The sequence below is a fragment of the Phoenix dactylifera genome, chromosome 1 (assembly GCF_009389715.1).
Source record: "Phoenix dactylifera cultivar Barhee BC4 chromosome 1, palm_55x_up_171113_PBpolish2nd_filt_p, whole genome shotgun sequence".
NCBI lineage: Eukaryota > Viridiplantae > Streptophyta > Magnoliopsida > Arecales > Arecaceae > Phoenix > Phoenix dactylifera.
This window is the reverse complement of record NC_052392.1, coordinates 32,914,633-32,985,736: the sequence shown is the minus strand read 5'-3', so window position 1 is coordinate 32,985,736 and position 71,104 is coordinate 32,914,633. Positions and strand designations below refer to the sequence as shown.

At 39.4% G+C, this 71,104-nt stretch overlaps 5 protein-coding genes across 9 annotated transcripts; 1 reads left to right on the top strand and 4 right to left on the bottom strand.

The window, feature by feature from the left end:
* Window positions 1-1,886: 1,886 nt before the first annotated feature.
* Window positions 1,887-7,879, bottom strand: LOC103721855. Its single transcript, XM_039132299.1, has 7 exons — window positions 6,222-7,879; window positions 6,042-6,116; window positions 5,845-5,919; window positions 5,565-5,741; window positions 3,439-5,468; window positions 3,083-3,353; window positions 1,887-2,966 (listed from the first exon to the last, which is right to left on the bottom strand). Exons 1-5 carry the CDS (start codon window positions 6,445-6,447, stop codon window positions 5,212-5,214), a joined length of 810 nt encoding a protein of 269 aa, XP_038988227.1. The 5' UTR covers window positions 6,448-7,879; the 3' UTR covers window positions 1,887-2,966; window positions 3,083-3,353; window positions 3,439-5,211.
* LOC120112173 (BTB/POZ domain-containing protein At2g46260-like) lies at window positions 2,594-4,546 on the bottom strand. Its single transcript, XM_039130899.1, has 5 exons — window positions 4,534-4,546; window positions 3,574-3,713; window positions 3,439-3,502; window positions 3,083-3,353; window positions 2,594-2,966 (listed from the first exon to the last, which is right to left on the bottom strand). The coding sequence occupies exons 1-5, from the start codon at window positions 4,544-4,546 to the stop codon at window positions 2,594-2,596; spliced, it is 861 nt and encodes a 286-aa protein (XP_038986827.1).
* Window positions 7,880-13,908: 6,029 nt separating the features above from the next.
* Window positions 13,909-18,493, bottom strand: LOC103721856 (pentatricopeptide repeat-containing protein At1g04840). Of its 2 annotated transcripts, XM_008812219.4 has the most exons (4): window positions 16,705-18,493; window positions 16,174-16,233; window positions 14,358-14,589; window positions 13,909-14,275 (listed from the first exon to the last, which is right to left on the bottom strand). In XM_008812219.4, exon 1 carries the CDS (start codon window positions 18,489-18,491, stop codon window positions 16,863-16,865), a length of 1,629 nt encoding a protein of 542 aa, XP_008810441.1. In that variant the 5' UTR covers window positions 18,492-18,493; the 3' UTR covers window positions 13,909-14,275; window positions 14,358-14,589; window positions 16,174-16,233; window positions 16,705-16,862. The 2 variants fall into 2 exon arrangements, with proteins under 2 accessions (XP_008810441.1, XP_026666115.1); XM_026810314.2 differs by lacking the exon at window positions 16,174-16,233.
* Window positions 18,494-21,754: 3,261 nt separating this feature from the next.
* Window positions 21,755-32,438, top strand: LOC120112708 (gamma carbonic anhydrase 1, mitochondrial-like). Its single transcript, XM_039132293.1, has 5 exons — window positions 21,755-21,931; window positions 27,066-27,209; window positions 30,713-30,838; window positions 31,203-31,354; window positions 31,922-32,438. Exons 1-5 carry the CDS (start codon window positions 21,817-21,819, stop codon window positions 32,201-32,203), a joined length of 819 nt encoding a protein of 272 aa, XP_038988221.1. The 5' UTR covers window positions 21,755-21,816; the 3' UTR covers window positions 32,204-32,438.
* A 1,378-nt stretch (window positions 32,439-33,816) lies between these two features.
* LOC120112706 (stomatal closure-related actin-binding protein 1-like) lies at window positions 33,817-64,976 on the bottom strand. 4 transcript variants are annotated; one of them, XR_005514320.1, is made up of 13 exons: window positions 63,905-64,752; window positions 63,402-63,524; window positions 62,541-62,633; window positions 52,646-52,786; window positions 45,623-45,694; window positions 45,289-45,372; window positions 43,426-43,606; window positions 41,600-41,716; window positions 40,690-40,748; window positions 40,279-40,413; window positions 38,095-38,182; window positions 36,691-36,840; window positions 33,817-34,099 (listed from the first exon to the last, which is right to left on the bottom strand). XR_005514320.1 is itself a non-coding variant. In XM_039132287.1 (13 exons), the coding sequence occupies exons 2-13, from the start codon at window positions 64,175-64,177 to the stop codon at window positions 34,055-34,057; spliced, it is 1,473 nt and encodes a 490-aa protein (XP_038988215.1). In that variant the 5' UTR covers window positions 64,178-64,194; window positions 64,759-64,976; the 3' UTR covers window positions 33,817-34,054. The 4 variants fall into 4 exon arrangements, 3 of the variants coding, with proteins under 3 accessions (XP_038988215.1, XP_038988216.1, XP_038988214.1); XM_039132287.1 differs by lacking the exon at window positions 38,095-38,182 and adding an exon at window positions 64,759-64,976 and having other exon boundaries at window positions 63,905-64,194; XM_039132288.1 differs by lacking the exon at window positions 38,095-38,182 and adding an exon at window positions 64,759-64,976 and having other exon boundaries at window positions 63,905-64,182.
* Window positions 64,977-71,104: the final 6,128 nt, after the last annotated feature.

Sequence of the window (71,104 nt, the reverse complement as noted above, 5' to 3'; positions counted from 1 at the left end):
AATAATAACTTTACATGATTTACCTCTTTATGATAAAACTAATGCATTAAGTATGATAATTAATGAATTTTAGATGTTTAGTTGAAAAATTCAGAGAATAATAGCCAGATCAGCTCTAGATCGGTGGTAGAGCACTAGGCTCACTTAAGTACCAGCCTTTCTTAGGCGTATATGCCTTTTTGATAAGCTTTTCTTAGACACTGTTATTCAATAGATAATTTTACTAGATATCAAAGAATTCAAGGCCTTTGGGCAATAAGATTCATCATAAATATCATACTAATAACATTATTTTATCCCATCATTAACCTTGTATAATGACTTTTTTTGGGTGTGGTCATTATGTATGATACAAGTGTTTAATTTTATGAGATGGTGATAAAAGACCTTTTATTGACTAAATTAAAACATGTAAAAATTTATGGGATGCTTTGGCTCGTCACCACAAATGTGCAAAAATTTAATCATCTTTGTCTTATGTATGTATCACTCTTGACCATGAAAAATGAACAATTTAAATAATCATGATTCATCATAAGAAAGCATCTAAATTGATTATTTATGCAATACAATTCATTACAGGGAGCAATATATAATTATTAGTGTACTATTCTATAATGAAACTTGAGTACGAGGACCAAATAGAGGATCTGTATGTAATAAAACTTACTTCTGGGGATCATATGTAAGTTTCTGAAGACCCTTTTGTGAAATAACGTATGTCAGGGTCTATTAAACATATTCAAGGACCTTTATGTAATACAGATTTCCTCTGGGAATTAAGTATAAATTTAGGAAGCCGCTTTTTTTAATTAACATAGTGCAGGGGGTTAACTGTAAAACTTCCCATTTTTTTAGCCAAACGCCCGAACCCGAAACCTCTTCTCCTTCATCTTCTTCCCCAACCGATCCAAAGAGGGAGAAGAAGAGGGAGCCAAACCGGCGGCGGCGGCCGCCTCCTCCCTCCTCCTCCCATGCGGCCGGAGAGGCCTCCCACGAGCGGCCGCCGGTGTGAGCGCATAGCGCCGCGCCGCTCCCTCCGACGGTGAAGAAGACACGGGTGGGAAGAAGACCCCCTTCATCTCCTTTTTTTTTTTTTTATGGTGGCGCGGCCCGTCGGAGATTCATGGCCGCGCCCGGCCAGTGGTCTTTCCGGCCACCGGGAGAGGAGGCCACGACACCTCGGCGGCGGCCGTGGCTTTCTCTCCCCTTTCCCCTTCCGCCGTCGGCCAGGGCAAGCATATCGTGAACACATGCACGTAAATCATCACATACATGTATTCATACACAGTAGAATAATAAATAAATAAATAATTTTTACTAACCTCCGGCTATCGTTGATCACCCACCCACACGAGAGAGAAGAAGAAGATATCTGCGAGAGAAAGAGAGGAGATCCTGAGCTTCCAACTTATGCAGGACTTGAGTGCCTTAGGTGATGGATCCCTAGGCTATTATTTATAGTGCTAGATTAGGGACGATAAGATAAACTCTGAATAACCTCTAATTAGGTTGGATAAAGTCACAATTTAAATGAAATTTATCTTAATATGGGATAAGCTTGATCAGGTGGGCCACATCAAATCTCCTAAAATTAGGAGACATGGTAACAGTAATAACATGTCGTCTTAGAACTTGCTCTTTCACGTCAACGATTCAGATGGCGATCCACGGTTCCAGTACGGTAGCTTTAAATTTCAAAGCCACAATTCTTGGGTTCATGAGTATTAGCAACACCCAATGCATTTTTTTATGGCATGGTTCTCGATAGTTTAGTGTCAAAGTTGATGGATATTTTGACACTTAAGAACATTAATGCCAAATGTACCTCATCGCTATTTACAAGAACTTGATATCACTAATTTCATCTTTTTTTGTTTGCATCAGGTAATCAAATTATGCATTTGCAATGCCCAGAAGATGCATTTGCACAGCTGAGAACAGAATGGACTCCAAATAGAACAAGTCCAGTTAAAATTTAACCCTATCTCTTAAATGTGCAATTCCTTGTCTGATTTGATTTCACTACAAGCATTTAATCTGTCTTGAGACCTTTCCTGCATGGCCTGCTTAATTCAACAAATTCAAAGTAGTCAACCATCATGTCTTGGGCGTGGGAAGCCATCCATTGCTGGAATTGGGCAGTCATATGACTCATCTTGCTGATGGCAAGTTATCTCTATGCATAGGTGAAGAATGCCTCCAAGCAAGAAAGGGCAGTTGCCACTAAGAAGTTGTTCCCATATCCCTGGGAGAAGATCATCGCAGCCGAAAGTTATCTGATTAGCAACAACAAGCGAGCCTCTATCCCTCTCCTGAAACTCCTCTCTATCATCTACTTTCGACATCGCCAGAAACCTAATAACATAGACAATCACATCCGAGCAGTCCCCCTTGGCAGTGACATTCAACCCAAAATAGTGTCTCTCTCTAGTCCATTTGCAGGAAGACACTAGACTGAAGACTTGGTGACCAAACATGAAGTCCTCGGACTCTCTTCTACCCACTGGGTACATCTCTAACAGTTCATTTTCTGTAAGACTAAAATAGACAACACAACGGTCAAATGCTGGTGACTGGAGCCTGCTAACCATTACGGGTGTGCGCTCGTAACACCGCTCAAAAATTGGCTGTTAGAAAACCCTCCGACGGCAAGTCTGCGGCAGTATGGCCCCCTGACCTTGAAAGCCAGGGCTTGGTTAACAGCCTTGAGTATGGATTCTTGGTCAAAAATGTCGCACTGTAGGGCCTCTTCCAGTTTTTGCCATGTCAGGTAAGGGAAGCGAATGAGGCGTTCAAGGTGCAATTCCTTAGCAGAGCAGCGGTCCTCCGTATTTGGATAATGATTCTGGGCCCAAGCTCGTATAAAATCATAAACAACATCTTCTGATTCCACCTTGAGGGTGTCCACGCAGAAGAGTGCCTCAATTTTATCAAAGGATAGTTGAAGAAGTTCATCCTTGTGGCTAGTCATTGAAATAAATGGTTTTATGAGCTCCTTCTAAGGTAAATTTTGTTGACGATCATTTACAAACGTTAAAAGAAATGTGGAAAAGACTAGCTGATAGTAGTAAGAAGCTACCTCATTATGTCACTGCATATCTTAGATTTCTGCTCCTTTTCTACCTTAATTAGCAATTCTCTTAGATAAAGTTCATGCACTCTAGCAGAAAGCTCGCAGCAAGAAAGTGCCCATTCAATCTTCATCTCCAGCAGTCTGATGCAGACCTCAGCACATGAAAATGCCTGGAACTCATCTGAGATCATCAGCAAATTCACAATCTCTGTATAGGAGGATGGCGACATAGTGGAAAAATATATGAACTCCAGAAGTCCACTGAAGGCTTCTTCTTCTGTTACATCAAATCAAATTCAAAATATCACAACGATGATGGAGCCAACTAAGTAACGTACAAAGAAAGATTCTTTAACACATACCAGATGCTTCAATTTGAATAGTTAGAGATTGTGCTTCTGGTTCGCTCTTCATTTCATTGAAAAGCTTCACATAGAATGGATGAGTGAAGTAGACAAGGCAATACAGTACTAAGCTGAACTTGATTCAATTCTTACCTTGAAAAACATATTGCTTTTCTTGGATAAGATTTTGGAATTTACATTGATTACTTCTTCTGCAGAATCATCTCCATCAGTAGAAAAATGCACACCCTTTGATTTCCTAGAGATGTAATTAACATGTGGAGCCTGATTGCCTACAGAAACATACAATGAATATTAATGTATTTATGTGTGATAAAAATTAGTGCACCTGTCTTTTCTCTGTTTCTCTTAGTAAAAATAAAAAAGCTACTAATGTGGAACTTGTGACTACTTCATTTGTTTTTGCACTATAATTCATATATAATATAGCAGAGACCGTAGTTTAGTTCATAACAGGATGCACTGTTGATTCCAAGTAGGAAATCGGTCGTTTTAAAGTAGTCAAACTATGATATAAAGCATAAGCAAGTTAGTTGGAATGCTAAACTATTGTATAGCCATCAGAGTACATTTGAAGATGAGTTTTAGATACTCAAATATATTAGATATGTTTAATAGCCAAAGATGCTGAAAAACAAACTTCCATCTTATGCAATTTTAAATTTTCATTCATACTATTTTTTTGCTAAAGAAGAAAAGACATCTAATAGAAGGCTATTAGGAAATAAATTCGATAATACAATTTATATGGGCACTAAAACTCAATCCACTTTAGCAATAAAATACATGGCAACCAAGTCAAATGTGCTCGCAACATCACAAAGCTACATGCAATATAAAGTGAGCTCTACGAGAATAGATCCATTTAGAAGAGAAACTAATAGGGTTTTCTATCTTCAATAGACTTACAAGTAGAACTGCGATGCATAAACGAAATGTAGTCATGCAAATATGCACCAATCTAAGTAGAATGAATGCAGCATGGATAATCAGGAAGAAATGAAAGATTGGAATGATGTATGATGGCCCATATGTTTCCCAAGTTCTTCTATCTTTTTCTGAGGGAATACATTCTTCTCTCACTTCCATTACCTTCTTGTTTCATAGCATTCCAGATATTTCACAAGGTTTACTCATTTAGTCTCTCTTCCAATATTGTGATGATTATCACAAAAATTATTCAACGATCATATCCATTCCCTTCAATTATTTCTTTCTTGGTATCTGCACATATACTAGATCCATTACCTTACTGATATAATTCTTTTAAAGCAAAAGAAAGCAACTACTAAATCACTCGAAGAAATAAACACTCAGGAAGCTGACAGCATTATATCAAATGCCTCAAGATTATCCACAACCAACTGAGGAAACCAATCTAGTTAATCTATCCCAAAACAGGCAAAAGAAAGGCGTAATTGAAATAATTGAACAAGAAAAAGATCCACAGAATGGCCAGACTTAAATATTAATGGACTTAAGCTTGGAAAATAAATCACAAAACAAAAGCAAGTTTTCTTGAAAGCTTGTCACTTGTTCCTTTTTATCTGCATGTCTACCACAATCACTTCCTAACTCATACAAATTGTTTCCAATTAAGGAAATGAAAAGAAATGCATCAATCGAATCACCCAAAAAAGAATAGTAATTGAGATATAAGTACTCATCTAAAGAAGAACAGTATGTCTGCTTGGGAACAGATAAAAACTATATAGCCCACCATAAAGATCATATTAAAGGCACATTAGAATCGTTGAAAGATTACTGAAATCAGTGAAATGAAATTGTCAAATCCTCATTGATGTTGGGAGCAGAAGAAATAATCCAGCTTGCAAAGTAGTTCAGATATAAACTCTCACTGTTCTTGATGACACTTGATTCCTCTGCTTCATGCTTCAGAGTATCTCTGTCTGGGATGCCTTCTGTCTTATCAGGTTGCAGAAAATTTGTATCACTATTCTTGATGATACTCAATCTCTCTGCTTCTGACTTCAGAGAATTTTCTGCGGCATTGCCTTCTCCACCATCTGCTTTCAGAAAAATGAAAAAAAAAGAAGGCAAAACCTCATTGGGTTCATGAACAAAAGAAGAAAACTATGCAAGAAATGGTAGGAAAATCAAACCATCAACGTTCTCCACAAGACCCGATCCTTCTTCTTCCAGCTTCTGAGTATCTTCTGCCAGGATGCCTTCACTGTCATCACGTTGCAGAGAATTGACATCACCATTCTTAAAGATGCTCGATCCCTCTGCTTCTGTATTCAAAGAACATTCTGCAGCAACGTCTTCTCCACCATCAGCTTGCAGAGAAATGAAAAAAATAAATCAATAAATTGCCAAAATCTCAACGAATTGAAAAGGTTACAGCCCAAGAAATAGGATGAACACCGAACCCTCACTCACTGTTCCTGAAAACACTCGATCCCTCTGCTTCAAGCTTCACAGCAGCTTCGGCAGCAATATCTTGCCCACCGTCAGCTTTTGCAGAAAAATGATAAAATTTTCAATATATTGTCCTCAAAGAATAGCTGAGTATAAAACGATTTGGGAATAGATTGAAGAATAAAGCTCAAAAAATTGTAGAAAGACCAAATCCTCACCGTTCTTGACAATGCTCGTTTCCTCTTCTTCAGGCTTCGGTGCATCATCTCTGGCCACCCCTTCCCCACCATCAGCTTTCCAAAAAATGATAACAAATCAACGAATTGCCGAATCCTCATTGAATTCATGAATAGAAGAAAGAATGCAGCTCAAGAAATGTTAGAAAGATCAAACCCCACCACTCTTGGTGATAATTGATCCCTCTGCTTCAGGCTCTAAAGGAACATCTGCCGCAATTCTTTCGCCGAGATCAGGTAGTGGTTTCGAAACTATCCTTACAACGAGGTCGTTGTCTGGAGGATGGAGAAAGTGGCGTTTGGTGAGGAACGAATTGAAGCGTTTTAGAGCCTTTCTTGGATCTCTTTGGTTCATTTTCCAGGACAACTCCTGCTCGGATGACCCCATGGATTCCAAGAATGGAGAAAGAAAGATAGGATGTGGAGATCTCAGTAACTAATCCTAATTCTGAAGCAGAGATGGGAAAAGAAAGAAAGGAAGAAGCCCGCCAACATGAGGAAAATAACGGCTTTTTAAAGGAGCTCCCGGATATATCCCCCCAAAGGAAGAACCACTCATTTGCAAAGAACTTTTAAGAGAAGCACTTCTTCACATAATCACATGGCAATTTTCCCTCCCCTCTTTGGAGAGTACGTTAAAACCCTCGTTCATTTATTTGATTGAGGGCATGAAATGCATTTGGCACAAGATATCAAGGATCAGAACCATGCTATCCACTACAGCGGCTTTAAAATCCGTGTTACAACATTTTAAATAAGATAGAGGAGAAAATATCTACATAAAATATATGGTGATTGGGTATATTATCCATGCGTACGTGTAAAGGCCCAGTTTAAAGCGGGCTTGGGCCAGCTGCTTGGGCTGCTCAGCAAGCCCTTCCTCCCTAGTTTCGACAAGGAAAGGGGTGTTTGAGGGCACCTAGAACTCCATCAAGCCTAAGAAATTTCATCTACATAAGGCTCTTTTTCTTCTCTATTGAATCCCATCTCAAATCTCTCGACAGAAGCCGCCCATTCCAAGCTCTTCCTCTGAGTTCTTATTTTGTTTTTCGCCGAAAAGGGGTCGCCGAATCTTCACCAGATTGAGGTAAGGAGTCGAACTTTTTCTTCCTCATGGTTTCTTGGCTTGATGGCCGAGGTCGCCAATTGTTTTGGACCGATGAGCAGCTAGAAAGGCATGAAACAGGGTTGTCCCTACTTCCTTGTCTTTTTCTTGGATTGTTGACCACTGCCGGCCACGGCTCATGCTTGGGACTAATGCCATCGCCGTCGGGTGGAGGAACTGCTGCGGGCCATTGTCCCTCAGCTCTGCCATAGCGGGTTGAGAAGAAGAGGGAGAGAGATGTCTCCACTATTTTAAGTAGAAGAGAAGGCTCTCTCTCTCCTCTTTTCTCTCGCTCTCTAATGTTTTCTCTCTTTATCACTCTTTTTTCTCTCTAGATATTTTAGGACTAGTAAAGAGTCCAGATATCTAGGTAAACCCAGATTGACCAGGTGGATCCTACGAGGGGTCTCGAGCTAGCATTGTACATCCAGAGGTCCGAGTAAACAATGCTAAAAATTAATACAGTTTCATAATTTCATGCCATTAATTGTAGTTGTTGTGGTCACTCGAATGATTAGGGCTAACTTGTAGTGGGACAACCATCTAGGCAAGAAGGTGTTGAGTAGACGACTTTGTCCTCAAATTGCCAGTTACCTTATCTAAGATCTCATATGGACCCACATACCTAAAGTTAAGCTAAACATTCATATAGCAATTATTAGCATGTTGGTGCGGACACCAGTGCCAGGTCAGCCGGTCGCTAAGGATCCAGCCAGCTCAGCGGGTCCCAGCCGATTCAGCCAGCCTGATTTTATTTTAGATTGATTTATTTTAGTTAGATTTATTTTATGTTGATTGGATTTATTTGCATATTGTCATTTTAGGGCCTTTTCGGGATTGTTTTATTTGTAGGGATCTATTTGTTATTTTGTGACCCCATTTATATGGGTTCACCCTCATGTTTAGGTTTTTGATGAATGATGAAAGAAAATTAGCCTTCCTATCTTCTTCTTCCTCTTTCTTTCCCCTCCTCCTCTTCTCCCCCCCTCCTCTTCTTTTTCCTTCCCTCTCCTTCCTGCAGTTGTCCTGCATCAGCTTTGGTATCAGAGCACCTGGTTTTGCCTCTGTTGCCAAAACCCTTTTCTTTTCTGGGCTGCCGTGGGTCAGGCTACGAACGAGAGGAAAAAAAAAAAAAAGAAAAAAGAATCCATGTTCCCGTGGCCATCATCCTCCCAAGGGAAAAGCCCCTAAGACGATTCCCCCACCCCACCCCGCGCACGTCCGACACCTCCAACGCCGTCGCAACCGCTACCGAGAGCACCAACCGCGCGCCCTGCGACCCGACGAAGAGGATCTCCCTGAGCCACCGGCCAACCGTGGCCGTACCCAAGCACGGAAGAGAGGAGGACGCGCTCAGCTCCGCCCGCGTCCCCGTCGCCAGCTGCCACGCTCCATTGCATCTCGGCGTCGCCGTCCGTGGCCAGATCACTCATCGACGCTCCATCGTATCCCACTTCCACACGCTCCCGTGCGTCCCCGGTCGCCGATCTCATCCGGATCCAAGGAAAGGGGCACTGCCACTCCCGAGCGCCCATCGTCCCGATCGTCGTCGCTACCTTCCCCTCTTTGCGATTCTCGACTCCTCGCAGCGATCGCCCGCCTGTGCCCCCATCTCCTTCAACCGCCACCGCACCCCATGCACCGGTTGCTGCGGAAGCAGGTAACCACCTGCAACCTCCTCCCCTCAAAGCCCCACGATGGAGCCGAACCCGTAGTGGGTTCCCGGAGCGGGTGCGCCCGCTAACCCGAACCCAATCGGGTTAAAAAAAAAAAAGAAAAAAGAAAAAAAAAAGAAAGAAAAAAAAGAAGAAGAAAGAAAAAGAAGAAGAAAAAAAAAAAAAAGAAGAGTACCTTTCATCTTCCTCCTCTGATCGTCCGCAACTCCACCGCCGCCTCCGCCTCTCCTCCCCCGTTCATACGCCGCTTCCGCCTCCACCGCAGCGCTGCCTCCGACGTCGCCGCTTCCCCTCCGCCCGCACGCAGCGCCGCCCTCTTCCTCTGCCGCCCGCACGCAGCGCCGCCCCCGTGCTGCGACCGCCTCCGCCTCCACCGCAGTGCCACCCCCGTGCTGCGACCGCCTCCGCCTCCACCGCAGTGCCGCCCCCGTGCTGCAACCGCCTCCGCCTCCACCGCAGCGCCGCCCCCTTCCTACGCCACCCACACGCAGCGCCTCCCCCGTGTCACGATTCCCTTAACCCTTCCCTCCTCTTTCTTCCACTGATCGCACCCCCCCTTCCCCTCTGTGGGATCAAGGGTAACCCCATCTCTCCTCCCCTTTCTTCTTCCTTCACGGCCGAACCCACCTCACCTCCCACCCCACCTTCATTTTCTCTCTCGAGCCGATTCTCTCATCGGGCCCGCGCCCGCACCCCCAAAGAATCCACCGGGCCCGACTCTCAGGCCCTAAACACCGGGCCCAATCCGATTTCCTCCTCACAGGCCCAAGCCCGTCGGCCTGCAACGCCACTGCAGAGCCCATTTCGACCTGCCGTGTTGCTGAGATCAACCCCAACTGGAGCCGTTTGACAAGCCTACTTACTGTGCAGCATTTCTGGTCGTCACCCCAACCCAGGTCAGGTTTCTTCCCTTACTACAAATTTTATTTGTTTGTCTAAATTTAGAATTAATTAACTCTTATGTGCTCTATTGATATTGCTTCCTAAAAATTCAACACATCCACTCCAAACAACACCAAAACCCTAGTAGTGGCCTGTCTTTGTTATTAATTGTAGGGCTACCTAATCTTTGGAAGTTCTTTGAGGCTCTGTGCAACCCTGCAACACACTGAAAACTAGTACTATTTGACTGCAACTACTTATCTGAATTTGTTACGTAATTCAAAGCCAATTTCAATTGCTTGAGTTAGCTTCTGATTATATTGAGCATCTACTTTGCAATTTTGAATTCATTTCATGCATTAGGTCTACTTAGGAACCTTTATAGTTGGTCGGATCATACATTTTGTCATTCATTTTATGCATCTACATAGTGGTCGTGTCGCATCTCACCCTGAGTCCCAATTAGGCATGGATTCCAAAATCGAAGCTCTATTAAAAGCTATCCAAGACGCTAACGTTCAAATCCAAAACAACAATGCCCAAATTCATGACCTAACCACAATGTCCACCCAGGTTAATACCCGACTTGATTCAATCGAGGTTTCACTTCAGAGGGTTATTGAATTTAAGAAAACTAGTACCTCCCATTTACCAGGTCTTGAAGGGGATGACACCCTAGAACAACTCCTAGAACAATAAGACTCTGTTCGGCAGGACAATTTTGATAATAGGTCTGTTCCGGGTCACCATTATGCCTACCCTCGCCCTAGAGGACCAGGTCCCTTTCCTAATATTGATAGAGGTTACCGACATAACGTAGAACCCAGAGATCTTCGTGACCCTGATGGAGGCGTAATGAGAGGCATTAGGGTGGAAGCCCCCACTTTTGACGGTCGTCTTGACCCGAAAGTCTTCTCCGATTGGTTACACGAAATGGACCACTTCTTTGAGTGGTACAATCTGTCTGAGAACAAAAAAGTTCGATTCGCTAGAATGAAACTCCTTGGTCGAGCTAAGCTGTTTTGGCAAAACACTGAACAACTATTAGCTAGGAGACATCAACATGAAATAACTGATTGGGTAGAGATGAAAGAGAGACTTAAAGAAAAATACCTGCCTCTGAACTACCAAGACGATCTCCTTAACCGATGGAACACTAAGTCCACATTTGTAAAGCGCCCTGACACACGGAGCACTCCCACGGGTCTTAATTCCTTAGGGTCCAAACCTTCTGTCGGGTCCACTACTCATAGGCCCCCTCCTACTGCCCGTGTCCCAGGCCGAAACACTAATAGCAAGGGAATCCTTGGTGAGCCTCCCAAACCCCATTCCAAAATTCAGTGTTACAAATGTCAAGATTTTGGTCACGTTACCTCCCAATGTGCTAACAAATTTTTCGTTATTGCTCAGCAAGAGCAGGGAGGTGACATAGATGACTTAGAGGAGCAAATCTATGAACCAAACCTCGATGACATTCAGGACATTGAGGAAGAGTGTGATGACAAACCTGAAACCCTAGGATGCACCCACACTACACCTAGCTCGCTTGCACAGTCAGATGGCGAGTCTGACCAGTCTACCATGAGTGTAGTTGGATATGCCCTCGCACAACCCATCGAAACTGATGTTAGGATTTCTGAGCTTGCATATGCACTTACACAACACATTCATAAGTTGTATCAGGAAATCTATAAGGGCATTCATGCATGTACTGCTCAATATAAGATGCAAGCTGATTTTCATGCTAAAGAATTTCAAACTTGGGATTACGTAATGATCTGTTTTAAGGAATTGCAGTCTCTTAGTATTGGACCATTCAGGGTGTTGCACAAGGATGGCACTGACGCCTATGCCATTGACTTTCCATTTGATTTTGGTCATAGCCTTACTCTTAATATTAAAGATTTGGTTGCAATCCCTGATGACTCTTTTGCTGCACACTCTCCTGCGCCCGATGTTTATCCTATTATTGATTCCATGCCATCTTCGTTTCTTTTTATCCTCCATCGAGCACAAAAAGAGTATATTGATTCTATTTTAGCCGAGCAAATAGTTTTTGACAGTGATGGAGGCATCCAGCGTTCTCTGGTTCGTTGGCGTGGACGACCAAAGTCCGGTTATACTTGGATCCAGCACGAGGAGAGACCACTGATTGACCCCGACTTGTTGGAGTACTACCGGGGCTTTACCGAGCCACTTGCGTCGAGGTCGACTTCTTTCCACCCGAGGAGAGTTGGTGCGGACACCAGTGCCAGGTCAACCGGTCGCTAAGGATTCAGCCAGCTCAGCGGGTCCCAGCCGATTCAGCCAGCCTGATTTTATTTTAGATTGATTTATTTTAGTTAGATTTATTTTATGTTGATTGGATTTATTTGCATATTGTCATTTTAGGGCCTTTTCGGGATTGTTTTATTTGTAGGGATCTATTTGTTATTTTGTGACCCCATTTATATGGGTTCACCCTCATGTTTAGGTTTTTGATGAATGATGAAAGAAAATTAGCCTTCCTATCTTCTTCTTCCTCTTTCTTTCCCCTCCTCCTCTTCTCCCCCCTCCTCTTCTTTTTCCTTCCCTCTCCTTCCTGCAGTTGTCCTGCATCGCATGTATAGCAAAGAAGAATATAAGGAGTTATTTAGTACTTGCGACCATCGAGTCGGAAGCCCTAGCATCCCATTGGGTAAAGCGTAGATCCACCCATGGGTGCGAGGCTTCTACTGTGCATCTTGGGGTGCTCGATTTGCTGGGTATCCTTAAGTAGACTCAGGGGCTTGACGCTCCTGTGGGCCTGTGGCTCCTTTCTAAGGACAAACAATAACCTTATGGCCTTGCTGACCATATGTATAATAGGCTCCTCTAGGCCACGTATAATCCTTCTAATAATGAGATCTACCGCATCTATCTAATTTCACCTAAAGGCTGAGCTCTAAAACTTGCACTAGTAGTGGTAGACCTCTTTATTCTTAATTCAATGTCATTATCATGCTAGCCTTGAGAATCATTTGACCAAGCCCTATACTTCACATTTTTCTCTTTTGCAGCTTGAGTATTATTAAGTCCTTTCTCTATCACCGGAGCTTTGTTACGAACCTCTTTATAGGTGGATAGCTCAAATGCAATAACCAATTGTTAGATCCAACCTAAGTTCGTTCTCAAATTTTCTAGCCTGGTCGCCCTCCACTGCTATCAATGTTCGAGCATATGCAAACATTTCTTCGAACTTTGTTGCATCTTGGGCAACTAACATCTTCCCTACTCTAGTCGATCGAACTTCCAGAATTTCTGAAAATGGATACTTTGGAGAAAATACTTCTCATGTCTCTAAATCCTTCCCAAGTGATAGGCGCATCATCCAGTCCTTGATTTCCTTTCTTCATCTTCCAACAATCTGTTGCTCCCCTTTGTAGCACGAAAGTGGCCAAAATGACCTTATTGATACCAACAACGACCTAATACACACCTTCAGATAAATTGATACATAATTTCTAAAACATGATATTCATTAGTACACAATCTTCAACCAGATGATACAGACCTAGCAAATTAATCATCCGGTAACCCAATACACACCTCGAGAGGAAAGAAAAAAAAGCTTCTCAGACGGATGGAGAGAGACTTGATGAGGAAGAAGATGGATGGATGAACAGCCTCAACTCTCCACAATGTATCATGATTTTCTTTATTTTTTTAAAAAAAAGTTGTGAGACGAGCACAAGCTCTGTTAATAAGAAGAGTCCTAACCGAATATAGCCCTTGGGTTTCCACATTAAGATGTAAGCTACAGTAGACATGGCAAAAAAGAAAACTCGCTCTACATAATTTTGTCTGATGCATGCACCAAAAAAGTTTTGTTCCAATAATCACGAATTGCACAGCCAAGCTATTATGTCCCTTCAATTCAATCGGGTGAAGCACGTTATGGATAAAGCTTTTAGACTCATTCAAACACAAGAAACAAGCAGAGATGGATCTCTTAAAAGTGGTTTTATAATTTTGACCTAACCATTCAACTTATTTTTTTTTTTTTTTTGCTGAACCATTCAACTTATTGCAATCCAAAATAAACTATGAAAGATGTCAGCTGTAACTATGTGAAGTTTGTGGCTTTCACCAAGTCCCAACTGTAACATTTTAGTCTATGAAAAACCACATTCTAAACCTAGCACAAATATTAGCAAACAACAAGAGGTTGAGTTCACAAGCCATTTTGCATACATAATCTTTAGAGGAAATCATACATGCATGAGCTTCTGAAAAAAAAAAAAAAAAAAAAAATCGTAAGCAGATGTTACACAAGAATCACAACATTTCAGCACCTTAACCATCCCAGCCCTGCTCAACCTTGTGTGAAGCATCATCTGTTGGCACTCAGTGCATCTAAAGTTAATCAAACTGCTCCCAAAACAAGCTATTTATTATATTCATCATACTCTTACATGGAATTGTAGGCACCATTTCCTCTTTTCTAAAATTCTTTCGACGTCCACTGATGCAGTTGTATAAGAATCCAGTTTTTGGAACAACTTTTTGAAGCTTAGGTTGCTCATTGACTGAATCTGAAGATTAAGAGGTAATCAGTAAAAGCAAAGAAAAACCGTTGCCTATAAGAAATAGAGCATTGCTAAAAAGATATGTCACCTGATTTGCATTCAGTGGTCTTTCCCTTCCTGAATGAGTTTATTGTTCTCCAGCTTCAGTCTTGATATAATGGATATCATCATCACTCAATTGTCCGTCCCCAACTTCTAGCAAATCTGAGTTACCCTCCTGTCACCCTGTTCTTTTTGAGTGGAATTTTGTTTTCAAACCAGACTTTCCTCTAGAAAGGAAAAAAAGCAATTATCTTCCTCCAAATCTGAAAATTGCAATCCTGCGCAATTTTGAATGTTAGAGGATGTGTACAACTTATTGGAACACTTTCCACCCACTACCATGCAGCACCTTTCTAAACAGCATAATGAAGGAGTCGCCTTGCAGAATCTTATTTTTAAAACTGATAAATGTTACAAGTGTCAAAGTATCCAGAAGAACTGGAGATGCTAGCCTTAATAATACCTGACAAAGCATCATGTAAATAATACATTTGGAACCTTCTTTGGATACAACTGAATGAACGCAATGTATAAATTATTGTGCAAACTGTCAGAAAACTACACAATTTTAAGAATTCCTAAACCGAAATGAATTTAGGCTTGATAATAGTTTGCCAGAAGTGACAAGTTCAGACAACAAAATGTTGTCAATTGTCAATGTACAGAAGATATCTACACAAACTTCAGTTAGATTGGCACTTTAACTAGAAGTGTCAAATTGATATGGCATAGATAAGGTTCTAATGTGATGATAACAGGCAGGAGTAACAGAAGCTGTCAAGTGTAATTTATGTATGAGGCATTACGAAACCCAAAAATTTGAGATGTTCTCGTTACCCTCTCATTACTGCACCATAATGTTTTGGTTCCTAGCCATGTCTAATCACCAAATCAGAATCATCAAGAGCAATTAATAATTTGAAAAGACTGACAAAACAAACTAATATTGCAATTTGTTTTTACAAAACCAACATCTTTTCACTTGGTCACTAAATATGTAGCTTGATAAGAATTACATAAGGAAACCTAATGAGAGATCAATCTAATTCAGTTTCCTTAAAGAAGGGAAACTTCACTGGACATCTCTACTATTGAAATGAGAGAAGCTTTTGTGAATGGACTTTTGTTTGTAAATCAGTGCCTTTAAGGGCAATGGAAGCATAATAATGCAATTAAGTAAGAGAGAGAGAGAGAGAGAGAGAACAAATGAACAAGACTCCAATAAATCTATTTCTTGAGATTAAAAAAATCAAAGAAATGGAAATCCAAGAGTCATCAGCCTAGTATCTCTATCTCTAATGAGAAATCTACAAACTTTGTGCTGTCCTAAATATTTCTACAATCAGAAACTCGCAGAAACCATACGCAAATGGTATATAACTTTGGAGATAGTTATACCCCATGTGCTTTATAAGTCGACCAAAAATATCTCATAGCTTATTGCTTCCTTTTCTTTTCCTTTTCCTGTTAATCCAATAAAAACTAAGTGAGCTGTGGGGCTCTGATGATCAGACCTATTTCATGAATCAATCCGGAACTTGCATTGTCATAATTTTCCCTCATAAAGAAGATAGTGGACACAGGCAACTCAATTGTTAAGAAATCACAAATTAGGTCATTTGTCCCAACTAACATAAATCAACAAACTGTTTCTTCTTTCCTTCATTCTTTCTTTTTCGGATGCATGTACTAGAACTTGACAAATAGACTACTGACTATAACAAGTTACTAGTTATAATTCATCTGCTGACTACATAGAAACAAAATGAATAGGTATATAGATTATTGAAATCCTTACAAAAAGGCAGTCAAAACCAAGATATGAGATACGGCTTATACAAAACAGGTAGGAATAGACATACATAAATAATTGTTGTGAATCAGCTTGCCCGCTTTGCAACAGCAACACTGCATCAGTGTACCTGATGGAAGGTTCGATTTTAAAAAGACAGAAACAAAATAATAATTGTATTTCTCCACATTAACAATTGAAACCACATCAAATTGACCACCAATAACTTCAACTACAATGCTTTTAGATTACACTAGATCTAAATGATAATAATTATTGAATATTATAATTTGGTCATTGGCAATCCTTTTTCAACAATTAAGACAAAAATAAACCTTACAGAAAAATATCGGCCTTGCCCATCACCAGTGCCCACCCTCATTAGAATACCAGATTTAAGTATTAATTACACAAATCCTTCTACTCTTATGTAGCTGATCTATTTGAAATGATAATTCTTAAATATGAGTATTTCACACCAAAAGCAACTCTATGACTCTATCATGCATTAAAATCCTTGGCTCTCATTAACAAAAAGCACTTAAAACAAGGAGTTGGAATTAATTTAAATAACTAACCATAGGCTCTGAAACACACTGACCTTGGGTGGAAGCAAGCGCCAATTTCTAACTATGGCATTCCAATGAGTTCTTGTCCAATTCATCAATGTACTCGGTGTTGGGAACATACCCTTGTTATCTTGCTCAAGTTGTTATCTTGCTCTGATTTACAGTAAATCTCTCTCAAACTAAGGTGAGATCAATCACCAGCAACAAAATGATTTGTGCTTCCCTCAACCTCAATATTACTCCACCCAGGTGACAACCCCATGCCCCTATCCTTCATATTGATCCTCACCTTCTCTGCATCCTCCCATCTGCCAGCCCCAGCATACATGTTGGAAAGGAAGATGTAGCTACCTTGATGTTTAGGCTTGAGTTTGAGAAGCTTCTCTGCAGCAAATTCAGCCAATTCAACATTCTTATGAGATTGACAAGCATTAAAAAGAGCACCCCAAACAATAAAGTCTGGTTCAATGGGCATAGCCTCCATGAAAGCAAGGGCTTCATCCAGCCGCCCAGCTCTTCCTAACAGATCCACCATGCAGGTGTAATGCTTCACATTCGGCTCAATCTTGTAATCATATCTCATGCTATCAAATAGCTCAAGCCCTCGCTCCACGTTTCCAGAGTGAGAGCATGCCATTAGCATGGCCAAGTACACCCCTCCATCAGGCTTGACACATGCACATTTCATGTCCTCGAAGCACTGAAGTGCTTGCTTCCAGTTCCCATGGACAGCCCATCCCATTATCATTGCAGTACAAGTAAGAATATCCCTCTCCTCCATATGCTCAAAGACCTGGCTGGCATGGTCAATCTTCCCGCATTTTGAGTACATATCAACAAGAGCTGTTCCTATCACTCCATTTGCCCGAAACCCATTCTTTAGGACATACTCATGGATCCGAATGCCACTCTCCAGAGCCCCCATTCTTGCACAAGCAGAGAGCACCGATGCGATTGTGTAATTGTTAGGCCTCATGCCTGCTTCCAACATCTCATCAAAAGTCCGCAGAGCCCGTGCATTTTCGCCCAGCTGCGAGAAGCCTGCTACCATCGTCGTCCAAGAAACCACATTCCTCTCAGGCATCCAATTGAAAAGCTCGGCCGCCTGCTCCACATTACCTTTTTGTATATACCCATGAATCAAACTGTTCCAAGAAGCCACACTCCTCTCTGGCATTGACTCAAAGAGCTCCCGTGCACCCTCCATATTACCCAACTGGCAACATGCACTGATCGAGACATTCCATAGGAGCACATTAGCAGACTTGTGCCATTCAGGAGTATCATCAAACACCTGGAGCGCGAGGACAGACGAACCAAGCTTGACATACATATCGACGAGGGAGGTGCGGACAAAGGGATCAAGGTCGACGCCAAGCTTGGCGGCGAAGGCATGGAGGGAAGCGCCGACGCTGGGAGCAGGAAGAGAGGCAGCAGATTTGAGGGCAAAAGGGAAGGCGAGGCGGCCCGGGCGGAGGCCGGAGCGAGCCATGAGGGCGAAGTGGGAGAGAGCGGATGAAAAGAGGAAATTTTCGGAGAGGGCGCGGATGAGGGCGTCGAAGAGAGGGGGGGAGGGAGACGGGGGGGAGTGGTGGTGGTGGAAGAAGGAGAGGGCGTAGGACATTGAGCGGAGTGTGGAGCAGGCGGCGACGAGCTGGGCGGCGAGGCGGCCGGTGAGGGGGAGGCGGCGGCGGAGGAGGTGAGCGTGGATTTGTTTGAGGTGGAGAGGAGATTTGGAGGAGTGGACGAGGGAGATGAATTGGAATTCTGAGGGGAGGGGAGGGGGATTGGGCTTCAAGAGGGGAGAGAGGTGGCCCATGGTGACCGTTGGAAGGGAGAAGTGGCCAATGGTGACCTACTCTTTATAAGCACCCGGATGGACGATCTGGATTTAAGGATGTAGATTTTATAAATTATTATTTTTAAGGGTTTTTTTGCATGAATATTTTAAAAAATTTAAATTTACATAAATATTCTCTTAAAATTTATATTTATTTTTGTACATCATAAAATACTATTTCTTACACAAATGCTCCTAACATAACGATTATTCTAACACCGTTAATAAAAACCATATTTATTTTAATTAAAAATAAAATAGAATTCTAAAATTACTTTTTGTCCATCACCGCGATTGCCACAATATCAAGTGCAATGAAGAAAAGGAAATGGAAAGGGGTTGAATTCATTTACCTCAAGATCTCAACATTCGGAGCAATCAAACTCGAGCTACAATGGCAAAAATTCAACCTTAGTAGAGGTTATTTTGTATTTCTTTTCTATCTTTCTTTTGTGTATGTGATTAAAAAATCTCGTGTGGGATTTTTGGTATAACTGATAGTGTGAAAAATCAGCTTCTTTATAAGGTTTGGTTGTACTCGAGAAATAGCTAGATTGGGGTTGATTGCCATAAAAAATTGACTAAGTTTTGCTAAATTGGAAATTCAACAAGGAATTCCTAAGTGTTGGAACTTGGCGTTAGTTTAGCTGTACTAAAAAAATAGTTTGATTTTGGTTGATTGCTAGAAAAATCAATTAGGTTTAGTTGTGAGTCGGAAAATGATTATTTTATAATTTTGTTCAGAGATTATAATGAAATTCTCAAGAAAAAAGACTTGAAAAATGGACGTAGGAGTTGAGTTTGAGTCCGAACCACTATAAAATCTTTGTGTTTGAGTTGTTTGTATTTCTTCTTATATTATGCATTCATTTATCACTTATTTTGCGGTGAATATTTAAGTTTAAATTAATTTTATTTAATCATTGTTTAAGTTTGTAGAAAATTTTGAAAAATCCAATTCACCCCTCCTTCTTAGGTTGTCATCTTTGGAAACACTTATATAAGCTATTATAAGATGATTATTATATTGATTATTATAATATAATAATTAAGATGATTGGCTTCAAAGAAAACTTTTTTTAGTAGACCTTTGGCTCCAAAAATTCAGATTGGAGCTTTTTCTTAGTAGATTTTTTTAAGCTCTCGGAGAAATAGAATATACTGTTTAAAAAATTTACCACATACTTTTAATATCACTAAAAGGAGCTTTTGGCCCTCCAAGAAGCACTGTTTGGCCCATCACAAAAAATGCCAGATGAAGCCTAAATATAGATTACTCCTTTCTTTTCTAATAATATATTATCTGGTTCAAGTTCAAGTTATGCTTATAGTGTAATTCTTATAGAGTTGCACCATTTCTTAATTGGGTGTTAGTGTCCCAAATCAATGATTTGAGCCCTTGGATGTGATCTATTATTTTCAAGTTGTATGCGTAAGAAAAGTTATATAATTTAGAGACCTTTAGACAATTTAAATAAAACAAAATAGTTTATATTTTTGACCACTTGATATAAAAATTAGAGGTGTCCAAATTGCATAATTTTTAATGTGTAAGTAATTTAGAAATAGTAGAGCGCATCCAATGGCTTGGATCATTGATGTGGAATCCTCATCATTCAATTCAAAAAAGATGCAAATTTATGAGACTTACACCCAATGTATATGATTCTAATTTTGTAGTATTTATCTATCTATCTATTATATATATATATATATATATATATATATATATATATATATATATATATATATATATATATATATATATAGTGGAGGCTTGGCTTGCGTTAAGTTCTCTATTTACCATGTGGACGCTAGTAATAGAATATATTACTTTGCTCAATAATCATTAAAATTTATTTGCTTAATATGGAACAGATTTAGCAACACGGTATTAATGTACTTGACTATTATTAACATTTATTGCTTAATATACTAAAAAAAAATTGGTTAGAGTTATTTTATTTGTTATAATTTATTATATTATTATACTGCATTTCAAAACCTATTGGGAAAAGGAAAAAGCTGTACTCACATGCATCCTACAGGGACGGCAATATTGATGTTAATATTAACAATAGGAAAAACTCTTGTGCAGAGTTTTTTATTTACCATGTGGACATTGATAATGATGATAGAGTTTTTTTTGGCCATCATTCAAGTTCAAAAAGAATTTAATTATTTTCGGAAGCTTTTTATGTATTATAATTTATAATTAGGAATGACAATGTATATGATACCTGTAAAATTTGCCCTGCCCATATTTGAACCTATCTAAAATTCTACTACCTGAATACATCCCAAATTCAATTAAAAATTTACTTAGAAATTCTAAGCCCATCCTACCAAAAAATGGTAAATCTATCAGATATCTGAACCCATCAATTAATCTTTATTTAGATTAGGTTATTTGGGTCAAGTTAGAATTACGAGAGGAAGAGAGAGAGAGAGAGAGAGAGAGAGAGAGAGAGAGAGAGAGAGAGAGAGAGAGAGAGAGAGAGTAATATCGAGTAAAAATGGGTATAAATAATTTGGCATCTAAATGCAAATTCATTTGATAACTTAGTGGTAAAGATTGAGGTTAGACCTCCTTGAGGTTTGGAAGTCAATTTCCCTCACAATATATATATTTATAAAATTTTATATAATATATATATATATATATGTATTATATAATCGTAAGATAGCAGGTATTCGAGGACCAAATCCATTCCAAAGCCTAATAATTTTTAATTTTAAATCTCAAACTCTATAGAGTTTTGTTAAAGGTAACTACTTAATGAACAACAAAAATTTAATTATTAAAATTTTCTATTTATTATAATCTATTATATTACTATATTATATTATAAAAATAGCTGAAAAAAAGAGCAAAAACCGTATTCCCCGTATCCCACAAGGCGGTGGCTTGATGACCATTTTTTGGAAAAATATGTAAAAATACTAATAATATTTAAAATATTTTGAAAGATGGTAAATATGAATAATTAATGACTGCCAAGAGCCTGCAAAATGCCCAATAATCCCAAGCTCGACGGCGGTCAGCTTATTCAACGAGCTTAATTTCCATGCCCGGCCCGGCCCGGCCCAGCCACTGGGTTTAACTCTGCAGCGCTTGCATGCCCAAAAAGCTTGGAGCTCGGTCGGGCCGGGCGGGCCGCCGGTCCGTGAACTTTGTCTCAGCGCAGTGAGGGTTATAAGGGTACAACCGTAATTTGCCGCAGCCATGAAAAACCCCGATTCTAACCTCCCTGCTTCGAGATCTTCTTCGCCCGCTGCTCCCATCTCTCTCTCCCCCGCGATCATGGGGACTCTTGGGAGAGCGATCTACGCAGTCGGATTTTGGATTCGAGAGACCGGCCAAGCCATCGATCGCCTCGGCTGCCGCTTCCAGGGCAACTACTACTTCCAAGAGCAGTGTAAGCCTTCTCTCCCTATCTCATTCGCCTCGGCTGCCGCCTCATTTTCATCACATTTGTCCAGGATTTTCTTTCCAATTCTATATAGATGAATTTTTTTTATTGGTTTGTTTGAAAGATCGATCTCCCTCCATAGGCGAACGTTCAAGTACTTTAAATTCTTCCATAGTTGTTCCAGTAGTAAGATTAAGCATCTTGGGACATCTTGTCGAGACTGTCTTTTTATTGTGGTATTCATTGAAATTGTTTAATTTTTCAAGATAATGTTATATAAGGTTTGTTCTATACGCGGTGATGGACATGTTAAAACAATGTATTTTTTTCATTATCTTCATGAAATGCACGATATTGTGGTCACAGCATCTGCTGACTGTACATGTCTATTTAATAGTTGTTTTAGAAATGTATTGATATAACTTTGAATTATTGAGTTGGATTAATATGAGAAATGGACATTGACTCCCACTTGTGTCCTTGTGATGGTAATAGCAAAAGCAAGGTCCAAAAACTTGGTTTCAGTTTTGGCTGGACCAAACAAATTTAAGGGTGAACGAATGTTGCGGTGTCGATAGTTCTCATTCCAACTTCTGCAGTTTTGGCCAAAGGATAATAAAGAGATAAAGAAAAAAGAAACATTTGGAAAGGAATCTGGAAATATGGAGAAGTATTAACCAAGTCATTGAATAAGTTGACATCATATTAACGCTTGCTGTGTTGTTTTACTGGTTTCATGTTGAAACAACTTAAAATCATCATTCAATAACTCAAAAAACTCATTTCATATGATCTCAGTGTTTTATATCATTTTAATATTCAATGACAAATAAATACATAATAATTTCAATTTCTACAAAATTCATGCTTTAGGATAAGCCAAACATTTTGTCAAACATTTACTTCTCTAAATTTCTCCACAACCTAGTACTATATGATTCCAAATCTCCTTAAAAATTTCAAAATTCAAGTTTAATTTTGAAAAGTGCTTTTGAAATCCATGATATAATATGTTTGTGTTTGTATAGATGCACACCTTTATGTGAAGGTGAAAGTTTAAAATTATTCCAGTCAAAATAGGTATGCTTACATATATACACACACAACTACATACATATGTACGTACACATATTTATGCATGCATAATATATATATGCACACATATATTTTAGGGTCAAACTCTAAAATTAACCCAGTTGCAAATAGGTTTTCAATGAAATTGCATTTCGGTTCCAAAGCTTTCTTTGATACTTCCACATTTCTTATTTTCTTTAATGAAATTCAAAGAATATTTTGAATGATGCTTCAACTAAGCCTCAGACCTGCTGATAAACCACTAAATGATACAATCGAGACCATAAAAATTTTCATTCAGTTAGTTGTAAACTTGTTCTAAACCTCTTTGCTAAAGTAATTTGTCAAAGGAAAAAAAAGTTATCCATTTTACCCCTATGAATGCCATCTTCATTCTTTTTATATGAAATACTCCCAAATAACCATTAAGCAGATTTATATCTTTGATCCACAATGCCCTCAAGGTCATAATTCCTGAATCAAATACTTTGCTTTTTTGGTTATTTGTTTTCCTACCTTACTATCTTTCTTCAAATTTGGCTGATTTAAAAAAAGGTGACAGATATGTTCAGCTATGTTCTTTATATCCTCCATATAAATTGATGGGCTAATGTATTAGTTAGCAGTTCATCGGAGTTGACATATTGAAATTGGAGTTTGGATTTGACCGACATTGAAGCTTTAGAGCTATTATTACCTTGTTAAATAAAGAAGTAGGCTCCTATTTTTTTCTTAATTTTGGGTAATTGCTTTCGGGCAACTACCAATTCCGATTCCTTTTTCAAAAAATAAGGTAAGAGCCATGGTAAGGGTAATTGTGTTTCAATCTGTCTTTTGGCTTCTTTTGTAAGATTGAGGTTTTCTATATCCAACCATGTCTTCTTTCCACTTTTTTAACTCTTAAACCACATGGGCAAAGCTCTGCGTATCACTTCATCCAGTAAGAGTTTATACTGCATACTGACCAACTAGACTCTAGGTTTTGTGGTGGGTTGCTATCTTGCATAAATTATCTAGGTAAGGGATTTCTCACCAGTCTATAGTGAGCTGACTTCAGATCAGCGGTCAACCCCTGAAAATTGTCAGCCCTCAATGGATCAACCTATAAATAGGATAAAACTTGCTGTTGTTAACTTGTTACTATTGTTCAAAGCCATGAAGTCAGACTTGAAGCCTTTTTTTTTTTACTTAAGTTTTCTCTGGTATAAGTGAGATGATCAACTATTAATTCAAGGAGACTCCTTAGCTTGGGGCGGTCAATGGGCCTGGCCGTGTGGACTACCCTGATGACCTGGCCCTAGAAAACTCGGGCTCGGGTTCAGATTTTATTTTTGCCTGAAAGCCCGATACGACCCAAAATTAGAGCGGCCTCAATATTTTGTGCTGGGCACAGACTGAGCTTTTAGTTTAGAGTGAATAGGGACCCAACTCGGGCCTTGCCTAGTTCTAATTATTATACACATTTGATTCTAGCCCGAGCTTGGGACTCTTGATTTTGATTTGTGCCAGTCCAGGCTTGAGCTTGAGCTCCAAAGTTTGGGCCTGCTTTGGCCTGACCCGGCCTGACGAGTCCACCGACAGCCCTACCTTGGCTAGCATTTCGGTGCTTTTCCACCATAAGCTAGGTGTTGTTCCACCAAGTAACAATTTGAGAGGGACTGGGCAAGTCCATTGTTGAATTAGCTGAAGAGCAAATCAATATTCAATCCTTTCGTTGAAATATATCATTTGAGAACTAAGAGGACTATAGCAATTAGGTTCACTGTGTACGATAACCGTGAAATGGTGCTGATGTTTCTTAATTTTTGAAGTGATGACTCCAAGTCAACACTTTAGGGTGCCCATAGCAATTAGGTTCACTGTGTACGATAACCATGAATTGGTGCTAATTTTTCTTAGTTTTTGAAGTGATGACTCCAAATCAACACTTTAGGGGTGTCACACATATTGAAATGCTGATGTATGAGCATGTCTAGAGGAGAAATTATGCTAACCATCTTTGTAAGGATGACTTGAGGAATACATATACTAATATCAGTCATTCAAACTTTGATGTTCAGGCTCTAAAAACCATATCGATAGTTTATTTAGTGGTATATCTGTTGTACCTGATTGTTATCAAGACATGTTAAATACCCAACATGGAACCCACTGCCTTTAGTGGGGATAACCAGATTGGGTGAAAACAATTGTTCAAACAGTTAAATCCAGCATTAATCTTTTATCAATTAAGTTTGATAAATTAATTGTTGAGAAAATCAAAATATTTTATATATGTTTTACTATGTCTAAATAAACCCTGTACCCTAATGAACATTATGCCTGTTAGTTATGGGTGTTAGATGTAGTTGCAGAGACCAAGTTATCATTATAATGGAGGGGCCTAAATGCAAACAATTGAATCATCATGACATGCCACATGAAATCTTGATTTCTAAGGAGTTTTTTGTCATGTCATCCTCCCAGATATTTACAACTAATGTATAGGGGTCACATGAAATGTGATTTGTCTAATTCAAATTGTTGATCAATGTGCATCAATTATACCTTGCATTGGGGCCCCAATCTGAACCTACTTGTGCTATCTCATGTGCTTATGAATTTAACTGACTTATTCTAGGACACTTAAATCGACCCGCTTGCCATTGATGTTGAAAGAGACAATCACATTGGCTGCTGACACAGGCAGATAGATGCCTGCCTTAGTATGATGCAATATGCTTAAGTTTAGAGGATGGGAACAATTTATTAAATAGTATTTGAAATTTTGAATATTGTCAGGCTGGTAATTCCTATCATTTTATAATATCCTATATGATATTTAGTGTTTCGTTTTTGGATTGTAACTTTTTTTGTCAGCTGCTTTCTCCTTATTTTTGATGGTTTTTAAGTTTTTCTTATTTGTGGGCAACCTTGACCTATAGGCATGCACCTAATGCCTAAGCAGTAGACAGCTCCCATGCTGCTTGTCTATAGCATACAAGCTTTTCCAAATGTTGATTCGAGTACTAGGTGCTATACGTAAAAACCTTGGCGATGCTTCTTACACCTGTGGAGCATCAAATAAAAGTTGCCTAGCTAAGACTAGGCCTAGTAGTCGAAGTGACAGGCTTGATTACAATGTGAGGAGGAATGAAAATGGCTGGTCACCCTTGTAGGTCAAGTAAGTAATTGAGGTCCCAGCCAAACCCTCGTACTTTATGTTTACCCAACTGCTTCCTGTTTCTTCTGGTGTGGCAAAGTTAGAAATATTAAGTCTTTTGCACATGTGGGTAAAATTAGTCTTGAGGGATTTTGCAAGTGTAATAATTGGAGATTGGATCTGCCATGTTGGGGGACAATGCGACATCACTCATTGTAGGTATAATTGGACATTCAAGGTTATTTTCTTATTTGTATATGTCTTAAAGAAAAAAATTGTGGCAAACCATCATTGCTCTATTTCTTGTTACACTTGCATATTGATGTTATTGTAGTAATGCTGCAGATGTTCCATGGCCTTATAGTTGTTCCCAAAAGACATGCTTTCGTATAGTCGGATCAAAATGCTGGCTTCCTGGATCTTTAGATTGGGAACGTTGAATGTGCTTCAATGAAGAACTATTCTTGGTTTTTGCATCTTTATCTTTCTTTTAACAATGTATTGGAAAAATTTTGTCTCCAGAGATTTATTTTTTACCGGTCTTATTTGTTTTTTTTCATCTCAAGTTTGTTAACTATGTAAATGCATGCCAAGTTGAGCTCATTGTTCTGTTTTTAATTTGCAATTATGTTTTAAGTTTCACTACCTTTCTTTTATCTCTCTTTCCAAATGGGCTATCTATTTAATTTAATATTGTTGCAGCCTGCAAGTATATATCTTATTGTAGATATGCCAATAAGCCTTTTCATTTAAGTTCATTATTATTGATGTCTAATGGATGTTCTTCTTCATAATTGCTATTCTATTCTGAGCTTGCAATCATATATTTAAAACTAATCTGGATCTTGAGTCTGACAAACAAATTGAGTTTTTAGGTCTGGGGCTTTTAACATGTAAAAAGTGTTTATCTTCATTTTATTTCAGTGTCAAGACATCGCACACTTATGAACATATTTGATAAAGTTCCAAATGTTCACAAAGATGCATTTGTAGCTCCAAGTGCATCTGTCATGGGAGATGTTCAAGTGGGACAAGGCTCCTCAATCTGGTATGGATGTGTTTTAAGAGGTATGCTTCTTGTTGAGCAAGTGAATATAATTCAATGATGCTCATCTTATTTTGTATTTTACTTAGCTAGTGTTTGGTGTGTATCCTTAAGATAACAATGTTATTTTACTTCTCTGTACTTTCCTGATGTGCAATATTTCCAAACAAAAACAAGTCTTCTTCACTGCTAGAAAAACTCGTTGATTTCACAAATCCATTTTCATTCTGACTGAACCATTTTTCAGTTTTGCAAGATTGATTCATTTATCCTAGGAAATAAATCCTGTCAGGCATGAGGGAGTTTTTGAAGGGCTGATACATGAAATGTGAGCTGTTGGTTCAGGTTATGCAGTAAAGCTTCGATCTTTCTTCCTTTAGCTTCCTCTTCTTCCCATGGTCCAAAAGCACCGTCACTGGTCGAAGAATCGACTGGAAATTGATGGAAAAGTCTCTTATTTTTGTTGTTTTTCTCTCTTTCTGACCACCATCACTGCCAGTGTTCGTCGGTGAGGGCCTCGGCCCCTTCCTTGCATCGGCTCCGAGCCGGAGCCATATACCTAGCCGCCAGCGAGCGGGCTGGGATCCGAGTACACCGAGCCAAGAAATTTCCCTTCTTGGCCCTATTTTTTTTTGTTTGATTTTGGTCGGCCAGTTGCCGCCGCTGACCGCCCTCCACCTCATGACTCCACTGCCTGTTGCCACCTCACCGGACCACAACTGCGGTAGCCACCAGCTCGTTTTCCGTTCTCTGTTGTTTTGCCAAGAAAGAAGAAGAAAGAAGAAGAAAAGGAGAAGAGAAGGAGAGAGAAAGCCACCCTTCTCTATCTCTCTCTTGTTTTCTCTCTCATTCCTCTCTCTCTACCTTCTCTCTACCTTCTCTCTCTTCTCCCTCTTTCTCTCTCTAGAAGACCTATGGATCTTAGTATAGGGTCCTGTCGACATGTTCTACAAATCAAAGTTGACCTCTTTTTCCAAGTTGACCTCTAAAAAGAGGTCCTAAACTGTCCTGGTGCTTGAAGTCGCCGAACACTGTCACTCGACCATCCGTCTCCTTTTTTTATTATTTTAATTCGATTAAAATCGTCGAATATTATTAATTGCGCGTTTAATGTTTTAAATAGGTTTAGCTGTTGCCTAGCGAAGTTTAACAATCTAAGACATGATGTAACCTTAACACTCCTTATTAGTTTTCAAATTTCTCCTTATTTTTTTGGTATTATGGAAATATGAAAATAGTATTAAATGTTAATAAAATCATATTTTCTTAAAATCAAGGATCAAACATATGATGTTATGAAACTCATGATTTATTGTGAAATAATGGTTCTATGATTATTTTACTACTAAGCACTATTTATGAACTATGAACTCTGTATTTATGAAATTTATTTTTTGTTATGAAAAAAATAATTTCATGATTATTCTACTGCTAAAGGTTTAATTATGGACTACAAAACTTTTTATAGTCTTTTAGCGATTTATTCATGTATGATTTAAGACAATATGATTTAAGAAAATATGACTTAAGAAAATTTATTTTAATAAATGACTATGGGCTCTCAGATAGCTATGTATGACCCTCGCAAACAGGTTATAGTAGCTTGGTATACGGCCCTTCGCCGTACCGGTACCGAACCCCGTACCGGTGCCGCACTAGTATAGGCGTACCGAGTGTCGGTACGGTACGGTATGCGGTACGCCAGGCGTACCGACATTGGTGTACCGATACCGGTACCCATCGATACGGTACGGTACGCTCGGTACCGACCGGTACCGATCGGTACAGCGAACCTTGGGCCCCGCCAATATGGTATAATAGTTGACATGATATTGATTACAGCCCTGTCACGGATATAAGGTGACCTTAATATTTAGTCTGAGAGAATTATTATAAATTATGATATGGCAAAATGACAAACGAATTATGACTTTGTAAAATTAGCATGATTTATGATTTTGTTTATGCATTGGAAACTATATTTATATAATTTGCATGATTTATGCATATGAGCATGATTGATTTATGATTATAATGTTATTATGAAATGTTCTTTTTTTTTATTGTAGTTATCTTCTCTGAATGATTTATTGATGCATGTAAAATTTATGCTTAATCCAGTAAGGTAGTGAAAGATTTACTTAATGAGCTATGTCACTCATATACCTCTATTTTTATTTTTCTCTCTCCAGACGAATAAAATCGATAGGAATGAAGGATGGTCTAGGCTTGCAGTTTGCGCTAGCAAGCTTAACGATTTTGTAGAAGAATTTTAGTATTTTAATTAATTATGAATTTGTAGTTAATGATTTCTGAATATTGAGAATTATGGGTTTGGTATTTATGTTTGGATTTAGATGTTCTGAACCAGTATTGGTTTTATTTAATGAATGATGAAATTGGACTTTTAACTATTATATTTTGTTTGTAATGGATTTGGAAATCTAAATGTAATGTTAGCTTCGTGTTATTGTGGGCTGTATCCCTCGGTAGCACGGCCATGTTATGCTTTAGATCTGGGGCGCGACAGAGTTAATGGTGGGAGGGAAGAATCCTTCTGATTGTGTAATCTAGAGATCATGGGATCCTCACAAAAAATCAAGATCAAGCAAAAATCACCTTTCCTGTGGAATCAGGTTTTCTTGGATTGTGGGCTTTGTGGAGTCCATGAGGCAAGCTTTCTTCCCTGAAAGTCTTCTCTCCCATTGCTGGCCCTCCCCTCCCATCCAGCCAAAGGATTAGTTCATCGAGTGATGATCTATACTCGCATTTTGACGGGCCCTTGATGGCTCAATTGGTCCATGATTTGGCATTTGTTTCTCCAAATGTGATCACCTAGAGCTTGGATTTCCATTATTGTGTTGGAGGACAAGTCTTTCACCAATGGTTTCTCAAATTGTGAAGATTTAAGTTGCAGGTTCTTCAACTCAATGGTATAGAATGCATTGGCAGCCGTGTGGAGGAAAATAGGAAATTTGAATTTGAGTTACTACAGTCTTAGTTGTTAGCCTATATTTATATGAGTATAAAAATTTCATGCAACTGCAAAATAGGTAGCCTTGACCAGAGACAGACACACACAGAGAGAGAGAGAGAGAGAGAGAGTACTTGTGCTCTTCATTTCACCTGTGATATTGATGGATATCCACATAAATTATGGAGATTTGCCATAGCTGGCCTCCTGTAGTAAGCTTGTTTCTTGATAACACCACTCCCATCTCAAATCTCAAAGTTACTGCTCAAGTACAGTGGGTAACTTGGAAAATTGATCTAAATGTGAGCATATGGATCACCTGCACTCTTCTTTCTTGAATTTCTTATTTCAAAAATCAAACATGGTCATAAAGGATTGGATTGGATGGAGAAAGCTTGTTCATTCCTCCCTTACATATGCTTTTCAACTAATGATTTCTCAAAATTGTGATTAAGGATATAATCTGCTAGTACTTGTAACTTGTATTTGGATCATGTCTACTTGGTTTCCATTGCAATTATCAACTCTTCTCTAATATTTTTTTCTTTCCAGGTGATGTTAACAGCATCCGCATTGGATCTGGAACTAATATACAAGATAATTCTCTCGTGCATGTAGCGAAATCTAATGTAAGTGGGAGGGTCTTACGAACCATTATTGGAGATAATGTTACAGTTGGTAAGTAACCTGTTGCCTATTTCCATAACTGTCTTATACCAACTGATCCATCTAAGCTTTCCTAATGTTTTGCATGTTATATCTTCATTTTTTTCTTGTTTGTTTCTTCCTCTAGTTGATATTTGTTGTATTTTTCTGCAAAAAGTTGACGGTGCATGCTCCTTGGAGCCTAAAATCTTCAAATTTGACTCTGATGCATTCATATGTAACAAGAAATAATTAGCATGATATAAATTTAGTGGATTTGAATTTTCTATATTCCAGATTTTCCCGGTGTTGAATTAACATCCAAATTGCCATACTTCATTTAACTAACTTAACTGCTCAGAAGATTCCACATTATGTTTTTGAGCATGGATGACAGGTCATAGTGCTGTCTTACATGGATGCACTGTTGAGGATGAAGCTTTCGTTGGAATTGGGGCAACCCTGCTTGATGGAGTGGTTGTGGAGAAACATGGCATGGTTGCTGCTGGGGCCCTTGTAAGGCAGAATACAAAAATCCCAGGCAGGGAGGTTGTCAACTGTTTCTTCATCAAACTTTCTCCTTTCTTCTGAATAAATTATGTCTCCCCTCTTATAAATGCTAGTGCTTTCGACAAACCATGATATCGGAGTAGCTGTTTTGAATATCATATCTCCCCAGCCTTGCACCGATCAGAAGAGCCCAACTATCAAATATTTGAACGTAGCTATCATCAAAAATATTTGTGCTTAGCTACAGTCTTAATTATTACAGTTACAAATGTAACATTGCTATTCTGATTGATATTCCTTATCAGCAAGTTAGTCCTGATTATTCTACTAGTGGAACCTTTGGTTGGTGGTGACACATTCTCACATGCTGTTCATATTTACACAAATTTGAGAAGTATTTGATTAATCAGAAATATTTGAAATTTCCAATCTCTATTTCTAAGACCTTAAGCATTTTTTTTCCTTATTCTTAACTGTTCAAATAAACCTGATCGGCACGTAAACAGGTCTTCAAAGATTATTGTTTGTTGAGCTTAGTCTGATAGACTGCCTTCCAGTTTTACTGTAAAATTGTTGGTTAATGGAACTCTTTAAATTATATGACAGGTATGGGGAGGTAATCCAGCAAAGTTCCTGAGGAAGCTTACAGAAGAAGAAATAGCTTTCATTTCCCAATCTGCAACAAACTATTCCAATTTGGCCCAGGTGCATGCTGCAGAGAATGCTAAACCATTTGATGACATTGAGTTTAAGAAGGTATTGCATAAGAAGTTTGCTCGTCGAGATGAGGAGTATGACTCAATGCTTGGAGTGATTCATGAAGTTCCTCCCGAGTTGATTCTTCCTGATGATGTCATGCCAGACAAATCTCCCAAGCCTTCTCACTGATTTCATCCGAGTTAGTTAACCCTCTTCACGAAAATGATGAGTTTAGTAGGAATGTTAACGAGCATGGCACTTTCTTTTTCTTTCTCATTTCATTAAGTTTCTACTCAAGCTCTGTAATAAGACTGACCTTGTACTTTTTGGGTTGTCAGGGCATTTGATCCTTTTTGTGCCCTCACAAAAATTCCTAAAGTTCTCAGATGAAAGCAATATAAATTCTGTTCTCGATTACAAAGTACTTCACTACTGAAATTAGCTGAAATGGAGGAACTGCAGCAACTTACCCTTACAAACTTGGTTACCCTTTTCTCAAATAACACAAGTTTGGTTACCCAGTTAGATCACAAAGGATGAGGGTTGTTCAGCAGAAAATGGTGCAAGGGTGGGGGATGGTGGAGGGGGCTGTTGTGGAGATCTTGTGAGATTTTCCTCATCCACAAAACATCTTGCTAAAATATTGGAATGGATTTATGGAAGCAATTCTTCTTCATGAGAATTTGGAAGTTTGTGCTCATTGTAAATCTATCATGCATTAAGCAGATCTCAAGCAAAACAGAGTGTACGAAGTCTAACAGGCATTGACTTCTCATGGTGGCATTTATTAGAGGATCCACCAAGATGTAATGATCTTTCATCCATGATCTTTAGGGAAGCAACAATTATCCTTAGGACCGGGATTAGAGTTCCCAGATTTATGTCAAGTTGATGAAGAAAGCTGCCAGAAAAACAAAGTACAATATAGAGCAACTCGAGAGAAATGAGGGCCAGAAATCATGAGTGTCAGATTACTATAGTTGGGTTGTTAAAGAGAACCTTCAAAGTTCAAATAGTTCTACGGAGTGAGGGCTGTGCAGAATTACAAAACTGTTCTTAAGTAACCTTGATTTAACTTCGCTGCAGGCTCATTTACCTGTTCTTGATGATTTATCTGAATTACAAGACAGTGCAATAAGTTGGACCTGGAAGATAGCACCAGTGTCTCCTATTTCATACATATGTCTAGTTCTCTCTCATGCAATGAAGATAAATGGTATCTTTCTTTTCACTTGCCGATGTGCAGGGTGCGACTGACATCGAACAATATACAAATTCATTTTCAGATCAGATCAAAGTTAATTTACTAAATAGCATGTTACATCATATTTTTAACTGCTCGCAATTACCTCTCTAGGTATGTTGTTGGGTTAGTTGCATTAGAATCTGCTCTGCATGTGAAGGAAGGAGGGGCCAATGGGTAGAAAAAGAACTACGAAGGCGTAGAGTACCAAGGTATTGGTGTAGTTATATTGGAAATGGAGTCGGAGACCTGTGGTGGAGTTCATTTCTGAGAGTTTGAATTAGAATTGTAGGGATTATAAAAGAGAATCAAGTAGTCCAGGGGTGCTTGGATGGTAGGGGTGGAAGAGGCTATCACAAATTGAGTAAACAAGGCTCTTAGAAAGTATTGTGGAAGTATGAGAATGCTTCATTTCCCTCTTTAGATACCTAAAAAGTTTGTCTTCAGCGAGCAACCTTTTGCCGAAGACAAATCCAATGACATGTAGATTAAGAAATCAGTTACTAGAGGTGAAAATAGATCTAGAAATCAAAAAGGAAGAAGAATGATTATTTTTTTTCCTTTTGGTAGGCAAAGAATGATAAATTAAACCTAAAACAAATTGGTTACAATTTACAACCCGATCTTAAGGCAAATAAAAAGGATGCCTTGATGCTCACAGTGATAGGGATAAAAGGTAATCAAGCTGGGAAAAAAATGGACAAGATCCTAAACACAATCTATTTTCCATCACTAGATGTAATATCACATTTATATCTTCGCAAACCACCAGATTATTTAACTGGTATAAAATTTTATCAAGTTCCTGCAGAAGCCCGATCATCTGGTCCAGCAAGGGTTATCTGGCATAAAGCAAACAAACAGAAGATACAAGAGTAATGAAAAAACAAATAGCAATATATATGTAAATTGGGAATAAATGTTAAAAACATGAGATCAGATAAACTTAAACTAGAAGGAAAACTTAATATGTTGGAATGTCATAATTGTTATTTCTGAATTTTAGTATTACATGATTCAAAATTTAAAATACTTTTATATTTTCTGATTTTATGTAGGGATATCTAGAAGAGATGCATCTCTTGGTGAATAGTAGTTTTTTGACCAAGAGATGCATTCTTTCTTCTTGAGGCAACTCTTTATAAAAGGGTGCGCTCCTTCATTAAAAGAGTCGCCAATCATTCCAAGATTTTGGTCTTGATTTTTCTAAGACTTGGTTGGAGATGATAGGAGAATTTACTTGTCTTGGCTTGACCAAACCTTATCTCTATCTCTAAATGGAGAGAAGAAAATCTGAGGGTGACCAGTCTCTCCATAAATGAAATTTAAATATTCATCTTCATTTATATGGAATGATATTTAAGGGTGATCATAACTCTTTTCTTTCTTCATATTCTATGAGTGACTAAATTTTCTTGGTGGATTTTTAAACTGGCAACTATTTTTTACCCCGGCCATAGTTTCATGTTTTGTTATTTTGTTTGAACCTTGGTATGTTAAGTAAATAATTACCATCTTAACTTGATATGCTTGGTTAACGATTTTTCAGTTAGAAACTATTTATGTTTCTATTCTTCATTGAGTCATGACAATGACTTGACTTAACATTATGGTTGTGAAGTATATTGATAACAGAATGTTCATGATTAGTGTTTTATTGAGAAAATTTTGTACAAGTTATGGAGATTGCATTATTCAATATATGTCTTATCATTCTGATGTTTTAATACTGTAAATACTAAGATAAGATGGTATGTAATCTAATAAAATGTTAAGTAAATCAATGCATTTTATTATTACAAGAAGTATCCATTGATGAGCACATACAATAGCTACTAAAAAACCAAAATATCATATTCATTTTCTGTTCTATTGTAATGATAAACATTTATATTGTGACCATCTGGATTATATCTCATGTAACGAAATGTTAAACTATTAGATTACATTTCACATTTTGCTAAATGTGGAGATTATTTTTCTCAAAAATGGGGGATTATTTAAATATAGCATGCTACTATTTTAAAGTTGCTATTTTAGAGTTCAATGAGAATGGGAGAAGTCAATACCACTATTACATGCTATTGACTTATAATCATGCAAGATGACAAAATTGAAAATTAACTTGCAAGGAAGCAAGTATAATGAAGGAGGATACTGTGATTTGAAGATATGCATCTTTTGGTGCATAGTAGTTATTCTAGGAAGAGATGCATCCTTTCTTCTTGAGACAACTCTTCATGAAAGGGTGTTTTCCTTCATTAGACGAGTTACATGAAGGGATGTTTCTTAAGCATCACTCTTAGTCAGCATCAAGATACGACTGTCTCGGACCAAACAGTACAGAGTGTACCCTACTGTACCGGTACGATGCAGTATATGATATAGAAGGCATACTAACACTCGGTATACCGTACCAGACTCCATACTAGGAATACCAATACAAAAATAGGATGACACCGATATGGGGTCTAGTACTAAGACGGCATACCTTGGTTCACACCCTTTTGAAATCTATAAATAGGGGATCATAGGGAAGCACCACTAGTGACAATCTACACAAATAGAATGTGAGAGATCTCTAGTATTTTCATCTCCCATTTTATAGTTATATTTTTTGTTATTCCCTTTTTATGTTTAGGCTTAGACTAGTTTGGATTCACCCTTAATTCTTCTTATTGGTGCACATTAAAATGATCACCAAGCAGTTCCTTGTATCTGTGGAGTATACCGCCATTAATTATTTGCACCAACATAAGGCGAAATCTACTCTAAAGAGTGTCCACTATAATGTTCCTTGACATTGTAATATTTGCCTATCTTCTTTCTTTATATTTTATACTAATTATCTTGTCTTTTGTGATCAAAAAGTGGGGTGGTAAACTTGCTCTATTGTCACCTAGATCTCGTTGGCTTAAAACATGGAAACAACCTCCATATGGGGGGTAAGGCTGTGTACATCGACTCCACAGACAAGAGCCTCATGCATTGGGATGCCCTTTGTTTTTCTCTTTTGAGATAGAAAATATGAAATTTTCCAACAAAATAATACCAATGCAATCATGGGTCTAACAATTATGATTAGTAATAATCCTATACTGAATTGGTAGCCGTGCTTAGTTTCATTGTGATTTCTTTTGAGAAATATGATTGACATTTCTCTCAAGTTGAGGGGAGAAATGTCAATCAGCAGACCCAGATCATGTTGGAAGTTTTAATGTGGATTCTAGATAATTTAGATCAATAAATGCCAACTTGCTAAGCTGGTAAAGTCTTTGGTATGTGTACAGAGTGACTTGGGATCGAATCGTGCATTTACTAGGTTTTGGGGGTTAGTGGTACCAGGGGAGGACTGCCCCTAGTTCTATAGCCCATTGTCATCTATCAGGAAAAATTAAAAAAAAAAGAAAACAATGATCTGTAAGTAACTTACATTACAATCAAAAGCAAATCTTCGAGCAAGCATCATTGCTGCATTCCTTTCTCTCTCTGATTGAAAGGCTAACGTGAAGGAAAGGCCTTTCTTAGCTTGCCAAAAAATTGCTTGGGCTGCAGCATTTCCACCACCTCTAGCCCCGCACAGCTGAAGATTAGTGATTTAAGAAGCAGTTAGAGATATCCTGTGTTTCCCTACATGCCTAAAATCATTTCTTGGTACCACAACATTACAACTCACCATTGTCAGTGACATAATAAATCACATTATTATCCTTTTATCTAGAATAATGCTCTAAACTTTTTGCACTAATATTTCAACTCTATCAGATCTGCAGTTTGTAATAAAAAAAGTCACCTATCATATATTTGATTATATGCAATACACCATGTATAATATGCGTGCACAAGCATTGGCCTTGTGAAAGAATATTTCACTCTGCCAGCATGTATGGTAACATGTCAGTCCGCAAGATGCAAATGAAGATGCCGATCCAAAGGCTAACTGAGTCACTATCCAATGAGAAGATACGTCCAAGGCTCTGTAGTCTTCAGCATGTCAGATGCTAGCAGAAGACTAGACCAAAATCAAAAGCTTCTATTTAGCAAGGACTTGATGATGCTGGATTTTGGCTGTTTCTAAGGATGATCCAGGACAACTTTTGCAAACACTTCTGGCTGATCATCCATGAGAAAGACTTGGTATGGAATTTATAAAAGGGGAAAGAATGATGTAACTTCAGAATTTTGAGAACCATTGATGAAATCCTGATTCAGTCCTCTACTTTCTTATATTTTCTTCATGTTGGAGTGTGACACATGAAATCTAAGTATTGAAAATCAAGCTAGCAAGAAAAAATAGAAAATAAAGAGGCAATTCACTTCTCAAGACACCAAACTACCCACTGTCATTAGAACAAATTACTTCCAGAGCAATGTTAAGATGTTAATGGCCTGTCTCAAGATCTAATAAAACCTCCTATCTGCAGTCCTGCCCCACTGTGCTTCTAGCAGCAAGACCAGTGGTGTGATCTCAAAGACTTGCCAAGAGGAAACAGAAAGGAAAAATACTCAAAAGGAGAAAGAACTTTAAGGAAAAACTTCTCTTTTGTATATCAGTGACATGCAAAGGCCAAACAAACAAGTCTATCAGGATAGTCATGTAAGAACTGTCTAATAGCCATGATATGTTCCCAATGCTACCAAGATCTGAAGTAGGTTTGGTGGAGATTGCATTTTGATCAATAATGCAAAAAGCTTCTCAGAACTTGGGAGAGCTTTAACAAATCAAAAAGGAGTTTGACTTCGCTTGAAAAGTTTTTAGGAGATAAAGATCATGAAATCCCAATGCAAATATAAACAAATAAATGATAAGAGTGAGTCTTGGCATGGGCCATCTCACCTAGCCAAGTCTCTCTCCCACTTTAGAAGTGGTAGGGATATTAGTTCCTTCCAATGATTTCAAATTTGAATCTCAAGTAAATAACATCCTGCAGGATATTCAAATTTGAAATAGGTAAAAAATATGAAGTAAAATTGAGCAAAAAAACATGAAGTTCATCAATAATACAATATGCATCAATTAGAGGTATCTTCATGACTTCAAGATTCACGCAGAACACATCATTAACGAGAAAGCAAACTCAAAAAATGTCTTAGGACTAAATAACAAACAGAAAACAGCTACACAATCAATAGTTTTATATGTTTCAGGCTTGTGCATATCTCAGTTTCATTAGTACTCTAAGGAACAGCCTGCAAACATGGCAGCTCCACTTTCAGACTCATACAGGTGAGTTATTTCCGGATAGGCGGATACTTTGCAAATAATACCCTGTTTAAATCAAGGTCCGCCGTACCGGTACCGGTCGGCGTACCGGTGGCGGCCCGGACCGGTATATATTAGTCCCATACCAGTTCTCCAACAATAAGCTACCGGTACCGAATTTCACGCTGATCCGGTATCGGTCCTAAACCGGACCGGTATGGACCGGTATAGCAGACCATGGTTTAAATGGCTATGGTCTCACTAAAATCAAGACATTTTCCCTCTTAACATTGCAGATTAGCACTAATTCAACATAGCTAGGTGATGAGACAAAGATTACTCTCTATATTGTTGCTCCTTCAAATCACCAAGCAATTTGTTGTTCCACAATGAACCTAGCAATCATAAAGCTGGGACTTTGTAGTAGGTGATTTAACTAGAGGCTTCAAACCTTTCCCACAATTGTTATGGCCTTATGCGTACCAAGATTAGCACAAATAAAATCTATAACCTACTAATGATGATCATAAAGAGATCAAAACCCCATAGACAACTTGGTCTATAAGGGCAAAACAAAACCATCATTTTCAGCTTTACTTCACAATATGGAATTTGCTCAATAAGCGAAAAACCATCAATTTCAGCTTACTTTGCAAAATGGACAAAATATTCATATCAGCAGTATATCTTGACACTTTTTGAATGAAAAGGGGGTTGACGTCATTGTTGACAATCTCTAGCCAAAGTGGATGTGGATAGGAGGTTCAAATATGCCTAAGCTGCCCTCACAAGGCTAAAGGGCAAAATGGTTAAATTATACCATCCAAGCTACTTGATATGATCATAAGGAGGTTATCAGTATGCTTTATCAAGAGGTTTTATGTTTCTACAAAAACGAAAATCCTAAAAAATTATATTAAAGGCTCGAGCATTATACATGGCAAACATGCCAATTTTCACATTACAGCTTTGTCCCCACTAGCCAAGACCAAAAGAAGACATCTTGTTGGGTAGCCAAATGAATTAACAGATCTTCAGATTGGGCAAACATGTATGTTTCCCTTCATATTGGTTAGAGCTTTTGAAGCAATCAGAATACTTTAGTTCTAATAGATACAGTTCAGGAGACAAAAATTGTCATCCGACAAACCCCATTTCCAGGTTGCCTTCGATGGCTCAACCCTTGTTCTCTGACTTATTGAGTGAGCTACAGTATTACGTTGTCTCAAATACAACCAGGAAGGTGAAAAGTGCTTTATCACCTCATATTTTCTTATCCAACTTTTTGGACTCTATCACTTTTATCTATCTTTTATAGTTAACATTAGATAACAATGTAAAGAATCAAGATAAATTCCAACCTTCACGATCGGCACTATGACTTTGCCCCATACACATAATCCTATCTCTTCCCTTACAAGTGATAATTTTTTTTCACATACATGCCTCTGGTACTAACAGTTTTTCAGACAATAGCTCCACTACGCAACAATTCTCTCACCCATTAAGTCTAGACATTTTAGCTTGTTAGACATGCATACAAATGAAATGGGATTTTAACATAGAAACAGATAGATTAACATTCCATATGAAATTATTCAATATCTGATACAGGTATGGTAAGTCTCTAGTTTCAGTGAGAACAATTTAAAAATAAAATTTCCCCAAGCGAGTAATCAATTTCCAATCAATAGGTTAAGTAATTGAAGATCTAAGCAATGATGTTTTGCATAAAATAATAACCATATATTTCATAATCTAGTTCATCAATTATCTTCATACTGTACAAAATAACATAGATCCAGGACTGGTCGTTACCTGCATTGAAGTGGAATAAAATTCCCTAGCCAATATTGTCTTTTCTCTACTAAGTTTGATGCTCAGCCTACCAACATGAAACACATGAATAGAGTTTGAGACATGATTTTCTCCATTCATCCGAACAACAACGACCTGCAACAAGCATCCAAAAGTTTATATTTAATTAGAGGGCCGAATGTCACTTTAGAATCCACAATTAAAAGCATAAGCTGAAAAGCCACTATCAAACTGATCATTCAATATCCTTTCTACGTTTTACAAAAATCCAAAGATTATCAAGTTGTGCCAGAAGCAATTATCACGTGCAATTAATTTGTTTGATTAAAAAAAGTTAAGGTGTGATATTTGGTTAGATCAGTAACAAATATTCAAACATCAAGAAGAGTTAGGAACAAGACCAAGGCATACTTTGAACTCGGTTTCATGTTTTCGAAGAAGTGCCTCTACGTAGCTTCCTAGTCCAGCAGCTGTTCAAGATACCAAGTCAGCATAATTTTCATTTGGATGATAAAATTTGATTATATTGGTAGTCATCAGCACACAACTGTTAACAAGTAAATAATTCACCACAAGTAAATAATCCACTGAAAACTAGCATCCTTAATCTTTAACTGAGTAGATGAAAAGTACGGTTTTTCAGATATGGTGCAGCAGAAGGAACTTCCATATTCCACGTGCACAGTACAGAAAATTTACAGAAATCTCACAATTCCACAAGCACTCTAACAATGACATTGCGCATTTGATATGAGGCATTTACAAATGTTCAGTTGTGCAATTCAAGGTTTTTGGCAATAATACCTATTGCTCATCTGCCATGAATCAATATTTATTTGCAGCAATTCTTCTTAAGAAAGAAAAGAAAAGATACTAGTACAGTTCTGGACCACCAATGTAACGAAACCACCCTCCCCACCACACCCAGTATATAAAGAAGTCAGAAAGAAGGTTGCATGCAGTTTCATGCAATAAGTGCCATCCAGTTCTTTATAACCACAGATAGTATCATTTCAATATTTAACTGGTTGCTCAAACATGTGCAGAAATCTCCAACATAGACCAAGAATCACAAAGAAGCCCACCCAAAAAAATCAGTTCCTTAAGAACATTAACATAGAATCTGACTTAATAGACACCATGGAGTATGGACTGTGCATCTAGATTTGACAGAAAGACATAACTTTTTGTATATTTTACACACTAAGATGCAAAGCCATAGAAATATGAAATGGATTTTTTTTAACATGAGGCAGTGCAGCTTTAAAATTGAGCACATAATGGCTGATATTGAGTCGTTATAAAGGAGAAAGAACCAAACCAGGATCTATTGGACCAGTTGTTGCAACTGTTATGCTTTCAGCCCCCATAACAATTTCTGCGAGCACAAAACGCCCAACATCAAAAGGCTCTGGAGCATATACTGATTTTGTTGCTCCTGCATTTTATAGAAGATAGAAATATCAAAGATCAAAATTGACATTTAGAACATGAAAACACAATTCAAAATGAATATGTTTCCCTAGCAAGTACAAATTAAAATATAAGTTGAGGAGGAAAAAAAAGGAGCTTGTGCATTGGTAACCTAAGAGCTATAAGTCTCCAAACACTAAACATGAAAATAGAACAAGAAGTGCACAGAGCAAATTATTTAATAAAGAGAATTAATAGAATAAATCATTTGGGAGGCTATCAAAGATAACATAATTCACCTATCCATGAAAGACAGCGTAGTTGATACATTTATCACGCATAGACAAGTGACAGCAAAGAAAACGTCAAGTGGATCACACAAGACATGATATTGAAAGTTGTCTTCAGTCTTATTTTACTTTGAAACCAAATGATACTGTTGTCATATCAAGATAGGGTACAATCATCATATCTGATTGTGTGTATGATCTAACATTAAACAAAAAGGAAGAGAGAATCTCAGCAACTTAAATTCCTAACAAGGGCAAGCAGTTGTCAAAAAATTGAAGGGAGAAAGAATGTCCAAGGAGGTTTTGCTTAAAACATCTACTTAATAAATTCTAGTAATATTTTCTCAGTGGCTTAAGAACAAGACCTTATTTACAAAAGTTCTTTTAAGCATCATTCAGTAAAGAATAGCAAATGTAATTCTATTTTTTTTCTTTTTTTTTGCTAAGGATAGTTTAGATGGGAATATTACAGTCGTAATTAGTGGTCGAAATGAAGAAGGTTAAAAGCATCCAGGAGCAGGAGTAAAGGTGGTTCAATGAACCTGGCGTTATCAGGCATTATCATCATCAACATCATCATGAAAACAAATGTCATCAAACTAATTAAGGCAACATCCATCTGAAGAAATAAAACAAAGGCACAAGGAGAGGAAAAAGTGACACGTGATGCACCCCCTACCACATGAATATGCATCAAGAAGATGAAAGCATGAATGCCATTAAAAGCTAAATCATTAGAACTTAGAAGAATTTTGAGAAGAAAAGAATTATCTCATGCAATTTCTGACTAACATTAAACATAATCCTTCTTTAGTGAAACAAGTCTAGGAATTGTGGCCCTCAATTAATACCACATAATTTTTAAGAAGTCTATGAACATGATTCCATGTCTCTTAAAAGGGACGATATGCTAGCTATAGGAAAAAGGAGGAAGAAAATATCTGGGTTTTTAAGAATAAAAAATTGCAAAGAATCATGAGGTCAATGAAAGTGTGCATGTGGAGAAGATCTAATATCTTTGTTCACCATAAGGATAATACCTTACCACCATCATGCAGGCCAAGAGGTAAAATGACTTGCTGCTACAAATCAAGGGATCTATTAGGGTGTTATGATAAGGTTGGAATTATTATAGATGAAATCAAAAGCAAAAACAGTGATGAGACATTGGAGAACGGTTAATGCAATAGCTTTTGATTTTAATATTCTAGAAATTGGAAAAGGAAAAAACAAAGAAGAATAAGTAAAGTGACAATAGACTCCAGCTCAGACACTCGACAGGAATAATATAATCATCCAAAATATCTTAAATCATGATCATAAGGTTCTGCAAATTATTTAACTACAAAATTAATAGGGATATTGCATGGTTAAATTTCTGTCTTTTTTTTTTTTTTTAAAGAGGAGTTTACATACAGAAGCAAAGAAAGAATGAGATATATACCTGGAATTAATTCCTTCTTGTTTCCTTCAGGCTGTATACGATACCACTGAATTGAACAAGTTGAGATATCTGGAGCAGTATCTTCTCGAGGAATAATATGTAAAGATGAACCTAAACTTTCAAGACCTTCTAGCTCATACAATTGGTTCTTGTTTTCCTTAAGCGTTCTGCTCCTTTCCAGCTGCAGAAAGTGAAAAGGCAGTGGTCAACAACCAATAATGATCAAATTCAACACAATGATGCCTTACTGTTGCATATCAACCAATAATGGTCAACGCATGTTCAGTTATTTAAAATGAATTTTTCTTGACAGATTCACCACTAGGAATTTGTTATATTAAATTTCCACTTCAAATTTGTTGCAGTATGCAAATATTGGAATGAAAAGTTGTGACAGTTCCAAGTTATAATAAGGAGCCACTAGGATAATTTGAAGCTAAACACTAAACTCAGAAATTCAGTATATTTGACCAATTAAAGGTGGTAAAGGGGGGTTCTTCTTTCAGCAGAATGGGAAAAAGTTGTCATAAAGTCCCATGACTCCCATCCAAGATGAATTCATAAGGAAGCCAACAATTTTTATCTCAGTTTGTTGGCACCTCCCCCCTAAGGGGTTGCTCTCGAAAGAGGTCCAGAGTTCAAATCCTGGGTATTGCTCAAAAGAGATAAATTCATAAGTGGTTTGACAGCAACTTCAGAACGAAGAAATCGGTAAGTTAGCAAGATGCATGGATTTGGCATCCTGTGTAAGAAATAGATCCTAGTAAATCTGCAAGGTGGTGAATCAACATAAATTCTACAAATTGTAAAGAGGCTACTTTGGGGGTGACGGAACAGAGCTGTGGTTTCTTTTGGAGTATTGACATCAACTAACAATTATAATGACCAAAATGATATGACTAACAGAATTGATGAGAAATCATTGAAAGGGAAACATGTTTGATTCAAAACAAACAGCAATAAAAGCTCAACATATGAATTGAACTAATTCAATAATCATTGCAATGATCTGAGTTGGATTTCTAATCTTTGAACTACTTAGACGTAAAGAAAAAATTGAAAAAAATATCCAAAATATAAATAGAAAAATCATAGCAAGATAACAAATAGATAAAGAAAAATATCCAAAATCCCATACTATGTATGATAGGAACTCTTGAACAACCACTATTCATTGAATGAACCATCTCACATGATCATGCATGTGAAGGGAAAGCTTTCAGACAAATTCAGAATGCCTAGAGTTCCTTACGGTGCTGAGTTTCTTCCCCGTTCTTACCATGTCTGTTTCAATCCCGACACTTTCATGGCTTAGACATGGACCGTGGGTGAAAAAAAGGATGTCTTTTTCCTTAGAAGTTTTACTAGATATAGATACTTGCATGTATGGAAAGATAGATCTATCAAATTAAATGAGTAATAAAACTTATCCGTTATTAGTGGCTCCTAAGCATTCATCTATTGTAATGCAATTTATTTTTATGCCCAACTCTTAAGTGGTTTGACAGAAAAGGGGAGAAGAATCTTGCACAGCTAACAATCATCCATATAGTCCTCACACATACTAGTTTGTTATGAGCAATGATATGAATATATTTTAACTTTATAAACTAACAGGTGAACTGAGGCTTGTCCAAGTGGTCAAACCCCTTTCTTAGCAACCAAAGGCTCATGGTTTGATATTTGGGTGGTGTGTCCCACAAGTTTGGACCTAAGTAATTGTAGTGTGCTCTCTCTCTCTCTCTCTCTCTCTCTCTCTCTCTCTCTCTCTCTCTCTCTCTCTCTCTTCCCCATAAAAGGGAAAAATGAAATAACAAGAATACCTAAACTACCACTAGTAGGATTTTTTGGTGAATAATGTACCTCTTTCCCAAGCTGAACAGAAGACATAGACTTCTCTGCATACTGAATACGCAATGCTTGAAGTTCATGTTCCATGTCCATTACCTACAAAATGTGTTCAGTCATCTCATTAACTGCAAACACAGCACATATGGTATTCAAATACAATGCCATTAAAAAACAAGAAGCTAACCACGAAAAGGATGTTCACATAGTAAATATGTATTCAAGAGAACATCTTTGGGGAAACCAAAAATAATGGACTCTGGTGTTAGATGGTACATTTTAAGAAAAAAGGGGCTCCAGATTATAATTTGCATTAAGTTGTACATATACAAGGACATGGAAAACTTACCCTGCTGGGCTGATGTAGCATTTTGATTCTTCGTGCCTCTTGAACTTCACTCATCAATTCTTGGAAATCCTTCTGATTTTGATGAATAAAATATAAAAATATAAATAAAGACACCAAAATCATAGGATGACTAGGAAAAGCAATTAGCTGAAACAGTAGGCAAGTAAAATCTGGTCCACAGAAGCAGTTAGGCGATTGAAAGACCTACAAATAAAAATAATTCAAAGGCTACTACATCTATCTTCGCTGACTTATTCTTTTATCAATTTATGAAACAGATGAGAAAAAGGTAAATCATAATAAATAGAAATCCACAAGACTCATAGTTTCATTTTTGGCTCTCTTTTGTTAAGTTTGTGACTTCAGCACAATCATAGCTCTAAACCTGCTCAACTAACAGTAGTAAATATAGTTCATGGATGAAGTAAAGTTATTGAACTAAAATTCCTTGTACGTTTGAAGTAAATATATGAAACTTGTCATGAGTGTCTTATAAAATGGTAATTCACTGCAAAAAAAATTACGTTTTCAATTAAGGCGTCATTGTTGGGATGCTCTATGCAGTGTTATTACAGGAACCAAGCAGCTATTCTGAACTCTGACCTAATCGAGCAGCATGTCAGCAACTCAAGGAAAAGTAACACCTGGCATAATATAAGCATCAAAAATAATTACGATACAAAAATAAGAAATTTGACTTCATGAAGGTTCAAAAAATTGAGTTCTAGTTCCATCTTCGTGTCTAGCTCAATTCTCAAAATACATGAAAGCATCTATCTGCACTTGCCAATGTAACCAAGCGTCTAGGAACATAGCAGAGGACAAAACTCACAATCCACTTAAGGAGCTACAAATGCTGCTTCCTTCCACAGCCAGAAGTTCAGCGTTCAGTAACTAATCACATGGAATAAAAATTTGGAATTCACGGATGTAACAACTCAGGATCTCACCCAAAATTGCTAGCCAGAAGGTATTATTTGAGTTTCTTGATCCTGTATAGGTACCCAAGATTTATCCAGCGAATAACCGATGTGAGACTAAATAAACGTCCTCCTCGCATACTTTCCCCGTTCAAGCCTTGATGTCCTCGTCAGGCAAAGGATTCAAATCCATTCAAATCTAATCACAAACACCACGATCGGCTCGTGGTTAGGCCCAATGGATCCGTGTTGCAGTGTCCCCTAGTCCACAGGTTATGGGTCAGGTCTGCTCTGATACCATTTATAACAACCCAGGATCCACATCGGCTAGAGTCGTTTCACAGCCTGGGCATATGAGACGGGTGTCTCCAAATCTTGCAGACGCATTTTGGATGGAAAACAAAACCGGGGAGGGGTCTGAGCAGTGCATTTGCATGCGTGCAGGCTCCGAAATCGGACAATATCTAGCAGGGGAGCCTCGTGTTCTCCCCTCATGTAGCCTCCACGTGGGCACTGGGTGTCTCACGTGCCCCGCGCAGGCGGGGGCGTAACATTTGGTATTAGAGCCGAGGACGGCTCTAGTCCGAGGGTGGGTTAATGAAAAATTTTACATCGGCTAAACTCGTTTCAGAGCTTGGGCATATGAGGCGGATGTCTCCAAATCCTGCATATACATTTTGGATGGAAAACAAAACCAAGGAGAGGTCTGAGCGGTGCGTGTGCGCGCTTGCGGGCCCCGGAATCGGACAATATCTGATAAGGGAGCCTCGTGTTCCCCCTCATGTGGCCCCCACGTGGGCACTGGGTGCCTCACGTGCCCCGTGCAGGCAGGGGCGTGACAAGAAAAATCTCAAAATATTCTCAAAATCTTTTGCAATCAATTTAGCTACAGCACCTGCTGCACTAGCTAATGCCCACCCTTTCAATAAAAATAATATAGAAGCAAATAAAATTTAAACAGAGATTCGAAGATAAAAAATAACTACAAATCAAATATTCTAGCTGCAAGTATGTACAGAAATAGAAACCATGGGACATGCAATTTAAAAAAAATGACAAGTACAACATACAAAATCAGAACCATTGAGGGCCTGTTTGGCATAGGCCTGGGAGAGAGTTTGTGGGGGAAGTGAAGGAGGGAATGGGAGAGGGAGAGTGCAGGGTCAAGGGACCTGATCCCCATAGGATTAAAAGGAAAAAAACCACTTAAGGTCTGCTCTTTAATCCCATAGGGATGGGGGGTCACTTCCTTTCCCTTCCTTCCCCTATAGTTGTTAAGAATATGGATAATCCTATTAGCTAACCAGCATTAAATGAGCTTTTAAAGTCAATCAAATGGGAAGATAATAACAATTTTACCCAGTTAGATGCAAGAATACCCTTATCCCTTTTCAAGTGTATGGGAATGAAGGAATAATATTAAACGAAATTGGTATAACTCTCATATTTGTATATAAAGATCAACGGATGGATAAAGAAAGACATGTATGTGATGTAGATTTTATTATATGTTGACCTTCATGCCCCCTTAGTATGGTGCTTTAGTGGAATGCATGAAAAACGAGTGTTACTCCAACTATTTGTGGTCAGTTTACATGACCCTACTCTTCCTCAATGTATGCATCCAGATTTGGTCACTATGTTGCAAGAAAGCAAGAGTACCCTTCATTCAACACAACCATAAACTTAAAAAGCCTTGTCTCATCTATCTATGATCAACTTTATGAATTCTTCTTTGTTTCATTCCAAACAAAGGCTACATCCTCTTCTCATGCAAGGCTTTTTAAATCCTTTTATCACCCCTTACAATTTCCCCAAGGTTTCCTTCAACATCTGAATTGGACATAGGGGACCCTTTTCTCAATCAGGCCTCCTTGTCTTTCTTGCACATGACAATGGCATCCCATTTCATTTCATCACCTCAATTACATCATACTTCTGTTACCCACACTATAGTCATGAAGAAAACATGGAAATAGCTAAATATATTTCCTGTGGATGTCTTGCTCTATGTCAAATTAGTGATTAATGTGAAATTTGTTGCCAACCATATCTAAGCAAGTTACTCGTAAAGTTAACAGAAACTCAGAAATCAAAGGCACCATCCCATCTATATGCTATGGGCTGAATGGATTTAAGTTCTGAGCTACAAGGTTTAAGTTAAATAGTACAACTAGCACTTTACATCAACCGATAATGAAAATTAGTTGAAATTTTGGTAGAGAGAGAGACACACTTGAAATGAAACCTAGAAGGCAAGCCAACATGGAAATCAGCCTTCTTGCTCACATAGTTCTAAACACATGCCATCACTGAGCAGCCTTAAAATAAGTTGTCATTAATAACTCAAATGCTATGTAATGATTAGTTAGAGTTTTATCTTTATCTGAAATAGTTTTCTTGTTTATCATGGAGAGTTCACATTTATGCTTCTTTTATCTTCAGGACAATAAATATAAAGTAGCTTGTTCTTACTTGCTTTATCTCAATGGAAGATATGCAAGGAGGCAAATAAATCTGGCAGAAAATTTTGTCCTTGCTCATTCTTTAGCATACTTCATTTTTCTCTTAGCCATTTTCTACTAAATGACAACGAAATAGGGTTGTCATTTGATCTTAGGTTGCTAATTCATTGATTGATTAAAGGTGAACCGAAGTTTATAAGAAGAAATGGTAGAAAATGGTAGCTTTGCTGACAAGGAAACAAAAGCTCAAGATCTAGCATGTCTAGCTTGGAATTCTACCTAGAAAACCAGATAGTGAATTGAAACAATGTAGAGATACCTATATAAGTATGAAGGAAAAGCCTTGTATAAATGAGCATTTCAGAGATGAAAGATACCAAATGAAACATAGGAGGCACATCACTCAATTCACAGGCAACTACTGCTGTTATATTATGCAATCAACAAAATAACAGGAAACTTCTTTTTTACAAATGGGGCAAGAAGGGTGGCCACCTGGCATGATACAACAGGCTGTTTTTTAAGTCATCACGGCTGCCCTCCCTTGAATGAACAGCAGTGGTTAACCTGGGAAAATATGGATGGGATGGGTTATGGGTTGCATGTGCATGCTCCTACATCATCTTCCAAATGATAGAACTGTCCATCATCAACATAAGGTACTCCTTAATGTCTCAGTAGTTAGGAAAGTTGGCACTTATCCAGTGAAATGTATTGAATAGATGAAGACCTAAATCATAATCTATGAACTCCATGTTAGATATTTATTCTTCATGGAATAGAATACAAATTTCACATATTAATCTATGAACAACTAGCCAGAGCAACTGCTTCTCCTTGAGAGGGAGGAGGACTAGGTAAATGGATAGGTTTGGCTACAGAAATGGCAATCCTGCCTGTGAATGAGAATGATTAGGTACAGATGTTGACATGCAAGCCCAAGAAAATAAAAGGACAAAAATGGAAAAAGTGATTCAGTAACTGATTTGGCAAGCCTCAAGATTTCATTGTTATCCAAATGATAACAGGTCAAAAGATTTGCTAGGTCAAACTGAAGAAGGGAAATGGACATGCTGTCCAGAAATGTAAAACACCAATGAATATGAATGGCATATACGAAAGATGCAAGTATCTGCTGCATATAATTTCATGTGATTGATATCATTATTAGATAAGAACTGCAGGAAATCGCCTTTTAACTTGTGTATAGATGACTGGCTATTTGTCTGGGTGTAAAAATATAAGGGATTAGTATGGTCATCAGAGCCGATAACCTTTTCAGCTCAGAAGGATTAAGGATGTTTTGTGAAGATCCATGTTGTGGGGATGAGGAAAGCACCTAAAAGCAAGCATCAAGTTTCTTGCTTAACAAAAATAGTGGTATCAGACAATTCATCAAAAGCCGCAGGTCAACAAGTTTTGTTTAAATCAAACAATGTGAAAGTTTCCAAGAAAGTTGGAGATCTCTGGTGAATCGATAAATTATTATGCATAGGAAGCAGATAAAGGTCATCTACATCCCAGTTAACATGAAAGAAGTACATCAATCAAGCATGACACAGCAAGAAGCTTCAGCCTTCATGCTTGTTTGTGAATTCTATGACAAGATGAAAACTATGGCAATTCAGAAACTTGTTGAGGACCTTTATATGTGGAAAAATTTGTAATACCTGCTAGCTGTTGATTTGGCAGAGGAACATATAAATTTTTTTTGTTTTTGCTCGAGAAAGAACTTTTTATTTCACCGTTCCACTCGAAACAGCCATTGAAGTTGTTTCATTCCAATACTCATGTTTCTAAAAAATAAGCATCTCAAAGCAGAACCAAGGTCTGCAACCTCAATACTGGGTACGGTACCTGTACGTTACTGGTCATGGTCTGCCGTACCGGCCGGTACGGGCCGGTACATACCAGTCCGGCCTGGGACTGGTACCGGATCAGCGTGGAATCTAGTACCGGTGGTTTATTATTGGAGAATCGGTACGGGACTGGTACGAGACCGGTACGGACCGGTACGTGACCGGTACGAAAACGGTACGAAAATGGTACGGATCTGTATGGGAATAGTTTGTACCAGTCCGGGCCGCCACCGGTACGCTGACTGGTACCGGTACAGCGGACCTTGTTACTGGTTGGTATGTTAAGGTCAGATATAGTAAAATATGCATACTATAGTAGGACCCTCTTTTCTTACTTTTTATCTCGGTACCGTGCGAAATCAAGTTGTATGGGTCAATTCAAGTCGGTATGGTATAGTATGCACCCCGCTTGGGGCAGTATGGGTTGGTTTAGTTCAGCACGAATCTGTTTGGATCGATATGAGGCTTGTATTGATTTGATAGAAATTTTCACACCGATTTTGACCCAGTATTGTATAGTATGCCCCAATCTAGGCATTTTGGGGTCGTACGGCAAACATTGAGTAGGATCTTTCTTTCATTTTTCATCAAAATATATATGGATGCATCTCTTACCAAATTAAATAAAAGCATTGAAAATATTAAACAGTACTAAGAGCATATAGAAGTCAAGACTGATCATAGAATTCGTTGCTTATTACCAAGTGTCAGATATAAATCAAGGTGGCTCTCTGCTTTTCCAAAGGCATCATCAAATTTGATTACAACATCTACCCTATTACTCAATAACAAAATGTTGTAGCAAATATGTACAATAAACATTTGATAGAGACTAGTCTTCGGTAAGAATAATTTAGATATTAGTTAGAATGTCTATGCATATTGGGGGATATGATATTCATCTTGAACAACCATGAATCTTCTGTAGGTAACCTTCTGCATGCCTAGTTGCCTTCAAGGATGAGGTCTCTAATCATGCACTTGAAAGTTTCTATACATGTTTCCTCTGTGTTGGTATCAAAGCCAATGAAGAAATAGCTTGAAGGCAGATAATCACTTCAAGGAGAAATAAAGAGGTATCACAAGATGATGCTTATCGACTGAAACAATAGATAACACGATATAGACTACAATATTTTAATACTAGATAACACATTCATCTATGAGATCAAAATTACATGCCACATATAGACTGAAACAATACAAAATCCCCTAAGAGAAACATACAATACAAAATCCCCTGAGAGAAACATACACAAATCAGATATGACATAAACTGATCAATAGTAATTTGAAAGAAGAGAAATGTCCAGTCATTGGTTAGAGTTAGCAACTTAGCTTTTCCAAATACATGACTAGGCCACAATAAGAGGAGAGGATGCATGGTTCATCATACCGGTACATACCGTCCTATACCAAGAATACCATACCATACCGGTACTAAATCGAGACCCAATAATAGGGCATTCTAAGTCTTAGTGGACCCCTGTACCGAGTATACTGACACTATACCAAGATGGTACCAGTATGGGATACGATACCACGATGGCGAACCTTGAGAGAAAGTATGTCAAAGTGGGGGAATATCTAATTAAAAAAGCAAGCCGCAAAATAGAGCCATGTATTTTGGACCATCATACTAAAAACTGTGATGTTAGCTCAGCTATACTGAATATTTGATTAAACAACAAACAATATAATCATCATCCACAAAATGAATTAAAAGTAGATAGCAAAAGTAAGACCAGATGACTACATTACAGGAGATGTTAGCCGAACCTGCTTCTCTTTGCTTCTGGATAATTTTTCATGTTCATGAAATGCTTGTAAAACTCTCTGCACTGCAGCTCTAGCACTTTCAATTTTTGCATGAGCACAAGCCCTTTCCTCTTCAACCAACTTTTTGGCATCTTCAGAAGCCTAGAAAGAAGATGAACTTCTTAAATCTAGTAGAAACTCATCACTAGAATATGATAAAGATAACTCTACTGCTAGTTATAAAATAGAAGAACTTAATGGTATTGGAACTTAAGGGTGTTGACTTGCCTTTAGTGTGATTCTATGACTTGTCCAGCAGATTTTTTTCTTTTAATAAAGAGCCATGAGTATGACGGTGTCATGCACTGTTGTAAGATGTTTTTGAATGAATTCCTTATTTCTTCTCTATTCCTCAAACTTGTATCACCAAGGATTGAAATCCTAATATTGGTACTTGTTAGGTAGGGATCCCAGGCCAGTACCATGCTAGGATGGGTCGGAATGGACTGGAATGATCATTAATAGTAAGAATGAAGAGAAACAAATTAAAAAAAGAAAAAATGTCCCATGATGTCAGACCATCCCAATTGTCTCCATCCAACCAATACCAACTGATAGTTGGGTTGTCCTGGTTCATGAGTCACTTGTTATCCTAGAGGCATTCCGGTATAGTTCACTTGTCGGAATGGTATATACAAGCACTAGACAGCAAGACAAACCATGATGTAAATCCTTGCATACCACTATCCATATTAGAACAATTATAAGAGATTTTGACCATGTATCGTAGCATTGTCCATGTATATACAACACAAGGTCACCTACTTTGCATATATTTGTGTAGATATACGACCAATAACAAGTGCATCTAATAGGCTTGGCCCCTCATTGGACAATTGCATCACAAAATTGCAAAATTTGATCCTTAAATTAGATGATACCATACAATGAGATCAGCATTCTAGGCATTTAAAATAGGAAAATTGTATAAAAATTTATTCAAGATGCCCATTATTGACAAATGTCCACTTCGGAATGTAGCTTTCAACTCTAGCTTCCATACGAGGTGAGAAGGCAATTGTACCCTTTGACTCATGAAAAACTACGAGATGGCCATACTTCTATTTCTATCCCTACTCTATAAATAGGGAAATCTCTACTTTTCTTTTTTTAGCAATTTTGATTATAGAAGAGCATATACTTTTAATGCTAGTAGTGGATGCCCACTGTTTTTTCAAGTAGCGAACAACACTGGTGCTTTAACACCAATTAAACAAATAATATGATGATGCGGAAAAGAAAAGGAGGAAACATAATTTGCCCATCTTCTCCTCCATTCTTTCCATCCAAATGCACTAAAATTGTCAATATGCCACCATGAGACTCTATCACAACATACCAACTACCACACCAGTCCAATGGGCCAACGCCCTACCATACTCCTTACTCCTTAGCATCATCAACAAAAGAAGCTCCCAAATAAGATGAACATGTGGAGTTGATGATGTTTGGTAATGGTGGGGTGAGGCGAAAATGGCATATAGAGAGAAGGTCTAAATATCTAGATGGTGGGGACCGAGGGGGTGGCAAGAGGGGCCCCAAACAAGGAGAGAGAGGGAGCAATCCTTGTCAATGACAAGTTGGTGGATTAGAGTGCAGAGGTGCACTAAGGAGGTGGCAAAGCAATGGCTTCTATCAGGGTCAAAAGCAAAATAGCCATCGGACTAGTTGTGATTGGAGATAAAGAGGATGAGGGCTAAGGTTTGGTGATGGAGCAGGGGGAGGAGGTGCTAATTGGAGCTCTATGATGGCTGCTTCCTGCCAGGGTGGTGATAGTAGCATTATCGCCTGATAGCAGAGGAGACTAAGGCTGCAAATAGGTCGGGTTGACCCATGACCCGACCCAACCCGCCCCTGTTAGACCCGACCCGGACCCGAATTGGAGGATCTGCGGGGCCGGATCGGTCCTAAAATTGGACCCGTTCTATTTTCGGGTCAAGTCTGGATTTACTGAATTCAGACTTAACCAGACCCGAGAGACCCATATATAACATATTAAAGTATTACCATAAATAATAAATAAATTGGCTAAAAATTTGTTTGCAACTTTGTACTGGTTTCCCACACGTAATGTTACATTAAATGGCCATTTGACTTATGAGGTAGATCAACTAGCCACGTAATATTACATTAAATGCCCATTTCACTTCATGAGGTAGATTAGCCAGAGCATTTATGGCTATAGGTAGAGAGACATAAAGCCAGGCCTCTCAGAGATAGCTAGCGGCTAGCTAGCTGACCCAGCCCACCATACATGGGTTCGCGTTGCAGGAGCTCGTGGCATTTTTCTTTTCCGCTGGCATCTGGAGCTCACATTCTCAGCGGCGTCACAGTCTTCAACCGATTTTCGCATCTCTTCTCCGATCTCCTCGGCCCCATACCCACCACCTCCCGATCCCATCCGACCACAATAGTGGAGAAGGAGAAAATAAAAGAAAGGAGAGCGTCCGATCTTTTTCTTTTTGTCCTTCAGTGAATCAGGACAAGATGGGGCTAGGAATTAGAGGAGGAGGATTGACGGGTCTCCACCTGGCGCTGGCCTTGGCGATGGCCTCTCTTTTTGCCTCGCCCACTCGATCCTTCCGCTTCGATCTCCAATCGGGCAAACCCAAGTGCATCTCCGAGGACATCAAGCTCCACGCCATGGCAGTTGGCAAGTACAACATCGTAAACCCCGATAACTCCAGCCCCCTTCCCGACTCCAGCGGCGGCGGCAGCCGGATCGGGCTTTGGAGAGGGTGGCAAGGAAAAGGACTGAAGCGAGGGACCCGACCCGACCCGGTCCGACCTGATTTTCTATCGGGTTGGGTCTGGGTCCAAAATTAGGATCCGAACAAAAAAACGGGTCAAATCGGGGTCACTCAGGACCAGGTCCAACGCGACCCATTTGCACCCCTAGAGGAGACTGATGGTTTTTCTCTGCCTTTTTTATTGTTATTATATTATTTTTAAGCCACCTTGGAGTTTTATCTTTCTGATCCTTCTTTCAGCGTCAGATGGCAAGACCACAACTGAATGAGCATGATCGGTAAGCATCTTTCTGATCCTTAAAGTTTTCGGCGACGCATTTCCATCTTTGTGGCCTACCTATAAGGATGATCGGTAGTTATCAACTGAATGAGCATATAGTTGTAAAAGGGTAAAAATTGGATTCATACCAGTTTACTAGTTTAAAGTTCTTTTTTAGTAAGTGTTTACCAATTAAAAATTTGTAGTATAAGTTTAACCGGTTTACCTTAAAGAACCCCATCAATATCAACATATTAAATAACAGGTGTCAAGAAAGTACAGGAAAGGATCACGGTATTTAAAATTTCTATAAAGAATCAAATCATTTCTTATGACTTTGACTTCTGGGACCCAAATTCTAACATTCACTCACCTCCAACTTTTCTTGTCAAATATCATAGTTTTTAATGCCAAGGGATAAATTGAGATAAGCATCTTTAAAAAATTTTAAAGTATTTTTCCCTCTAAAATAACGCTAGATACTTATTAGGTCAGACCATCCAAATCTTTAGTAGTTTCCAGTATCGTAATAAAGCATCAACCATCCTTTTCTTGCTTGTATTTTCCCCTGAACCAATGATGAAAGTTATCATAAGATTAGATTCAAGAGCTCCAATAGCTATCTTAGTTTGAAGGGGATAAATAGTTCAGGAATTTTGTTATTGGTTTAATTTCATTTTTAGTTTATTACTTAAGATAGAGAGTAACTTAATATAGATGGTGAGCCTTGACACAACGATAAGGCTTTTCCATAATGACCTGGATGTCATGGGTTTAAAATATGAAAACAGCTTCTCAACATGCAAGGGCAAGGCTGCATACATCTAACCCTTCCTGAATATTGCAATGGTAGGACTAGGGTCCGCCGAGCAGACCGAACCGGTGTACTGGTGGGCTCTAGTACTGGTTAGAACCGGTGCCGAACCGAAATCAAAAAAAAAAAAAAGGCGATGCGCACGCGTCCGCGTTTTAGCCACTCTGTGGCATTAAATGCCCCACGCGGCCCTGCGTGGGTTCGCGCTCGCGTGCGGTGCCGCATGGGCTCGCTGCCTTGCACGAGTCTCCTCGCGGGCGCGGAAAAACCGGGCGAGCACAGGGAACCGCGTGGGATTGATATTCCTACACATGGAATCGCGTGCGGGACGAGTGATTCCCCGCTCGCGGGCGCGCTCTCCTGCATGCAGAAATTTTTTTTTCTTTTTTTTTTTCCTTCCCTTCTTCCTCCTTCCCGAATCCTCTCCTCCTCTTCTTTCTTCCCCTCTCCTCCTTTCTTCTCCTCTCTTTCCCCCCTTCTCCCGCGAGCAAGGAAGGAACCATTGGGAGGGCTGCGCGCACGTCGGGGTGCTCAGGAGGGGGTCGGCCCGAGGTACGTCAAACCGTCTTCTTCTTCTCCTCTTTCTCTTCTTCTTCCTCCTCTTTCTCTTCTTCTTCCTCTTCTTCTTCCTCTTCTTTCTTCCTCTTTCTTCCTCTTCTCCTCTTTCTCTTCTTTCTTCTTCCCCGCTCGGTTCCGGCCCTGAACTATTTTATGTGGCTGTACCATACCGGTGAGGGTAGGGCTGGTTCAGCAGACCTTGGGTAGGACCGTCATGCACTAGCCACCCTTTTTAACTTAGGCTATATTTTCAGTAGGTTTTTATGTCCTATTTTAAGAATATTCATGTTTTCGGATCCCATTTAGGTATAGTTGAGATTGTGTTTTGAGGAAGCTTTAATAGTTTTCCCTTTGGGGTTAAGTAGAATTTGAATTTTGCAGCTGTTGGAAAGTTTTGATTTCCGTTTGTTTTAGGAAGGACTTAAGCAAATGGTTAGGAATAGGATGTTTATAAATGGGGAGGTCCACTTCTTCATGCAAACAGAATTTATTAAGAAACTGATTTAAATGTTGTTTCCTATTGTGTCTGGTTTTGCAAGGTAGGTGTGAGGCTTTCAAACCCTTGGTATGAGGCCTAAGTTTCTTAATGGTGGGAGACTACTCGATATTAACTGCTCCTTCCTTCCCCTTTCTTTTTTTTTCTTTTATTTTTAAGTCTTGACCTTTCTTTCTTCTAATCATTCTTGACATACATACATACATACATATATATATATATATATATATATATATATATATATATGCATGTATGTATGTATGTATATATATATATATACATGTATGTATGTATGTATATATGTATATATATATATATATATATATATATATATATATATATTTCATTGTTTCCTCTAGTTTGCATCAATGTTAATTTTTGTTTTATAAGAAAATCAGATTTTTCAAGAAAATTCCATAAGGTGCTTGATTTTGGTATTTAGAAAATGGCGTGTATCACTAAAATTCAAATTTAGGTCCTAGAATCCTAAACTTAGGTTAGATAATAATCAACCGCCACCTTTCCAAAAAAATTAACTTTCTAGTTCATTTTTATATAAAACTCAGACATAAACCTGAAATTTAAGTGAATTGTCATAACAGCTCTAGTATCCCAAATAATAGGTCTCCTAATGTAGTCTGGTCTGCCCTATGTCAAGACATGGTAACCTTTTCAAGAACGTCTTTTAGAACTACATTTAATCAAGGTCTATTGAACAGTCCTGAATCGCCTAGTTTAGGGAATACTGAACCAGACTGATCGATTTCTGGCACGGTTTGGTCCATCGGTTCAAAATGGTAGGAGGAGGAGAGAAAGGAAAAGAGAGAGAGAGGGGGAGGGAGAGAGGGAGAGAGAGAGCGAGAGGGAGGGGAGAAGAGGCCAAGAGAGAGAAGGCTCAAAAGTCCACATCTTGTTGGCAGGGGGTTCCCCTATTTCGTTTCAAAATAGAGGATACCCTAAATGTTTTTTTGAAAATTTCAAAACAAGGGGTTCCCATGTTTAGTTGTCATCTATGCTTCTAGGTTTGGTGCTTAACCTTCCAAAGAACAGTAGACTATGGGAATTTAAAAGGTCGTCACAAGTATCCAACTAGGCACCTAGGCAGTCCTGCATAGGCATTTAGGCAGCCCTACCAACTAGGTGCCTGACACTTTCCAAGTTAGTAAGTGAAGTGGCTGCCCTACACCTAGGCGGGTTCCTAGCTGCCTACCGGCTACTTTCTTACCAGGAGGGCACCTATTTCTTCTTTTTATTTAGCACTGTAAATTTCAACTGTCTTTCTATATATATATATATATATATATATATATATATATATATATATATATATATATATATATATATATATATATATATATATTATATATATATTATTATGAAGTGTATTTATCATATTTTTGAGGGTAGATCTTGACGCATTGGTAAGGATGGTCTATTATGACCACGATGTCCCAGATTCAAACATGGAAACAACTTCTTCGCAGGCAAGGGTAAGACTGTGTGAATTCGACCCTCTCCGATCCTTGTGCATTAGGACATCTTTTTTTGTTTACTATATATTAATTTGAGATTTATTAATGAGTCATGGAGTATATTTTTCAAATCGATTTAATATTGCTTTAATATCATGGTTATACATTTTGGGTCTTCTCTCATCTAAGGATGACCATCCATCAAGTTACTGCCATCCATGAAGTTTCTCCTAGTCACTTTTTACTTCTCCATCATGAATAGCAAGATGATCTTGAATAATGAACAAGAGAAAGGGGGAACCTAGAGGTTATGGTTATTATATTTGTGATAATTTAACTATACAAGACTATAATATTCAAGTTAATAAATTTGGAAAATTTTAACTTCAAAAGCCCACCTAGCCTAGGCACTTTGCCTCAGCATTTAAGGGAGTCATCACCCAGTCCTGGTTGGGCATTTTGACAACCCTTGGACTCAAAAAAATGTTTTGGGTTCCTTAAGAAATATATGAAAAATATTTTTTCAGTTAAACATCATCATTAAATCAAATTTACCCTGGGAACATACCATAGGAAGGTAATATGATCATCATTTTCTTGAAAGAACCTCTCGAAACATCTCATTTGATTGTGGAACAACATTCTCATAGTCAAATGCACTTTTCACACCTAGAGCAATCTTATTTTGTTTGAGTTGCCTAATTGTTGTGCTTGTTTTGTGCTTTCATGGAGGCCTAATTCTTTTACTTGCCTTGGGGCATTTGATCACTCTAGATAACTTCTAGTTATTTCATTTCAATGGAGATCTATATGCTTATAAGGTACAAGATTTGGATTTTATCTCTCACTTGGCACAAGCCAATCCCTGTAGCCATTCCAATGTCCTCTTGCACTATCACAATCCCCTAGAGACTTCTCGCATCTTCTTGTAGCCATCTTGCTTTACAATTGAGGACCTAAGCGATTGATCATCTCCTTTGTACATCAACATATATTATACTCATGAGCATGTTTTGATCCACAAAGATTTCTCTTTATTTAACCAACCACAATGAAGCCCTTGGACTTTTGTCTGCATCATTGATAGTGAGAACTTTGCAAAGGTCTTCACTAGAGGGCTACCTTCCAAGCAGATTGTTTTGATAGTGATACTAGACAACCACATAAAATAACTATCTCTAATAGCATGAGAAAGATGCATTACATTTCACAACATCTTGAGAAAAGAAAAATTAGAAAGGGGTGTAAAGTTAATATTTATTTTATCTTAATAAATCACCTTTATCTATTGTACATCTAAGTAAATTTATCCCTTAAAAGTAACCTCTTAATGCATTTTAAGAAATGTTTAAACGTGATATTTTCTAATTTTGTTCTCATTCTAAGAATGCCACTTGTAGCAGAAAGATTTTGTACCCTATAAAAAATATTCATTTCAAAATAAGCTGAAAGTTTGTTAAGTAGAATATATTATAATATAAAGAAATTATAAATTGTTTAGAACCACTTCAGTAGGTTTGCCTATTTACTCATACTATGGCTGAAAAAAATGATAACAACCTACAATTTCGAAGACCTCTACAATATTAGTGGAGAATATAAAAAGGGGCCTTTGTTTGAAGAAAAGCGGCACAAGTTTATAGCAATAAATAGAAGTTCAATTCATGGTTAACCAAGCCATCGCAGATAGGGTAGTTCGGGGTGGATGGAACTGAGTTGATCCTGAACCAAGATGGTTCTGGCTTTTGAAATGGGTAAGAGGCCAACTTGTATGAGCTAGACCAAACCAAGCCGAACCTGATCGGTTCCACCTAGTTCGCTCAAGCCAAATTGAGCCCCATTATAGGTGTCCCTCATCCCACAAACCATCAGCCATGATACTCAATCTATCTCCTTTTTCTCTCTCGAACTCTCTTGACTGGCCTTTGCCTTCATCGTGGCTCCTCTCTGGCATCATGCTACCTAGCATCCCACTCCCTGGCTTCCCCCACCAAGTTGCAGCCTACATCTCCCCTTTGTTGCCGCCCGAGACTTTCAAAATTAGAGTTGGGCTTGGAGGGCATCCCTCCTTGGCATCCCCTACCAAGTAAATGTCTCCATCTCACTAGATCCACCACCACTTTTAGATACCCCTATCCTTGCCTCCCTCCATCCCTCCTTCCCTCTCTCTCTAGTGAAGACTAGGGCTACCGACACCTAACCATCATGGTGTTGTGTACCATGTGTTGATATAGTACCGTACTGTATTGACCTGATACCTAGCCAAAATAGCTTATTGTACAGATACTGCTAATCTTAGTTTAAAAAGGTTTATTATACCGGCGCGTACTGTGTCATATAGGTAGTGGAAATGAGACTTGGGATAGGGGGTTTGCCGAGTCTCAGTATACTGAATCGGCACGTACCGGCATGATACCAATGCAGGTTCTAGTACTAAGATGGCAAACCATAGTTTAAATCAACTTTTTCTAATCTCCTATAATGTATCTTTGGTAGCTTAATATGCAATTGTGGCATTGTTGAAATCAGTTCACAAGTCAAACAATTTTTCCTAAGAAATTGAGAAACAAATTCTTTTTTTATTTCCATTCAAATAAAAGCAAATTTGTCTACTATTTTATCCATAAGCCTAGTGGACATAATTAAAATTGTTTATGCCCAAACTTAATTCAATATAGTTACCTAGGACACAAAAGCTTGATCTTCCAAATGCTCTTTGCCTTAAATGTGCCATACTTATTCTTCAACTTTACATCAAGGCCCTGTCTGATTCCTAGACAACTTTAACCAAAAATATGTAAATAACTTTATTCAAGAAGTTACTTATTCCTCATTAATCATGTAAAATTATTCATCCCCTCCCCACCAAATAAATTTAAGATGGTTAGAGCCAAGCATAGTTTGCTGTATCGTACCGTACCGGATGGTACTGGACGTACCATGCCATACCGGTTTGGTACCGATACTGGTACTGGTGGCATACTGACACTCAGTACGCCGAATGTACTGCATACCGTACCATACCGACACTATACTAGTGTGGCACTGGTATGGGATCTGGTACGGCAAACTTTGAAGCCAAGTAAGTACCATAAATTTGGTTTTCTGCTATTCCGAATCCCAATAGTATCTATCATTATTGGGGCTTCAGGTATGCAAAAAGGTATTTATCTGAATAAACCTGAATAGAGCCGAAAAAGTAAACTTTATTCAGGTTTATATGGGAATGAAACAGGGCCTAAGTATGATAAAGCAGAGGGCTAGAGTAGGGAATGCAATTGTAAGTAGTTTTATAAGATCCAAAGAACTATTTTTATTGGAAAGGAGGAGGAAAAGGAAAAAAAGGAGAAAATGGCTTACCTACATTTTGATGAGCAATATTAATCAGATAGAATAGTTATTAAATTTAGATAGAAAATGTTAAGATTGAGTTGCTGAATGTTACACCTTTGTGGATATAAGTGACAGAAGCATCAAATAGTACACATAAAAATTCGTGTGCGCTACCTTTTTAAGCAAGATTGCTAATTTTTTCACTTCTGATTTCTCCTGAAGCAACTCTCCTTCACTTTCAGCCAGCTGATCCACTAAAATCTCCACCTACAGGAAGTGCGCATCATAATCAAGTTGCACTCTACAGAAATGATAGCAAAAGTGGCAGCAATGACAACAGATTTCTCATGAAATTGAAACAGGTTAGGATGTACAACAATAGTGAAGTATGAATCCTCAGAAATTCACTTCTTGACATTTCTAATGAGGAATCTCCCATAACAACATAAGAATACAATGCACATAAGAAATTTGTTCAAAAGATCTACAAAAATTTAATTCTCACTTTATTTTACAAAATTCTCTTCAAGTAGTCTTGTTTAATAAAATCAACAAATTCCATAGATGTCAAAATGTTCACAAATCATGAGTGTACTGTATCAACATCTCAGTTTACATCACAAATAGAATAAATAAAATGAACCCATCAAATATTAATCTTATATCATCCTTCTGAGAATGAAAGACAACTGTCTTCTTCAGTTATATTCAAGTACTTGTAGTCAAATAAATAAATTTGAGAAACAAGGTATCAAGTAAAGGAAAAGAGTAATTCCGTTGTGTGAAAAAAATGAAAGACTGAGACCAGTTGAACATTTTGGTGTGATGCTAGGCTTCGACCTTCGTATGTTGTTTTGTTTTCGATATGATGCCTATTGTCATAAAGTATAAATGCAATGCTTGCTTATGCACAGAAAAACTGTTTATCCGGCACCAGAACTGAATGATGTCTCGTATAGCAGAAGAGGAGATTAAATTCATATACAGTGATGTAATAAGAACAGAAAATGCTATATAAAATACAAAGTTACAAACCATAGAAATTGCCTCCTCAACTTCATCTTTATTTTGGCCCACCATGCGACCCTTTAGTGATTCAAGTACAACCATCAATTTCTTCAGAAGGACACCTCCATTAGTCACTTCTCTCCACTTGGCCTAAAATCCAAGCAAGATTACATTTTAAAAACATGTGGAAGGGTAATTTGTTCACTAATAAGAACAGCACCTCAAAAGACTAAAGAGAAGGATAACAAGCAGCGAGTCACTACATGAGTACAATTTCCACATTCCAATATATATGATTATATAGAGTCGTCCAAAAGGAAAATGAGATGAAGAAGAAGAACAAGAAGAATGGTCGAGAGAAAAAGATTACATCAGTTCCAAATCAGAGAATATCAATTTAGTTACTGGTTGCATATCTTTCATGTCGCATATCTTTCATGTCAAAAGGATACAAGATTCATAATCTACAAAATTAAAAATATTACAAAGAGACAGCGAACATTCTTGGATTCAAGATTCATGGGCAAAACCTCATTAGACAACTTCGTGGCAGTGTTAAGACCCTTCTCAAATTTCTTGGCCAGGTCACGAACAGAGAGACGCTGACGCCGCTCTAGTAGCTCAGCAGTCTCTTTTGCGACAATCTCTTTCAAGGATGGTGCTTCAGGCGCTTTGTTGGGCTCGACAAGTATATTATTCGCTCTTATCTTGTAATTTGAGAATTTACTAGAAGCAAAGTTCACGTTGTATGTCACAAAACGAACTGCCTCATTCTGCATTTTCTCTCTAAAATCAAGCATCATTTCCCCTGCACCAAGCACTTTCTTTGCCATCATTAGTGAAAAAGGAAGAAAGAAAGAAAGAAAGAAAGGAAGAAAAAGAATAAGAAGAAAACAATATTGAGTCATAAGTAGCAATCAGACAAACTTTCTAGAGTTAAAGTTTAAAAAGATCATAATCAACAAGAAAAGAACAAAACTTCCAACTGAATTTCTTGAATAAATAAATCCACATTGTAGACCTCTGGGTTAAGAGTAACGAAAAACTAAATAAAAGTAATTACAAAGAGAGAAACACCAAAAAACAACTAAAAATACACACTGGTAAACTTTGTTCACATCCATGAAAAAGGTGAATTCGCACTGAAAGCACTGATCTTTTCAAACTAGAAAACCCCTTCGCTTCCCAAAAACTCAAATCCAACAATCTAAAAAATTAAAACTTGAAAGAAATGAGCTCGATCACGGTACAACTATAAAACCAAGAAAACATTGCGGGAGATTGAAATCAATAGCAAATCAAAGAAAAATCCATAACAAGCTAAACTAGAAAGCAAACCCTAGCTCGAGAATCTTCCAGCACTCGACCAAATCAGCACACTTACAGGTCTATCTATAGATTCTTGAACTGATTCTGTCTTGATTAGATTTCTTTCCCCGAAGCCTCTTTTACCTTCTTTTCTTTTCTTGGATTTCTTTCTTGCCTACTATAAAATATGGGAAGATTTTGGAGATTTTATAAGGGAAGAAAAGAAAAGGAGCTTTCAACGTTGCTTTTTCTTCTCTCTCTCCCCCCACGCTCTGACAAAGCGACCGGAGGACTGCTTTTCTGATGAAGCGAGAAATGAGCACGCAGGAAAGAAGTTTCGGCTCAAAATCCTTACCGGCTACTTTTGGCGGGGCCCACAGTGTCCAGCTCATCGTTATTCTTATTTTCCTACATGCGGGTCCCACAATCGGCGGCTTTTCTTCTCCCCGTTGTCCGGACTCGGAACTTTCAAGGCTACTGCCAATTTGATACTTGCTTGTACCTTCGTACAGTGGTATTCGCCGGCACATATAATTAGCTTGGCCGGAATAAATAGAGCTGACATGGCAATAATCCATGGATTCGAACTGAAGAACAAGGATGGGACATTCTAGGAGCAAGCTTAATATTTTGCCACGTGTCGTCCACGTTTTCATGAAATCAATTGATGGATGGCTGTTGTGGTACGAAATAATTATTTTTTATTTAAACAAATTTAATAATACATGGTTGCTTCAATATTATATACTTTATATTAAAAATAATGTAAAACTTTAGATGGCATGGCAAATAAGAGAGACTTTAGATCTAGGGGGCAGGATGCAAAAGAGTACTACTCAATTGAAGATCTGACATCAATCTTAGCCCTTTTGCACGGATCAAAATACCGCTTGATTCCCCTTTCGATGCGTGAGTAGGCATAGAAGATGTAGAAGATGTGAACTTGCATTTATCAAATTTGCAGCGATCCAAGGTATAATCTCCCTCAATTCGTAAGCAAGTGGCTCTAAGAATCTATTTATTATTAAAAATAGTGTTAATTATAAAAATCTTTCGGTGTTTTATGTTTATTATATTTATATCTAATGATTTGTAAAATATATACTTATACCCAATCAAATTAACAGTGTAAGTATATCCATTTAGCTCATATAAAAAATCAAAATTGCCTCTTTGTAGAGGAGGATACATATATTTTCTTATATCTTTAAGTGGCTGTTATGTCATATAGGGTTATTTTGGTTATTTTCATAAATTTTTCTAGCATAGCATTTGGGTCCCATTAAAAATTAAAAGTTTGACTAACATTCTGTTAAATTATGAATTAAAATATTAGATTAAAAATAAACCTTATAGGAGTAAGCATAGATTTTTCATATTATTAGGTGTAAATATCATTTTCCCCTAATCTCGGAGAGATTTTTGTAATTTACTCTAAAAAAAAAATAAAAAAATAAAAAGTAAAGAAATTACATGGTTGGTAGAGACTACACAGTAGATTCAGAGAGTCAAGATGAGCCCCACCCACGGCATATACATACATGTATATATACATATACATATACATATATTACATACATGTCCATGTATGTAGTTATATACATACATATATACATATATATATATATACATGCATACATATATATATATATATACATATATATATACACATACATATATACATATATATATACACATACATACATACATATTGTTGCTGGAAATTGGACCCGGGGGCAATCTTCGGTCGAGGGAGAGGGAGAGGGAGCGGCGAGTCACCACGGCGGGGTGGCGACCAGTCGGCGGGCGGCGTCCTCTGTCTGGTGTGATCGGGAAGAAGGAGCAGCTGGTCCTCGTGGCGAGGCGGCGATCCGTCAGCTGGCGGCGTCCTCCGTCTGGGTGCCTGCACACGAACCGGTGGCCGGGTTTTCCGGCGCCGGCCCTCCGACGCTCAAGTCAGGGAGGGGGCAAATAGTGTAAAAAGAGAGATAAACAGTGTCTGTAGAGTGCATCAATCTTCCAACCCCCTCCTGAGAGGCCAAGGCTCCCTTTTATAGGCGGGGGTCGGTTTACCTGCGATGTAACAGGGCGAAGCCGTAGTACGGCTCAGCATGTTGTTCAGGTCGGCGCACGGTCAGGCGAATTATTGCACTAATGTCGGCGGTGAGGGCGTCGTACAACCCGAACTAGCACGCTACCAGGCGAATTATTGCATTGGTGTCGGAGGTATGGCCGAGATCAGAGACTTATCATAGTCGACTAGACTCTGCTGGGCTAATTTGCCGTGGAGAGCTGAGAGTCCGTAGATGACAGGAGCCATGCGCATTAATTGTGGAGTAAGCCGGAGATCCGCATTTATTGTGGAGTAAGCCGGAGATCCGCATTAATTGTGGAGTAAGCCGGAAATCCGCATTTATTGTGGAGTAAGCCGGAGATCCGCATTAATTGTGGAGTAAGCCGGAGATCCGCATTTATTGTGGAGTAAGCCGGAGATCCGCATTAATTGTGGAGTAAGCCGGAGATCCGCATTTATTGTGGAGTAAGCCGGAGATCCGCATTAATTGTTGAGTGAGCCGGAGGGTTACAGCGGCCATGCGCAATAAATGCCAGAGGGGCGTCAGGGTATGGTCCTCGGCCGGACCTCAGAGGTGCACGGCCGTAGTAGGTGGTTGACAAGAGTAGACCTCGAACATCGGGGTTTTTCTTAGATCGAAGGTCTCGAGGTCAGTCGTCTTGAGGTCGGGCGTTCCGAGGTCGGACGCCGACTTCGGCCGTCCAGGGTCGGAGGTTGTGCGGCTTCTTAGGGGCATTTGTGTCATTTGGGGGAAAAATCTTATTCCCCCAACACTACCCCCCGACTTCCGAGTTCGAGCGGCTTGTGGGCTCGGACGTGGGAAGTAAAGTCTATTGCTAAAGTTGGGGGGCGAGTCTCGTCCGCACCCTTGCGCTTCTCGGAGTTTTCATGGTGAAACCTGCGCCCTTTGACGTCTCGAGGCTGCTTTATTCAGCGAACTTATGATGAAGCCCGCATCATTACGCTTCTTGAAGCGGGGGTGGCGTCTCTTGGATCGCCAAGGTCGCTTTGTGCGGCGGATCCATGATGAGGGTCCTCGAGCTCGACGAGACGGCGCCTCGATCCTGTGGTCGAGGCTCCCCGTTCATTAATGAGTGTGCCGTTTTACGTTTCAAAATGGACACGCGGCATGATCTGAGGTCGGACGTTTCCGACCTCGTGCTACTGGATCATGGATCTGGTGAGTTGGAGGCTACGTCGGGGCTCCACGTGTCTCAGGGCCTTATTAAATGAGGGGAGCGGGGGGTGGCGTCCGCCCGTTCCTCAAGACGATTTGATTCTGCGGACCCATGATGAGGCCCCGAGATCCGATGGGATAACGCTTCGATTTCGTACCCGATTTATTAATCCGGAGTGAATACGGTGCCTCGGCCTCCGAGGTCGACACGTGGCGCAACCCGGTCGGGGGATGGGAACCGACCCTGTTGATCTGGGCCGTCAGGGGGGTCTATATAAACCCCTCGAGGTTGCCCTAAAGGTTTTATTTGGCTGCCTCTTATTTTTGTTGTCTTTCTCCCTTACTTCCTTCCTCAACCGAACCTTGCCGTTGGTGCCCGGAGCGATTTCCGGCGATGTCCAGTAGGTTTTCACCCTGTTTTATCTAGGGTTTCCTTCCTTTCTTCCTCCCCTATCTTCAGTTCCCCTTTATTTTTCTGTAAGAATGGGTTTGGGTCCCGAGGAGGTAGGGTCGAGTCTGTCAGAGGAGGAGCTGGAGTTGATCCGCTCCCATTTTTTCTTCCAGCCCGGGTTTCGCCTTGAAACTGCGGGCCCGGAGGACAGGGTGACGCAGCCGCCCCCAGGTCGGATCGCGGTCTACCGCGAGACGCTCTGGGTGGCCTGCGGTTTCCCGTTCACGAGTTCGTGAACAACCTGCTGGCCGAGTACCAGCTCGTCCCGGTGCAGTTGGCTCCGAACTCGTGGAGGACGATAGTCGGGTTCTTGTCCCTGTGCCTCGGGCACGGGATCCCGATCTCAGTAGGTCTTTTCCGCCGGTGTTTTCTGTTGAAGAAGAATCCGGCGGACGCAGGGTGGCTATACTTCGCCTTTCGGGGCGGTATGTCACTCTTTCAGGGCGCCCCTTCCTCGATTCATGAGTGGAAGGGGAAGTTTTTCTTCCTGGCGTCCGAGGCGCCTTGGGGGTTTGACCCGACGTGGGGGCACCCTCGGTTGAAGGCCCTCAACAAGCTCTCCGAGCCCTCAAGGAGGGAGCTGAGGACCCTGGACTTTTTGCGAGCCCTCGGGAGGGGCAACGACCTGACCGAGCTCCTGCGGGAGGACGCCCTAGCAAGCGTGGGTCTGAGCTCGGCGCGCCCCGAGGGTAAGGGTGGTTAAGTTATTTTCTTTCCTTGTCCTTTGCTTTTACTGCCATTGGTCTGACACTTAACGAAATTTTTGATTTCAGATATTCCCCATATGCCGACCAGCAACACATCGCTTTTTTTTCCGCCTGAGAAGGCGAGAGGCCGAGGCCGGGGGGGCCATGCCCCAACCTCGGAAGAGGGCGAGGTTGGACGGCGCTTCGACGTCGGCCGGGACGAGTGGCCCCGAGGCGGGGGCCTCCACAACTGACCCGAGGCGGGCGCGGGTCGTCATCGAGGCGGGTCCATCGGCCCCTCCTTGTCCCGCCCCTATTGCCCAGCGGGAGGGGCCGTCTACGATCCGGCTGCAGCGCCCAGGGCCCGAGCCGACTCGGGGCCCCGAAGCGAGCGGCTCCGGGACCTCGGGCTCGGGCATGCCGGGACCTTCCCGGGTCTTCCGGGAGGAGTCAGCTGAGCCGGGCTCCCCTATTCCCGAGGGGAGCTCGGCCATCCATGATGCCGAGGTCGCACGCTCCGTGTTGCGGCGCGCGATGCTTCCAGCGGACCGGGCCGAGTTCCGGAATATTTCGCTAGAGGAGGTCGTTGACAGTGCTTACTGCAACACCGCCCGGGTAAGCTTCCTTCTTAATTTCCTTGAGTTACTAGCGAACTTGTGTGCTTTTCAACTCACGATGTCTTCGCTTCCTTCTTTTCAGCATATTCACGAACTCGACACCTTGGCGTTCATCGCCCATGGGTGTCAGGAGGAAGCCCGACAGCTCGGCCAGCAGCTGGAGCCGGCCAAGAAAAGGATCGTCGAGCTGGAGGCGGCACTGGCCGAGGCCGAGGCTCGGAGGGCGGCCACCGAGGCCGAGCGCCTCGCTATTGCGGAGGCGCTCGGGGAGGAACGAGCCGCCCACGCCTTGACCAGGTCGGCCGTGCGCGGTACGGAGGCGCGCTTGGGGGAGGTCCAGGCCGAGGTCGCGGCCCTTAAGTATGAGGACGGGATTTTCTGCCTCCGAATCGAGCAGCTTGAGGCCCGAGAGAGGAGGGCACTTGAGCGGGCTGATCACGCCGTGGAGCTCTTCAAGGGGTCGCAGGAGTTCTGCGACATGCTCGAGGAGGAGACGGTGGATGGGTTCCCCCGGGGCTTCGATAACTTCCGGCTGCAGATGCGCCGGTACTGCCCCCAGTATGACCTTTCGACGGTCCGTCCGAGGATGGACTTGGGCTACGGGTCCGATATGCAAGACCTTCCTGCCATTTTGACATCCGAGGCAGGATTGTACGAACAAGACCCTGCCGAGCCCGCGACGACGGCGGTCGAGACGGATGGCGTCCCGGAGGCGGCGACGGCGGCCGAGACGGACGGCGTCCCGGAGGTGGCACCGGCGGCCGAGACGGACGGCGCCCCGGGGGCGGCACCCGAGGCCCCTGCCCCCGACCCTGAGCTCGTACCGGCTGAAGGTCCCGAGGTCATCACTGTGCCAGACGATCCCCCGGATGTTGCTCCCGCCGCTTAGGACTTAGCGTATTTTTTTTCTTTTTCATTGTATCTGAGGTCGGCTTTTGAATGGTCGACCTCCAATTCTGTAATTGGCCTTCCGGCCCTTTGTCAATGAAGAATACTTTTATCATTCTGTGCTCGTCCTTCCCTTTCTTGTCGTGAATGTGGCTAGAGCCTTAGCTAACCGCCTTGACGACCTATAACTATGTATTTTAGTTTTCGGGCTGCTTAACGAAGTTGCCCTTTTTCCTGAGTTATGTCTTGGCCTTCTCGGATTTCAGTCATTCCGACCAAAGGGAGCCCCGAGCTTGGGTTTCTAGCAAATTTCTTTAAGTCCCATAACTCGGATCTTTGAATCGCGAAAGTCGTCGCGTTCGGCCTTCGGAGAAGTCCCAAGGCATTGAGGTCGGGCCTTAGCCCTTCAAGTAAGACCGGACTAGGTCTGTGCGTGCTGCTATTCGGGGAGTTTAGTCGGGTTTCCGAACTCAACTCCGAACCCCTCGTAGGGAGCGCGGGCTAATAAACAAGTTATTGCCGAAGGTTT

Coding starts and splice junctions, on each gene's coding strand:
- LOC103721855 (XM_039132299.1), bottom strand. CDS start 6,447: ATGGGGTCATCCGAGCAGGAGTTGTCCTGGAAAATGAACCAAAGAGAT. Junction 5,920..6,041: donor AACGAGCATTGTCAAGAACG/GTGAGGATTTGG, acceptor TTTCTGCAAAAG/CTGACGGTGGGCAAGATATT. Junction 5,742..5,844: donor ATCGAGTGTTTTCAGGAACA/GTGAGTGAGGGT, acceptor TTTCTCTGCAAG/CTGATGGTGGAGAAGACGTT.
- LOC120112706 (XM_039132286.1), bottom strand. CDS start 64,282: ATGACTCAATATTGTTTTCTTCTTATTCTTTTTCTTCCTTTCTTTCTT. Junction 63,525..63,904: donor CCACGAAGTTGTCTAATGAG/GTTTTGCCCATG, acceptor CTTGGATTTTAG/GCCAAGTGGAGAGAAGTGAC. Junction 52,787..62,540: donor TAGCAATCTTGCTTAAAAAG/GTAGCGCACACG, acceptor TCTTCTTTCTAG/GCTTCTGAAGATGCCAAAAA.
- LOC120112708 (XM_039132293.1), top strand. CDS start 21,817: ATGGGGACTCTTGGGAGAGCGATCTACGCAGTCGGATTTTGGATTCGA. Junction 21,932..27,065: donor CTACTACTTCCAAGAGCAGT/GTAAGCCTTCTC, acceptor ATTTTATTTCAG/TGTCAAGACATCGCACACTT. Junction 27,210..30,712: donor GTATGGATGTGTTTTAAGAG/GTATGCTTCTTG, acceptor TTTTCTTTCCAG/GTGATGTTAACAGCATCCGC.
- LOC120112173 (XM_039130899.1), bottom strand. Junction 3,354..3,438: donor TATTCAAATTGAAGCATCTG/GTATGTGTTAAA, acceptor TTGATGTAACAG/AAGAAGAAGCCTTCAGTGGA. Junction 2,967..3,082: donor ATATGCAGTGACATAATGAG/GTAGCTTCTTAC, acceptor TTCAATGACTAG/CCACAAGGATGAACTTCTTC.
- LOC103721856 (XM_008812219.4), bottom strand. CDS start 18,491: ATGGGCCACCTCTCTCCCCTCTTGAAGCCCAATCCCCCTCCCCTCCCC.